At 36.9% G+C, this 72,089-nt stretch overlaps 1 protein-coding gene across 1 annotated transcript; it reads left to right on the forward strand.

Moving 5' to 3' along the window:
• The first annotated feature begins 10,057 nt into the window (after positions 1-10,057).
• On the forward strand, positions 10,058-55,432 carry LOC131063171 (trihelix transcription factor GT-2). The gene is made up of 2 exons (XM_057996956.2): positions 10,058-11,090; positions 54,121-55,432. Exons 1-2 carry the CDS (start codon positions 10,714-10,716, stop codon positions 55,172-55,174), a joined length of 1,431 nt encoding a protein of 476 aa, XP_057852939.2. The 5' UTR covers positions 10,058-10,713; the 3' UTR covers positions 55,175-55,432.
• Positions 55,433-72,089: the final 16,657 nt, after the last annotated feature.

Genomic DNA, 72,089 nt, shown 5'->3' on the forward strand with positions numbered 1-72,089 from the left:
ATCTAGTGAAAACTGGATTTGAATTTAGCCCCTTATCCTTTATAATTATCAATTTTATGCAATTGAGCTTTTGTAGCAGCAATAGAAGTTTGAATTTTGATATTGCAAGGATCATCATTTAGGATTTTTCTTGTTTGAAAAAGTTTGCATTGGAGGGATTTTTCCTTATGCTTGCATTGATAAGCCATTTTTTTGCTAAAACAATGTAGGAAGTTAGTTTATTAGCAATGGATGCACACCAATGGTCAATCCAAGACCCCCCTTCATTTGGCTTAGGAGAAGAATTCCATATCCCAATAAGAGAAGATAAACAAGCCAGATTCTTTAGATGAGAAACATTTAGTTTGAATATAGGATAATGATCAATGTGTGAAGCTTGAGAGAAACTTATGTTGCTGAATATAGGATAATAATTAGAAAGAGTAGCAAAATAGTCCTTTAGAACACACAATCCCTCAAAATCATGAACCAAGGGTAAAATAGGGGATATGCAGAATCTATCCAACCTGCTTAACTTTTTATCATCTTCCATTTTGCAGTTAGACCAGGTAAACCAGTTTTTAGATTGACTAGTAAATTTGCCATGAATAGGGTCTACCACCCCTAAAAAGTTATGTCAAAATAACCAATTATCAAATTCTTCGCAACTAATATTGAATAGTTTGGACTAGCTATGATCGTGAGAGTGTTCAACCATGTTGAAATCTCACCCTAAAACCCTATCGACATTGGGAAGATTATTGGTCATCCGATTTCATAAATCAATTCGCTCCTTAACAAGGTTGGGGGCATAAATTGAGCAAAAACATATTAGTTGACTAATTAATAAAAGTGAGGGCCCGCACAACTATGAGAAGGGTCCTCATGTTTATTAATAATGTGTCTAGCAACCCATGGAGCAAAACCAAGAATAGCCTTTCCTTTGGCATCAATATAAGATGTATGCACAAAACTAGCATCTCTCCAAATATTACAAAATGAAGTATCAAGCTTAATGCTACAACTTTTAACAACACAACAAAACTATTGTTGAGATTCAATTATGAAGGCTTGGCCACATGGTCTTTAGATGAAGGAGATTTGGAGCGATGACAAGGGTAAGAGGAAGGGGCATGGAATCATGAGAGCAAGGTTGAGGGGATGAATGAGAGCATGGTTGAGGAGATGTCCAACGAGGAGAAGGGGAAGAGTCTTACGCCTTATAAGACGAAAGAGAAGGTAAAACAGTGGAACAAACGAGTAGCTTTTTTCTCTTCCTAATAGAAGTCCAACCATCTGGCATGACCTAATCCTTGAAGGAGGGAGTAGAAACCTCATGGACATTAGAAGAAGGTGTTTTATTAGTGACAAGTGTTGGGGAAGAAGAGGGTTGAATGTGAACATGACTAGGAGAGGGCACTTGACCGTTAGATGGAATAGAATTGGAGACTGGCTATGCTAATTTATTTCTTCTAATATGGCATTTCTTTTAAATCTTGGACCAAAAAGTTTTATGTTCTCTAGCAAAGGTTTATTTAGATCCACCTCTAAACAAGCCCTTGGATGAACTCGCAGACTTGGAAACTTATTAAAGTTATGTTTGCACCATATTACTCTTCCTAACTAGGACAAAATTTCCTTAAAAAATGGTTTGAAAGCTAGATTGAGGAATAAGAGCTCAACCCACATGGGTTATGCAAGCGAGAGGGTCTTTTAGGATGAAATATGAAGGTCCAAGCTTGTAGGTAACAAATTTGACCACAAATGATCCATGTTTTGTAGTACCCTTCCTCGTGTGAACTCATTAGACTCATATTTTATTATTGTTTGTTTTCAGTGGATACATTACCATGATGTGTTATTTAGATTTATATGACATTATTTCATGCTTTATCTGGATATGAGATGCATAATTTATTTGCAGCATTTCAGTACTTCTGATTTATGGCATTTTATGGATTATTGCTATGTACTGACACTTTACTTTATCTATGCAATGTGTAATTATATGTTGTGTGTCTGCGAGTGTATTGGATGCAAGGGGACGATTTTCTTTCACTCATTTCGGTGAGATAGGGAACGTCGCGATTCTCCTTCATCGATGTGTATGTCATGTTTTCTATATTGTATATTTGCATGTGTGGTTCGGTGATGCAAGATATTGCAGGTACAAGTACCAGGTAGGTACAGGGTATCGTCTCCACCTGGCTTCATAGGTCTGAGCGTGCCTTATATTTTCTGATGGAAGTGGAGGAGATAGTAGTGGACCCTATTTTACTCAATTACACTCGTGTGAGTGTCATCAGTTGGTCATCTTGTTAGTTTGTTCGGCCTTCGTATTATGTCGTTTGATCTTTTTATGGGTAATTGCTTGAGATTTGTTCAATTTGAGTGTTTTAGCAGATTTAATTCAGTAATTAATTAAGTTTATAGAATTATCTCATAGTTGAATTGTTTATGCATTGAGATTATAAATTTAGTTAATTAAAAGAAATTATTAAATTAAGTTACAAGCTGCATGATATTAGAAATATATTTTTATTTAAATTTTTGTGGAAAAATAAATTAAATTAATTGTATTTATTATTTCCTAGAATTTTAAATAAATAAAAGAATAAATGAATACATAAATAAATGAATAAAATAATTAATTAGAATTAAAGTATTGCTTTAATTCTTTATTTAGAAAATTAATTAATTTGCATGAGAAAAGAAAAGAAAGAATAATGATTTTTAATTATTGCATGTTAGCTTATCATTTGTATAAAATTAAAAAATAAAATAAAATTACTTTTATTCTAAATTTAGGTTTTTGAGAAAAAGCTATTGAACCTAGAATTTTAGTTTAAATAGGGAATAGGTCTTTATTTTAGACACATAGGAAACAGGTCAAGAATTTAGGTGAAGAAATTTATTTGGAAGCTTGTTGAAGGATTGGTTCTCTTTTACAAATTTTCTTCCAGGAAAGCTATACCAGGGTGGGTGGCTTCTTTTGATTGTTTGTTTTAAAGAGAATATTTTATTTCTTTTATCTTTCTGAATGATGTGTGTGCTAAGATGTTTGACAAATTTAAAATCCTGTCTGATTATTTCTTGTTCTTGGCTAAAGTCCATTTCTGAAGTTAATTTCTAGTTTATGGAAAGAAGTTATTTCCTGGGTGTTTGTAGATTAAATTTTAAGAAAATTGGAAAAAGTTATTATGGCAAATTTTGCCAAGATTTTTATTGTGCATGGAAATTGCAAGATTTGGGAGGAATGAGATTTACCAGAGAAACCATTCCCTCTTGTTTTATTTTTGTTTCGATAGTTGACTATGACAGTCCTTTTTAATTTTTGTGTATCTCTGTGATATAATTAGTTATTATAGAAATAAATTTAATCATTAATTAAATTTATTGTATTATTAGAAGTTAAGGGAAATTATTTTATTATATTATTTTGGAGAAATTGTGTAATAAATAATTTCCCTGGAAATAAATTGGTTTGGAAATTAATTCTGTTTAAAAAAATAAATTAAATTTACTGTTTGTAAAGTTGTGAATTTTTTTCTAAAAAAATTAATTAAAAAATAAAAAAAATTAAAAAATAAAAAATAAAATTAATTTAAAAAAAAATTAAAAAAATATATATATATATAAAAAATTAACTAAATAATTTTTTTTTTAATATATATATATATATAGTTTTCTGTGATTTTAATTATGTTATTTTGGAAATGAAAGATATTTCAAATTAAATCATGTTTTTATTATATATTTTAATGTGATATAATTATATAATATTATATTCATTTATGTAATTATATTATATTATTATATATAATTTTTAATTTGGAATTTAATTTAGATTATTGATACAATCTAATCGAGTTTATTTGTAAAGTAATCATGAACATATAATTAGGGGGTTAATTTTTATGTGATTGATTTAACCTTATTGGACAAATGACAAAATTGATTTCTTTGTATTAATATAGTTGTATTTTCTTATTGTCTGGAAAATCTTTAATTGCAAGTTATTTGTGCTTTTGGTTGTTTTAAGAAAAGATTGCCTGTATTAGGATCTTGTGTAAATGGTGTTTGCAGTCAAGCTTAATTTCAATGCAATTCTGGTTGAATTGTCATTGTGTCCTATGTTATTATTTCTCCTTGGTCAGGTGTTGTTGTATAACCTTATTGATGTGAGTCATTGTGTGTTTTGTCCAAATGGTCAATCTTGGGTTAGTGATTGTGTATCCTTCACCTGTGCTTTGTCAGGATTGGTTATGGTTGTCTGTTTCACCATAGAGTTTTCGTAGAGAGACATTTCTTGTTAGTGTCCTATGAGAGAGAGTGGCTTTCGAGCAGGGGTTTTGCCCGAAGTGGATAACAAGATAACCCGTCGAAAGTCAGTTAAAAGGTGATAACCTAATAATTGATTAGGGGGTGGGTAGAATAAATATTAATTAAGATAATGCACCTCGTGCATAGGTGTAGTGCTTGTACAGGGCTCATAATGTTACGAGAAGGCCTGGAATGGCAAACTTACCACCTTGTCTTCACGAAAGGATTGGTAGGGTCTGCATGAGACTTAGTTGGAACTAGAGGCTCAGGAGAGGTTACCAGGATAACCCAAGATGGGGGTCGGGACCTATGGAGGCTGTACCATGGTGTCCATCTTAAGCTATGCGATGACACTCTCTCCTTAGAGTCACTAGTGTTTTGTGAGTTGAGTCACATGGATGTTTGCGGAGTCTTGTAGTTCTTTCGTACTTGTCTTATTTTGCTTGCTTGAGGGTTTTCTACTATCTCATAGCACAGTGAGGTGGTTCCATTTCGGGATCACATGGTCGGGTGGTAGTGCCACTCCCCATCGGATGTTCTGGATTGTATCTTCTGGTGAGGAAAGGCTTCGCTGGTGTTTCTTGGTTCGTGGTTTATGTACCAGCTCTTATTCGAGATCATTGTTCAGTTGAGACCTTGTGGTCATTGTATCAGACTTTTATGTAACCTTGATATTGTAATTTTGTAATCTGTGGCATTATTGGAAGCCATGCATTTATGGATATTGTAATATTATGTCAATGAAATGAATGTTATTGCTTTGTTCTTATGTTTAAATGTTTTATGGAAATTGGATACATTGGAATACTTTTATTTCTTCATTATGGATGTATGTATAGTTTTAAACTTAAGCATTTAATTTATCTAATTAAATGGACAAATTGGATTAACTATGGTGTTAATATAATCTACAAATTAACCTTCGTTGGTAACCCTCAGGAAATCATATGTTAGACTTCCATTGTGTTATTAAATGTGCAATGGTAATAGTTGGTGCACTTGATCTAAAAAAAAGATTATTTCACCCTTTAGTTGCCTAGTTGTGTTGTTTTCCTTTAGGGTTCCTGGCAGGGCATTACATGTTTCGTATTATAAAATGACCTAGGCATGATCTTCTGACTTAAACATACATGACACATAACATTTACCCAAACCTCTTAAGGTTTCAATCTCCTAGCTCCTACTCTCTCAATTCAACTAAGCCCATTTATAAATTAAATTTCAAAGGAGACTCCTCATAGGAAAAATAAAACAATAGTTTTCCTTTGATATTCTGAAATTACCTCAACAATGTCATTAAGAATTTCAATTTCAAGGGTATAACTTGAGTTATTTGGCATTAATATGTCTAGATCAACAATAATGGAAACATTATCTTTTTCCATAGCTGCTTTAGTAGAGGCACTAGGGTTGGGTAGTTCTTTTTCTGCACATTTTGTCTCACAATCTTCAACTTTTTCTTCCATTCTGATCTTGGAAAACCCTCTTCCTTTCCTAGTCGTAAACTTCTCTTCCATGGCCATTGTGTCACTACTGAGTTCCAACGCTTGACTATTTCTCACTAAACGGGCTTTAGATTTTGACTGCATTTGTTTCTAACTCTTGTTTCCTTCTTTCATTATGAATTTTGAAACTTGAACACCATGTGTCATTGTAGAGAGAAGAGAGGTTGGGGTCTCTTGTTCCTTGTAGATTACGACATCTCCTTCATTATTATGCTCCATTGCGCCTACTTCCCGTGCCCAAGAATTCCTTGAGACCTGAAATATGTTAGAGTATTTTAATAACTAGTTATGCTTCTTTTTTTCTTAAGTTCACTTAGTTGTGCTTTTATGCTTCTAGTTTAGCTTTTGTGGATCTATTTTAACTAGAGTTGAGTTTTATTTATCTCCTCATGCGTTCACTTTAGTTCTCCTAATTTTGGCTTAGGGAATCTTTGTGCTTTCTTTATAAGCATTTCATTGCATTATTATTATTATTGTTATTATTCATTCAGTTTTGCATAATCAGTATGATTCATGTTTTTGAATCAATTATGTTTTGGCCTCCATAGCTATTTGCTTCTCTCTCATTTTGTGATAGGTGTTTGATTACAGGTGATCTTCAAAATTTGCGGTGTTGATCAATCAAATCTAATATGGTATGAGAGTAGATTTGCAATTCCCTATCCGTCTTTTAAGAGATTTGAATTTGAGTTTTTTAATTCTTCTCACTAGTTGCATTCAGTAGGGTCAAAATCAACTTTCAAGGACGACTTTCGACATTTGCTTTTAGTTTGTTAGCTAGGGTTTATTTTCCTACATTTATGCAATTCTTGTGGTTTTTTGGCTCAATCTGCATGCTCAATGTCCGATTTGTAGTAAAGTAATTTGTCTATCTTTGGTGATAGTGGTTTCTTGTTGACCTTCTTTGTAGTGACTCCTTTGTTTTCACTTAGCAGCGAGGAAGTCTTTGAAGTTTGCATGTTTCAAGGAACCATCAATAGATTTTCAACACCCTTTTTGCATGTACGTGCTCTAAACATGCAATTTGATCAATGGCTTGTTTCTCACGAGTTGGTGCTTTACATGTTATTAGGAGGCATTCACATCATTCTTTGACTGCATTCAAATTTTCTTTTTTGGGGGAAGGCCAATTCTTTCTCATGCTTTAGTGACCTCCTTCCTAGGTTTGGTAGGCAACGATCTTTGTCTTTTGCAAGATTTGAAAGGACTTTGTGCATCGACTTTGTTTAATGTTCAAAGTTTGCATGCACATTAGTCTATTGCTTTTACATGTTAGAGATTTGGGTGCGGCTTGGGAATTCAATTATTCTTTTTTTTCCAACTTGGGTGGCTCCTCCTTTTTTGTTGTGGTCTGCCTTTAAAGTCTATGTTAATGTCTTTTTTTGTTGGGGTGATTTACATTGTGTTTTGCACGATGCAATTTGCAGTTTGGTGTTCTCTTTGAGTTTTTGGTTGGACATGTTTTTTTTAATCTTTGGCATGATTAATTGCAGACCTTGTTTGGAGTTCATGTGTTTTGCTTCAATGCATGAGAGTTTACACTATAGGTTGATGAAATTGATTGGCTTTTCTTTCCATGTGACTTCCTCCTACATGCAGGGTGGTCAAAGGTTTATTCTTGATTGAGAAACATTTTCTTGGTGTTGACTTCCTCTTTGGTAGGCCCTTATTTGGAAGTGATTTGAGAGAGGAGTTGAGGCGACATAGATTTGATGTGTTGCATATCTTAGTTGCATGTCAATGTTTGCATTTTTGCATGGGTAGGGTTTTGTTTGCATGGGCAACTTTATTTTTTGGTTTCCTTTTGGTGATTTCAGAGACTTTATTTCTAGTTTTTCTCAATGCAAATTTTCTTTTTTAGGCAATGATTTTAGAGTTGGCTTTTTTTCCATTAAGATGCGTTTTTGACATTTTCCTTTCTACATGCTCTTTCTTTTTTGTGGCCGTTGACGCATGATCTGTACGTGAAATTTTTTTGGCTTTGCTTTTATTTGCATAGGCTCATAGGAGGAGCTCCATCTTTGGTCGATGCATTTATTGCTAGGCAAGTTTTGCATTGACAAGTACATTGTATTGCATTAGGTTCAACCCTTGTTTGATGCCTATGGCCAGCTTCTTTGAATGGTTGCAAATTTCTTTTTGTCATTGTGGAATGCGATTTTCTTGGGTCCAAGCTTCTTTTAAAAGGTTAAGTGTACAATTGGTAGACTCATTCTTCATTGGTCGACCTGATACAATGTAAGATGAAAGATAATTTTTGTTTTTTATCAGCCCGCCCAGTGTCCTCTCACCCCTTGTGAAGGTTGTGTGTTGTTTTACATAGTTTGAGTGACATTAACAAATTTTTTGAGCATCAAGGCAAATTTCTAGGGACTGTGCTTTTTTTGGCACACATTGATTTTTTTGACTTTGTGTCCCTAATTGGCATCTTATCCCCTCTGTTGTTTAAGGGTTTTTTTTTTTTTTTTGCCACAACTTGGGTGTCAGTTGTCGCTTTCATGCATGCCATACATTATCGAAAAGTTGTTTCCAACACTTTGCCTTATTTAGCCATTTTGAGTATCTCTTGCATGTAATTTCTTTGTTTGTAGATGCATTGAGATAAAGTGGCACTCTTGTATATGGTTTTTGGGGATTTTGTACATTCTATTGTGCCTTATTTTGTGCATGCACTGTATTATAAAGTGTTATGGGGGGTTGTGTAGTGCAATTTATTTTGTCATCACACCTTTGTTCGATGAGTGTCCCTCCACAACAACATCGAATCCTAGAGATTTGTGTCCCATGCATGTGTGTCTTGGTTGCATACCTTTTTTTAGTTGTAGGTACTTTCTTGTGCACGTTTAGATGTTTATTCTCTTTCATGCACTTTATATTGACACAATTTCAGTGGACCTATCATGTCTCTCCCTTGTCAACAATGCATCTTTGGTTTTGTTTTAGAGTGAGCTACTTGTTCAATATTTGTTCCCATGTACTATCTAGATGCAATGGTTATATTTCAGTGAGATGGAGCTTTTACCATATAGCCACTCTTGCATTCCAATTTTGTGGAGGTGACCTTCCATCTTCTGTTGATCAGTGTTCTTTAGATTATGGACACCTGTATTTTTTACTAGCAATTTATTCTTGCATGGTTGAGTAGTGTCGTTGGGGTCACTCATGCATATTCATGTGTCATCTGTAGTTTTGATTGCTAGATGTTTTGCCTTTGTTTGCTCTCTGTTTGATCGAGTAGTGTTGTTGGGGCAATCATGCAAATTCTTGTCTTTTTGATCTAAATCATCATCATCTTGGTTTTAGAGGAGGTTCTTCATTTAGCACTATAACAACTATCATTTGACAATTGTTTGTAGCTTCTTTGTGCTGTGAGAATATTCTTCATGTTTCTCTTTTTCTCTCTCTTTTGGAGACGAGTTTTCTCCGACTGAGTTTTTCTCCTTTACTTTGTTTGTGAGAGATTGCATTGCATTGGTTTACATGGGTACCTCATCAGATCTTTTGTTGTCAAGACCCATCCCGCATTCATGCGTTTTTTGCTTCACCTTATGTTTCACTTATTGGGGGTATTAGAGGATTTTAACAACTAGGGGAGAGGAGCCAATACATGTGCGGGTACCAATACATGTTATAGTACATAGACAAAATGAGACCAATAGTGGTGCTCTAAAAATGTCATGTCAATGCTTTTCCCCAAAAAAGTACCTCTAAAATTCAAAAAATAACCAATGATGTGATGCCACATCTGCGCACAAGTAAACATGACTTAGTGCACACTTATGGATCTTATGACAATTTGAGACCATTTTGGACACCTTCACAAAAATGCATGTTGATGTGGCATCATATTTGATCATATGGACTTGAAATTTTGTTTTTGAGTAGGGGACTTGACAAATAAGCTGTTGTATAAAATTCAATTTTTTTTGAAATATTCACATATGATTTTGAGAAGTGTGAAGTTAGGGTGTTCCTCTCCCCTAATTATTATTTTTTACTTAAGTTAATGCTTATAGTTTAACTTTTGTACATTTAATTTAACTAGAGTTGAACTTTATTTAGCTGCTCATGGATTCATTTTAATTCTCCTAATTTCTTATTTAAAGAATCTTGGTACTTTCTTGCTGTATTATTATTATCCATTAAGTTTTGCATATTCAAATGTCATTTATGTTTTTGAATCAATTGTATTTTAACCTTCATAGCTCTTTGCTTCTCTCTCGTTTCCTGAAGGTGATCTTCAAGATTTGTTGGGTTGAACAGTCATTTCTAATAAATTACACCGTCTACGCCAAGAGTTTTTGCCGTAGCTTCCAGGTCGCCTGCTAGGATTTGATCGCTGAGTCTTTCGCTATCAATAATTTTCTGCCTGCATTTGATGACCATAAAATACAAGTTATATGAGAATAAGAACATCCCATCTACCACATCCACACCTTAAATTAAAAAAAAAAATGTATATAGACATAATTGATGCTTTATATCTAACTTAAAACTGATTTCACGCCTAAACAGCTTTATCATTTCCCTCTCGCGTTCGGTAGAAAGATGTTTCCAAATTCAGAAGAACATAAATGCAGAAAAATGTAGCGTTGGCACTGTGAGTTCGATTCGCCACTCTACGGATCAATTGTACATCCGCCATTCTCTTTGGCTTCATTTTATATGGGCATTAAAACATTTGGGCACAGAATGGCGCAGCGTTTAACATTATATCGTTATGTTTCTACTCGAGCGGAAGGAAGCCTGTCATTTGATTCAGCTCACGAACTTTTTGCTGAATTCCCTGCATTTCTGCGACGAAATTGTTAAAATTCCTGCTCTTCTTCAGAAATACGGAACGAAATGCGATTGAATTACAGCATGCCCAAACCCTAACAAAACCTAATAAATCCTTAAATATAAGATGTGCAGTTCAGAGATGGAAACTGAGCTGGAAAAAGAAGTTGCGGCATTTTCCTTGCCCGATATGACGGAGCCGGGGCACATGTCGTCCTTTTCTAGCCAGTTGGAATCCTCAGGTGTCCCATTTCCGGCATCTCTTCAGCAGCATTTTTCCTATTCTGATTTGCAGTTGGTGGTGGGCAACAAAATGCAGCAGGCGAGGGTTTTGGATAACGGGCATTCCGGTGACGGTGACGGTGACGGAGAAGACGAGAAGAAACGAGACAGAGAATTCCAGCAGCTGCACAAGAAGAGGTCGAAGAACTGGTCTAGGGTTGAGACTTTGAAGCTCATAAAGATAAGGACAGACATGGACTCCAGGTTTGCTAGGAGTGGCAGGTAAGAAATTTTGTAAGTAATTATGAATATTTTAAGGTTTTGGCAATTTTATTTTGAAATAGCAAAATTTCAATTCTAAATTAGTTTTGATTTACTTAAATTTTATGTGTTTTGTTTTCACCTAGCATCATTGCCCCACTCGCTGTCTTACTTATGGCCATGCATAGTCTATAACTTACAGTATGTAATAATTAGCTTCATATTGATATGCTGTGCAGACACGCCACCATCCTTTATTTTGGTTTCTCTTTCCCCATAGTTGACCTGTTATATAAGGAGCTCACAAGCGGAATCACCAGGGTTTTTAATGAAGGTGATAATGGTATGAATTTTCTAAAAACTTGTAGCAGTGACTCTGATGGCCTTCTTGCAAGGGCAAGTCAGTGACTGGTAAAGAGAATCTATGAGAAGGGTTGGTGGCATTTCTGTCCAAAGTGAAATTCATCATTGGGTTTGCATATGCAGAGATTTATGACATAAGTGAAATTCAGATACAAAGCAAAAAACTATTTAGCGCAAGAAATCAAAGACTTATAATACAGGATCAGAAATGACAATGCACGTGAATAGAAGTTGGATTTCTTATAAGCCATTCACAAGAAAATTCCATAGCTCCACAGAGTTTCCTGATGGGGGGACATGGGGGCGCGAGGATGGGTATTTGGGATGGCGGGATGGTGTTTTGGGGATGGGGAGATGGTGATGGAGCGGTGGTGGGTGGAGAAATACATATAGTACTTGGTAAGACAGTTATAAAAAGATGTATAAGAATTGCAAATGTAACTTTGGCAAACTAGTAAAACTCAGGAACTACTAAACTTTGAAGTGAATATTTACATTTTAACATCAAACAATGAAAATGTCAAATTCAAAATTTATATTATATTCAAGATTTTATAATGATGATTACAATGAGTACAATGATGATTACAAATGTTCAAATTAACAAAATGGAGTGAAGTGAGGCCTCTAATCATCCCCAAACTCTTCTTCATGCTCCTCCTCAACCCTCTTGCACTTGCAACTCTTACTCTCACACTCACACCATCAACTTGTTGATTTGTTTTTGTGAGTTGAAATGAGGATTTGAGGGTGTTTTATAGGGTTTTTTGAGTTAGGTGGGGTCCATAAGCCATTAAAGTTCAGCCTTGGGTGTAGGGATTGAAAAAAAAATTGAGTTTAAAAATAATGTTTTTCTGGCCATCTAGCCATGGGAGACTCTTGGTCGTCCTTGAGATGGTCAAGAGACTCATGGGAGTCCCTTGGGCGTATCAGGTTTGTCTTGGTTCCCCCAACGCCCCAATGATGTCTTTGAGGTGGTGGTAGTGTAGTGAGGGGATGTTTCTCCCAAGCCCCCAAGTCTCATAAATGTAGGTTTTTTTGGGAGGTGGGGCGGGGGGTGGTGGCGTGTCCCCATTGAACACTCAAAATACACATACATATAGTCTTTTGGATGCATGAGATGTTGTTTGTGATGTGCCCAACTCAAGCCATGAGGCTTAATAGTGCATTGGCTGTCCTCTCCTTGGATTACCCAAGAGGAAGAGGACGTAGAGCATTATTGGGTAAGCGTGGAGTCTTTGGCTTGTATTCTATTCTATTCTTAAGTTGTGGGCACGTTTTTTTATGCAACTTAAGTGACTCATAGCCAAAAGACTTAAGTTGTCCTCCTTTACATGTACTTTAAGTGATTTTAATAAGCATGTGCAAAAAGGGCCAAGGGGGTGTGGGATTTCAAGGACCCTATTGGCTCATTTTTAGGGTTTTTATGTGGAGCATTGGATTGAGTTGGTTGTGGATCAAGGGTTGAGGTTAAATCATCCTTTTGAGAGTTATTATATAACATTCTAGGGTTCTTTTAGAGGTCATTATGTTATCAGTATTTTATGTATTGTGGCTGCAATATTTGGCTTAAGGTTTGAAACCTTTGAGTATCCCTGGTTTTGGAGAGACATATGGGTTCCCCCTAGTCAGAAGGGTGTGTTTTGATGGAAGGACTTTGGTTGAAAATGCCCTAGCACATCATTTTCAAAGTTTCAATTTATTATCAGGTTTGGAGGCCATTTTCTGAAGGTAAAATTCAAGCATCAGATTCAGATTTAGGTTATCTACAGCAAGGTGTCTTCATGTTACTGAGCATCATTGAAGTTAGCAACAACAAGGACAGGTTGAAAGAAGTAGAACAGGCCTAGCGCTGACTTTCTAGGTGTTTTGGCAAGGACAGTTAGGGTTTGAAGACATTTGTGAGGTATTTGTGTCTAAATCTACATACTTTTATCATATTCATTCCAAAAAAATAAAAGAAATTCAATGTAAACCATTTCTGAAATTTTTGGGCAGATTCGTGTTTTTCAATAATTTTTCTATACTTAGAAATACTTAGAATTTTATTCAAATTAGTAGAAAAATCAGATCACTAATCTGTGTCTAAATCTGAGTTTGTTGAAGAATTACTTTTATGCAAATAAAATTTCAGACATTTCCATGCCCCATTTTTGGAGATATTTTTGGTTTTGTATTATCCGTATTTGGGGATATTTCATTGCTCAACATCCAAAAAGAGTTTTCTAATTGAAAGGAGGTGCTAAGTCAACATAGTGTTGATGACATAGCTTCAGGCCTCATCCTTCTATCGATCTAATTAATCAGCAAATAAATAAGTATAATTAATAAGCAAATAAATAAGTCGTGGCTATATATATATATTTATTGGGATATTTATTTTTGTGAAGAGGCACTTCATTAATGATCACCACCTTTTGTAAGTGATATGTCATTTTGCAAAAGGCCGACGTATCTTGGAGAGATGCATTGTTTGGTAGAGTCCATATCGTCTAGTATTTGTAGAGGGCGATACTCTCTCTATGAAGATAATCAATTCATTAAGACAAGTGCATACTACCACAGGGAGATCGACATTGAGCAGCCGATCGACATCTCTTTTATCAGGCAGATTGTGATCAAGAAAATATATCATTCGTTGTATAATCGCACCTAGGAGAGGTGCTATTCTTATTGTTTCATATTAGCCAAGTGTGTGGCTAAATTGTAAAGCAGATTTGCTGCTCCTTCATTTATTATATAAGAGATATAATTGTTGCTGGGTATTGACTGTTTTATTGTTCATTATTGCTTTATCTCTGTCTAACTGAATTCTGATCATAAAAACAACATGGTATCAGAGCGGGTTTAAGCAAGATTATGATCAGATTTGTTTAAGCTGCGAAACATTCTTCTCATCTTAGAGCGTCTATCTTAGCATCAAAATGGTGAATGGACTCAAGGTTGAAGATAGACTTGATGGTGCCTCTAACTTCACCTCTTGGAAGTTTAGAGTTCTTATTACACTAGAAGAGAATGATATTCTCGAATTCGTGGATATAGAGGTGCCCTAGCCCGATGATGAGTCTGAGAAAACTCAATGGAGGAAGAATGGCACAAAGGCCAAGAAGATCTTGATTGATTCCGTTAAGGATCACCTTGTGCTTATCATCTCCAAGATGAAGACGGCTAGAGACATGTTCAAGACCTTGGAGGGATTGTATGAGATCAATAACACTAGTAGAGCCCTTTCTTTAAGGCAATAGCTTCACCACATCAAGATGGCTAAAAGAGATTCAGTCATCTCCTTCTTCATGAAGATTACTGAATTGAAGGATCAACTATATGCCATTGGAGATATAGTTGAAGATAGAGACTTTGTCTTGTTGGCACGTAACGGTCTTCCTCAATCTTGGGAACTTTTTATCCAAGGTATCAGTGGAAGATCTAAGCTACCAAAGTTTGATTGCCGTAGAGCTGATTGTATTCAAAAGGAATCCAGATTGGCTGCAAGAGGGATTGGTCAAAGCTCTCACAATGAAGACACTCATGTACTTGCCGCTCAAACTTCCAGAAGAAAAGGAAATTTCAAGAGGAATAGAGACAAAAAAATCAGATTTTTCTCTTGAACCAAAGAAGAAGAAGGATATCTCTCACATTCAATGCTTTAGATGTGACAAGTATGGTCACTATGCTCGAGATTGTCCAACAAGACCAAAACAACATGCTTCTACAGTTGACGTAGATGAAGTGTCACCTCAAAGGGAATCTAGAGACAACTCAGAAGGATTTCTATTCATTTCAGCTCTTTCAAGCAATGTCCCAACCGATAGTAACACTTGGTTGATTGATAGTGGTGCTTCACGTCACATTACATGATATCGAGGGCATCTTTCTAACTTGGTAGAAAGAGGAACCAACTTGAAAGTGATAATCGAAGATGATGCTTGCTATTCAGTGAAAGGTGCTGGAGCCACCTCTCTTCATCTAGATTCCGACATCCCTCTTCATTTGAGTAATGTCTTGTTCGTACCAGGCATCAAAAGGAACCTTGTATCAATTTCAGCTTTGGAGGACAAAGGATATCAAGTTGCATTCTCAGAAGGGAAAGTTCTTGCTTGGTTGAAGAACTCTAGCATCAAAATAGCTAAGGTGATTGGTGTTCACCAAGAGAGTCTATATAGACTTTCTACTAGCCTAGTTCAAACATTGCTGCATGATTCTTCCAGTTTCAGTGAGCTATGGCATAGTGTTGATGTGTTTTTATGCACATGCGAACATAGAATAAAATACCAAGGTATCTTATCCTCTCTTGAACAAAGTTTCCCGACTGCTGAAGATCTCGCCGAAGGATCAATTGGAACAACTCCAAGGTTTTGATATGTAGGGTCTCTACGTGTGGATAAGCTCTTGCGGTATGATGTGATTTTGCTGGAATCACAAGGGGACTTACTTTCGATGACCCGAGCGTCTGATTTGCTTTGGATATTACTGGAACGTGAAATTTCATTGGCCCTTGATTTTGAAAAAAAGGAAAAAGGATAAGGGTTGGAACGGGATTTATTTCTAACACTAAGAATGTAGGAGCAATGGATGACCTTTGATGAAACTCTAACTAAGTCTTGCTTTGACATGCTAGGATCATCTCCACAAGGTTAGTGCAATCTTCTAAGGATGGCTTTATGATGTTCAGATCACTGCTACAAGCATAGACACCGTCAGGTAGATGCATATCAATGAAGAAGCGATAATTGAAGTTAAGCTTAAGCTGAATGATTCCAGTTGACTACGCAAGGCAAGTTTGCAATCAACAAACCGCTAGTAGTATGGATATACAAATTTCACGATTGATCATACAAATTTCTTCCATTCATCTAATAATATGAAATTAAATTTGAGAAGTATAGAGACCATGCAAATTGTCGAATCAACACATAGAATTCACCATTCCTTCAATGAAGTTTACATGTCTTTTGCAACAATCTATTGGCAACAATCTTTGCCTTCTCTTTCTACTCTACTCTAAAATGCTACTAATTATTGACTATTCTCTCTAACTATTTCCTATTCTCTGACTATTAACTATTAACCTTTACAAATGAGGAGCCAGGGGTTTATATAGAGAATCCTTTACAAACAAATGACTCTGATTGACTTAGAATCAATGGCTAGGATTACAAGATAGAAACCCTAATTAGGGTTTGTTACAACAAACTTCCTTAGCCAATTAGAAAATTACATTTTCGGAGCGAGGACCAATAGGAAGTAGGGGTAGGTACACCGAAGTTTGTGCCGCCTCCGATGAGTCAGGTACATTGAATCTGGACATGCTGAGGTGGACCAATCCAACTGGAGGAGCAGTGACTGGGATGCCACCTTGTCTGACGTCTGTGTCTTGGTTGATCTCTTTTCTGTCTCAATTTGATGAATGATGTACCTCTTTTACCCCCATGTGCTTGATGAGGCTTTCTTATCGTCAAGTTTTCCTTCTCCGGTAGCACACCTTGCCTTGAAGTGCTGGCGAAGCCTTTCTTTGTCATCTTGTGGTTCCTTAGTGTGGCGAAGTGAAGGTTTTGGAGGTAGATGGCAACTCCTAGAACACATGTAGTCCACCTTTATGCCTTTGGAATGTTCTTGATGATGATGGACTAGAACAGGTCGTCCTTGTCTTGGTCTGATCCTCCATCTGCAAAACAAACCAAAAGATGATTAAGGACACATGATATATTTATCCCGATCATAGCATTTCTTACCTTAAATCATCAACAAAAAGGCATTAGAATGCTCAAGATCCTCTCCAGGGACAGGCCCTATTAGAATTTCGCTCTGGACCCTTTGGAAGGGTCAGGAGTGAAATTTGCAATTTAGCTCAAATTTCATCATCTCTTTGCCTTGAACTTCTCTTGACCTTTGAATCGCTTTCTCCTGAAGACATCATCGTTTTGACCCCCAAAAAGACCAAAAAAAGGATTTCGCTCTGGACCTATGCCAAGGACATGACCTATAGGGAATTTTGCTCTGGACCCTTTGGAAGGGTCATGAGCGAAATTTGCATTCTAGGACAAAATCTCCACATTTTGTGATCACAACCTGCTCAAATGCATGCCTAAAGATGCCTCTAATCTCAATCAACACTAGGTTTGATGCAAAATTGGGGAAAAAATAGAGGTTTTAAGGATTTCGCTTTGGACCCTTTGGAAGGGTCAGGAGCGAAATTCTTGATTAAGCTCAAATTCCATCATTTCTCCACTCCAAAATGCCTCCCAAGACAAGCACATGCTAGCCTTCTCTCCACAAAGGCTTAGGAATTCACAACTTGACCTTCATCATGAGCAAATTAGGTGAAGTTGAGAATTTCGCTCTGGACCCTTTGGAAGGGTGTTGATGTGTATTTTGTACACGACCAAACACAGATTAAAATACCTAAAGGTACCTCATCCTCTCTTGAATAAAGTCTCCGAATGCTGAAGATGTCGCGAAAAGGATCAATCGGGATGACTTCAAGGTTCTTTGCTATAGGATCTCTACGTGTGGATAAGCTCTCTATATCTAATCTCCACCAAAGTTCAGGAAAATCAACTTGTTGCTCCTTGTGAAACTGTTGCCGCTCCATTGAGAAATCTTTTCTTTTTTGATTTTTTTTGATTTTTGATTTTTCACTTTTTTTTTGGATTTTCTGTTTTTTACTTTTTTTGGATTTTCTGGAATAAGAGAGATCTTGAATATCTCAGATTCAACTTGAACGTTCAACTGGTTCCAGCTTGATTCCTTCTTGCGTAAGTCCAACTGATGACCCAACGATCACCTCCCTTCTTTGTATCACTTCTGTTGAGTGTTTGAGAAAAGGCTTTCCACTGATCTTCCTTGGATTCAAGAGTTCGTATTCGCTCACCTCTCTTTTGCTTCAATTCTGTCGAGCGTGGAGGAGGGTAAAAAGCTCTTGAGATTACTCCTTGCAAATTAGGATCTCGATTTCATTTACTCATGGCATGATAATGCTCGGCCCTCCTTCTAGCGCCAATTCTGTTGAGCGCGGGAGGAGGGTGAAAAAAGTCTTTAAGATTACTCCTTTAAACATGAATTGATAGAATCTGAAGTCTAGCTGTTTAGGCATTCATCGCGATAAGCCCTCCTTCTAGCGCCAATTTTGTTGACGTGTTTTTTACGCACATGCGAACACAGAATAAAATACCTAAAGGTACCTTACCCTCTCTTGAATAAAGTCTCCGAATGCTGAAGATGTCGCGAAAAGGATCAATCGGGATGACTTCAAGGTTCTTTGCTGTAGGATCTCTACATGTGGATAAGCTCTTTGTGGTATGATGTGATTTGCTGGAATCACAAGGGGACTTACACTCAATGACCTGAACGTCTGATTTGCTAGAATCACAAGTCCTACTAACTAACTGGAAGACAAACAAATGGCAAAAGATGCAAGGTTCAGGAAGTCTACTCTACTACCTAGAATGCGAGAAGATGGATGAACGACTAGGTGGCTGGGTCTCACCTTCAGGGTTGAACAATTCGACACCAGCTCAATGCGATCTTCTAAGGGGTGCTTCCAATATGCTCAAATCGTACACCATCAGACACTGATCACCATTCAAGATAATGCATGAAACAATAGATGTGTAACGACTTAAGATTAAGCTCATTTTATTCCAGTTGACCACGCAAGGCGCACTTACCATCAGCAAGAGGCTAGTGGTTTGGATTAGACGGATTCCACACAGGTGCATTCAACAATTTTTTTCATTCAATCTAATCATCTACCATCTAGAATTGAAGATTCAACAAGAAACCATGCATATTGCAAGAAATGACACACTTCACCATTACTTCAATGAAAATGGAGTTTGTTTACAATCAATGGCAACAATTTCTTGCCTTGTCTTCCTATTCTACTCTAATTACTATTCTATCAACTAACTACTCACCTTCTAACTATTGACTAACTATTTTTTATTAGCCCCCACTAAAAAATGAAGAGTCGGGGCTTATATAGTGCCCTTAATACAATTCAATGGCTAAGATCAATGGCCAAGATTCTACAATGAAAACCCTAATTAGGGTTTGTTACAACAAACTCAATTCTGACCAATGAAATAATTGTATTAATTGGACACATGTCTTCTTTGGAAAATTCGACCAATGGATAGCTGGGGTAGGTACATAGAAGTTTGTGCCACCTCCCATGAGTTAGGTACATTGAATCTGGACATGCTGAGGTGGACCACACTGACTGAAGAAGTGATGACTGGGATGCCACCTCGTCTGACACTTGGTTGATGCCAATTTGATGTTGCTGAGAAGCTAGCTTTAATTAACTCTTCTAAAACTATCTGCTTCCCCAACGAACCCTTGCTCTGACTTCTTTTGTCTTTGATGTGCAGGATGATGATGTACCTTGCTTTGGAATGCTGGATTGGAAGAGGTTATTCCTGATGATGCTTGACCGAAGAAGGCCGTCCTTGTCGATGCTAGACTGGAGGAGGTCGCCCTTATCCTTGCTGGATCTTCTTGGAGGAGACCGTCCTTGATCTGGCTTGATTTTCTTTGATGAGAGTCTGCCAAGTAATAGATCTTCTGACTCCGGGGCCGCCATTTGATGCCTACACAAAAGATTAAAGTTAGTCTTTGAGCATCAAACCCTTAAAGTATAGAGAATTCAAGACCTTTCAAGGGTATAACTTAAGATATTAATTTGAAAAAGACATGATAAATCAAGAATTATACATTTTCAAATTAATTATGAATGGAAATTGGATTTTCAAGACTTAGATTTTACAAAATCGCTATGAGATCACAAGAAGTCTTGAATAAGAACTTCAAAATGATTCTTCATACCTCTCCCTTGAATGCTTAACTATAAAACCTTGAAAAATGATGAAAGAAGACTGGATTTTGATGGACAAGGCTTAGATTATAGTCCTCCCTTGGATGAATTACGCCTCCATTAGCCTCCAAAATGAATTTCACCTTCTTTAGTCTCCACAAGCTTCTTCAAAATCTGGAAATTCGCCTTCAAATACCTTCCAAAATCTGGAAATTATCCTCCAATCTAGCAAGAAATTCGCCTTTCCAATTTGCTCCTCAATTTCGCACTTAGAAGGATGAATGAATGATTTGAAACTTAAAGCAATACTCCCCCATTATATAGAGCGCTCACCTTCTTTCCTCCAAGGCCGACTTGGCAAAAGGGATTAAAAAAAATAAATAAAAACTCTTTTAAAAAGGTGGCCGACTTGCCTATAAAGGCAAAATAATGCCTTTGAGCGCTCACTAACAAATTTTAATTCAAAAAATTAATTTTAGAGCCTCCAAGGGGAATTTTTTATTTATTTCAAGGCCTAAAATTAATTTATTAAATTGCCAATGCCTTTAATTTAATGCGAATTTGATTTAATCTTTCCAAATGCTTCGAAGTTAGCAATTTTGGGGGATTTGAGGAATATCGATGTTTGATTAAGGCCTTAATGAAGATTGACAATAATTTCGCCCTGGACCCTCAGCAAGGATCAGGAGCGATTTTCCAAATTAGGCCTTGAATATCCTATTTTTGCAAATCCAAAATATCACCAAGGCACTCCAAATGGCATCTTTTATTGGAATTTGGGTTTGATTTCACTTGAATTTTGGAAGAAAAGTGCATTTAGGATTTTTTCGCCCTAGACCCTCAGCAAGGGTCAGGAGCGATTTTTCAAATTTGTTCTTACTCCTTCATCAACTTTTCTTGAATCCACCCTTCAAGGCTAGGCAAAGGTCTTCTTCTTCCACTCCATCCAAGCTTGGTTCGTTCCTGCAAGGCAAAATAGGGGATTTTCAAATTTTCGCCCTAAACCCTCAGCAAGGGTCAGGAGCGATTTTCCCTTTGGGCATCAAAATTTGCATCTTTAGCCATCCAACCCAACTTCAAGGCAATTCAAATGTCATTTCACACCCATGTCTAAGCTTGGCCTTGCTCAAATTTTGGAGGAAAAGATAGGTTTTAGGATTTTCGCCCTGGACCTTCAGCAAGGGTCAGGAGCAAATTTCCTTTTCTAGGCTTGGTTCTTCCTTTTTCAAACTCAAAATCACCTCAATTTGACCAAACAAGGCAAGAAATGTCTTCTGCTAAGATTTTCGCCCTGGACCCTTAGCAAGGGTCAGGAGCGAAATTTTGGTTTTAGGCAACATCCTTTATTCTTTTAAGTTAAAACTTCTCCGGAGGGTAAAGGGAGTTGTCCTTGTTTCATTCATGCCCAAGACTTGACCTTTTTCACTACAAAATAAGGGAAATTCAAAATTTCGCCCTGGGCCTTCAGCAAGGGTCAGGAGCGAATTTACCTTTGTTGCCCAAAATTTACCATTTTTTCATGTTTTCAAACCCTCAATTGCATCAAGTGACATCCAATCTTCCTTCTGGGAGACCCTGCACAAAACAAGTTAGCCAAAATTAGTGAAAAATAAGCTCATATAAAATTTTCGCCCTGGACCCTCAGCAAGGGTCAGGAGCGAAATTCACAATCTAGGCTAAACTGCTTAATCTCTTAGTTTCAAACCACTTCACAGGGCAAGGTAAGATCATTTTCAAGGCTAGGAACAAGGTTTCAAGCTCAAACAAGGTGGCAAATGAAGTTTATAATGAATTTCGCTCTGGACCCTTAGCAAGGGTCAGGAGCGAAATTCCTCTTCCAGGCTAAAATCCATCATTTTCTTCAAGGTTTTCAATCAATTCCAAAGTCCAAACAAAATGCTTTGCAAATCAAAATTCGGTCAAATAAGGCAAGAAATGAGTCCTAGGTTGATTTTCGCCTTGGACCCTCTAGAAGGGTCAGGGGCAAGATTTGCTTTGGACCTCCTAAGAGGGTCAGGAGCGAAATTCGCTTTGGACCTTCAGGAAGGGTCAGGAGCGAAATTTGACTTTTTGAATTCTCTGTCAAGATAATTTTATGGAATATAACATTTAAGTATAAGTGAAGTTATATTCCATATATACTTTCAGGATGTTTGAGAGTGGTTTCAGACCTCCAGGAGCTATATTGCAAAATCTAGTTTTTGGAGGATTTTCAGTTTCCAGACTTAGTCAAATTTCAGGATCAGGACGTTCCAGACTTAGCCAAATTTCAGGATATTCCAGACTTAGCCAAATTTCAGGACATTCCAGACTTCATCACTTATCAACTTGACCTCACTCAAGCAGAACCTGCTATCCAGGTGATCCCCTTGGCGACACTCAAAACGCAAAGGCTAACAGACAAAACCCTAAAAGACCTAGAAAACAAACCCTAAAAAGCAAAAAGCAGGGGTCCCCATTTGCAATGGGGCGATGTGTGAATACGTCACAACAAAGGGTCAGGAGCTAAATTCAAGTTTTAGATTTATTTCTTTACTTCCTTCACTTCAATTCACCTTACAAGGCAAGATTACCTCACTCCACCTTCAACCATGCCATAGGAATCAATGTTTTGGCTTCACACAAGGAGAAAATAGGTGGTTTGAAGAATTTCGCTCTGGACCCTTTGGAAGGGTCAGGAGCAAAATTCTCCTTTTAGGTTGATTTCTCTTACTTAGCTCCATTCTTCTCACTTTGATCTACCTTGATTCTCTATTTGGATCCTTCTCCCATGCATGCAACACTTGCTTGACCCTCAAAATGGCCAAAAAGGAGAATTTCGCTAAAAATCATGGCCAGGGACAAGACCTATTTAGGATTTCGCTTTGGACCCGATGGAAGGGTCAGGAGCGAAATCCTAGTTTAAGCTCAAAATCTTGATCATTGGTGGCCACAATCAATTCAAAGGCATGCCTAGGGGTCCTTCCAAGCTCAATCTACCTTGATCCACACTTAGCTTGACACAAAAATGGAAGGAAAAGAGGGATTTTGGGAATTTCGCTCTGGACCCTTTGGAAGGGTCAGGAGTGAAATCCATGTTCTTGAGGTCATTTCTTCAATTTTTCAACTTCAAACCACCTCAAAAGGCAAGGACACGTTACTCCACACCTATCTATGCCATAAAAACCAAGGATTTGACCATCTCCAAGGGAAAATAGGTGTCCTTCAAGAATTTCGCTTTGGACCCTTTGGAAGGGTCAGGAGCGAAATTCTAGTTTTAGCTCAATTCCTTCACGTTTGGTGATCATAAGCAACTCAAAACCGTGCCTAAGGACATCTTCAATCTTGATCCACACTTGGCTAGACATAAAATTGAGAGGAAAAGGTAGATTTTAGGAATTTCGCTCTGGACCCTTTGGAAGGGTCAAGAGCGAAATTCTAGTTTTAGGCCAAAATCCTTCACTTCTTCACATTCTATTACTTCAAAAGGCAAAGACATGTCATTTCCCTTTCAAATATGCCCAAGGAACAAGGTTGGTAGTTTGAACAAGGAAGCAAATGAGGCTTATGAAGAATTTCGCTCTGGACCCTTTGGAAGGGTCAGGAGCGAAATTCACAATCTTGGACAAGATCCTCACTTTTCAACACTTTCAATCACTTCCTAAGGCAAGAACATATCAACCTACCCCCACCATGCCCAAAGAACAAGACTTTTAGTGCAAACAAGGAAGAAAAAGGTGTCTTCTAAGAATTTCGCTTTGGACCCTTTGGAAGGGTCAGGAGCGAAATTCACATTCTTGATTGATTTCTCACCTCTTTCGTCCAATCCATCTTCAAAATTAATCAAACTCACCCTCCTCTCGCCATATTCAAGTCCACTTGCCATCCACTTGGCTCAAAAATCTTCATTTTCAATGCCTTGGGCCAAAATTGAGGGTCAAATGAGGATTTCACTCTGGACCCTTTGGAAGGGTCAGGAGCGAAATTCTCATTTTGAGCTAATTTCTTACTTCCTTTCTCCTTTTCATGCCTTGGACACACTTGGTTAGGCTTCCTTCCATCATGACCATGCAAATTTGCTCTTTAAGTTGACACATAGCTCAAGATTTTGTGAAAAATAGGGTTTTATATGAATTTCGCTCTGGACCCTTTGGAAGGTTCAGGAGCGAAATTCCTCCTTGGGTTCAAATCCTGACTTCATTTTCACATTTCTTCACTCCAAATAAGTGTTTTGCCTTCACAAATGCTTGGGAATGAGCTAGTTCATGGCTTTGGGCAATGTAGAGTGTCTTATAGAGGAATTCGCTTTGGACCCTTTGGAAGGGTCAGGAGTGAAATTCCTATTCTAGGCTCAATTCACCTTCAAACTGACTTGACTTTGCCTTAGACTTGATCCTAGATCCATTTCCTTCCATATCCTTGCAAATTTGCTCAACCATTCAATGATTTAGGTGAAGAATTTAGGTCCTTTGTGAAATTTCGCTCTGGACCCTTTGGAAGGGTTAGGAGTGAAATTTGACATTTTAGCCTCTCCATCAGGATTCATATATGGAATATAACATTTAAGTATAAGAATCTTTGTTATACATTAAGTTATATTCCATATATACTGTCAGGATGTTTGAGAGTGGTTTCGGACCTCTAGGAGTTATAATGCAAAATCTAGTTTTTGGAGGATTCTTCAATTTTCTAGACTTAGTCAAATTTCAAGATCAGGATGACATTCTTGACAGCCAAATTTCAGGATCAGGATGACATTCCAGACACAGCCAAATTTCAGGATCAGGATGACATTCCAAACAGCCAAATTTCAGGATCAGGATGACATTCCAAACTTCATTACTCACCAATTTGACTTAACTCAGACCTTCAAAGATGATATTCACTCACCAAGCTTCATTGACCTCCTCAAACTCAAACAAGACACAATTAGCAACAAGAGCAAAACTTTGTCCTAAGGAAGACTTTCAAAGATGACCCTAACCCAGAGCATCCACTGACTCACCTTTAGCTAAAACAGAGCCTGCTATCTTAGTGATCCCTCTGGCAACACTTAGCATGCAAAGGCTAATAGACAAAACCTTAAAAGACCTAGAAACAAACCCCAGAAAGCAAAAATGTAGGGGTCCCCATTTGTAATGGGGCGATGTGTGAATACGTCACAACACATAGGAACTTGCTCACCTTCACTTCAAAGCTCTTCCATCCATGGAGAAGATGGTTACTGACCTTCTGAAACTTAGTCAGAAGCATGATGGTACTTGTAGAGGATGTGCAATGGGTAAGAATACTAAGGGTCCTTTTCATAGTAGTGAAAGTAGATCAAAATGTATTCTAGATCTTGTTCATTTTGATTTGTGTGGACCAATGTCTGTGGCATCCTTGAGTGGTTTTTGGTATTATGTAATTTTCATTGATGATTAATCTAGAAAGACTTGGATTTATTTTTTGAAGTCTAAGGAATCTGAAGAGGTATTTGAAAAATTTAAAGAATTTAAGGCTCAAGTAGAAAATTTGTCCAGGAAAAGGATCAAGATTCTGAGATTTGATAACGAAGGAGAATACACCTCCGGAGGCTTCTGTAACTTCTGTATTGAGGCAGGGATTAAGAGGGAGTTTTGTGTTCCTTACAATCCTCAGCAAAACGAAGTTGCAGAAAGGAACAATAGATCCATAGTTGAGGCAGCCAAAGCCATTATCCATGATCAAGATTTACAAACCTCCTGTGGGCAGAAGTATCCAGAACTGTAGTGTATGTTCAGAATCGGAGCCCTCATCGAATATTGGAAAATATGACTCTTGAAGAAACATTTACAGGTGTGAAACCTAAGTTTAGTCATTTGAGAATCTTTGGTTGTCCTGTTTATAATCATGTGCCTAAAGATAAGAGATCTAAGTTAGAACCATCTGACAAGAAAGGGATATTTGTGGGTTACAGTGAATCTTCAAAAGCCTACATGATTTACATTCCAGGACAGAAACAAATAGAGATCAGCAAGGATGTCTCTTTTGAAGATGTTGCATTCAAAAGATCTAAAGGTTCTTACATGCAGATAGATAATGAAGAACAAGAGACTCCTCAGGACATGGACGTTGATCATACTCCTGAGGTTCAGAGGGAGTCTTCTGAACCAGAAGAGGCTATTGATCCAGTTGAGCCTTTGGAACCTACTGATGGTTCGAGAGATATTGCTATAGGTCGAAAGAGACCTCAATGGGCTAGTCAAACTATGCAAGATGCAGAGAAGTATGTAGCTCCTAGAGGCACATTCAGAGAAAGCAAAAGACCACAAAAGTTTCCAGGCTATGTGGCATTAATGAGTCACATCATTGAGTCTGAGCCTTCCAGTGTTGAGGAGACATCAACTCAACAAGTGTGGAAAGATGCTATGACAGAGGAGTATCAGTCTATTCTCAAGAATGATGTTTGGGATGTTGTTCCTAGACCAGAAGGGAAATTAGTTGTATCTTCCAAGTGGCTTTTCAAGATCAAGCATGCAGCTGATGGGAATTAGTCCATTCTCAAGAATGATGTTTGGGATGTTGTTCCTAGACTAGAAGGGAAATTAGTTGTATCTTCCAAGTGGCTTTTCAAGATCAAGCATGCAGCTAATGGGAACATTGAAAAGTACAAAGCAAGATTTGTGGCTAGAGGATTCTCTCAGAAAGAGGGAATAGATTATGAGGAGACCTTTGCTCCCGTTGCTCGCTATACATCCATCAAGACTATTATTGCTATTGCATCAGCTAAAGGATGGAAGCTACACCAAATGGACATAAAGACAACATTCCTTAATGGTGTGATTGAAGATGTGTACATTGAACAACCAGATGGGTTTGTGATTCATGGAAAGGAATCTCATGTATGCAGATTAAAAAAGGCATTGTATGCCGAATATATTGCAGCATGTGTAGCAGCTCGAGAAGCAATGTGGCTTCGGAAGCTCCTTGCAGGTTATTTGGACAATATTTGGAGCCTACTACTATTCATTGTGACAATCAAAGCTGTGTGAAGCTATCTTGTCAATCCAGTGTTCCATGACAAAACAAAACATGTTGAGATCAAATACCATTACATCAGAGATATGGTATTGAGGAAAGCTATTCAGTTGAGATATATTTGCACTGATGATCAAACGGCTGACATTCTCACCAAGACTCTCTCCAAAGTGAAGTTTGTGCATTTTCGAGACAAGCTTGGAGTTGTGGGGAATGAAGCCCTTGGTGAGAGGGAGACTCAACATCAGTGATCTTTTGTGATTTGCTATAATGCATTTTTCTCTGAGATGGAGAAATTTGAGGTGAAAGCCCTTGTCCATCTTTGAGACGGAGATGTGGTTCTTTCCACCCTCTGGGAGTAGCCATTGTGGATGTCATGTTGAGAGACTCCATGACAACATCACGTTGAGAGACTCCGTGATGAATTCTTTGTACTTGTGTTTTTCCACACATGGGAGTAGCCATGGTGGACATCATGTTGAGAGACTCCATGATGACATCACGTTGAGTGAACTCCGTGATGGGCACTTGTGCACATGTTTCTTTCCATACATGAGTGTAGTCATGGTGGACGTCATGTTGAGTGACTCCATGATGATATCAAGTAGAGTGACTCCGTGATGAGCTCTTTTCCACAAATGGGTGTAGCCATTGTGGGTGTCATGTTGAGAGACTCCATGACATTGAATATCTAGAAAGATTCCTCCCTAGCTAAGAGGGAGTGTTGATGATATAGCTTCAGGCCTCATCCTTCTATTGATCTAATTAATAAGCAAATAAATAAGTCGTGGCTATATATATATATTTATTTGGAGCCGATTTTTGTGAAGAGGCGCTTCATTAATGATCACCACCTTTTGTAAGTGATATGCCATTTTGCAAGAGGCCGACGTATCTTGGGGAGACGCATTATTTGGTAGAGTCCATATCGTCTAGTATTTGTAGAGGGCACTGCTCTCTCTATGAAGATAATCAATTCATTAAGACATGCGTACTACCACAGGGAGATCGAGCAGCAGATCGACATCTCTTTTATCAGGCAGATTGTGATTAAGAAAATATATCATTCGTTGTATAATCGCACCTAGGAGAGGTTCTATTCTTATTGTTTCATATTAGCCAAGTGTGTGGCTAAATTGTAAAGCAGATTTGCTGCTCCTTCATTTATTATATAAGAGATATAATTGTTGTTGGGTATTGACTGTGTCTTATTGTTCATTGTTGCTTTATCTCTGTCTAACTGAATTCTGATCATAAAAACAACACATAGAAGAGATGCTAACTTGACAACTAGAAGCAGTGGTGGTATTTGAAGAGGCAGTGGTGGCACCAACCAAAGAAGCACATGTGTTTATTGGTTACCTAGGAAAAACTTATTTGCCTAAGTAAACTAAATAAAAGAGGTGCAATACAACTTATTACACCAACATCATATTAATGTCATATTAGTCATTGTACCTGGGGTATCTGTAGGTGTGGTTCACATGTGATCATATTAAGGATATAAATCTAACCCATTTTCTACCACATCTGCTATGTTACATTTTCCCAACAAGTTGCTGATGGAATAAGCTCAAGCTCAAGTGTTACATTAGTGGGGCCTTCATAGTAGAACTCTAGTTCCGAATCCCTGAAAAACACTTCAATGAATAGACAAGGCTAGGTGCAAATATAAGTAGGTTTGAAACCAAAGGATTCATGTGATGAGGCAGTTTTTTAACAAAACAATATTTTTATATTATATATTAATTTGAAGAGTTCTTTCAAAACTATTATAGATTGAAACATTGTTCCATTTGAATGAATGAATATATATATATATATATTTTTTTTTTTTTTTTCAAACAATAGCCAAATCATGTTGGGAGCCAAAATTCTCCTTGTAGAAAAATATTATATTGTTGGTTTAATAATTTGGTGAAACTTTCAGAATTTATTTTTTCAATTTACTTAAGATTTCTGTATATTACCAAATGATTTGAAGAATTTTGAACTATTTGGCAAGGGTTGAGACTAATATTCATGTTGAATACATGAATATTTTCAGGATTCATGTTTTTGAAAAGAAGGCTAATGAAGAATATTCAATCTATTCTTGGTACAGATATTCTCTTATTTAATTCATGAACACAAAGCTTGTTTATTTACAAAATGCCTTGGTTGAATCTGTTGCATTTCCTTGGGAAAATAAAAGAAAAACCAGTCCCTACACCCTTAGATCCGAATTGTCAAGTGCATAGAAGCAACAATCTTTCTTGGGAATATCTTGACAAACCAAAAGATAAAGATATTTATAATTTCCTCCCAATAATATGGGAAAAATATCAGGAACCAGAAAACCACATAAAAATTCAGAAAAAAAGAGAAATAACTGATGCTTCTCATATTTAATGCCATTCTTATTTAGAGTTATTAAAACCCTAAAAAGAGCATAGAGTTATTATTTATTATTAAAATTTATTACAAGGTTGCTGGTTTTGGTACAAGGTGAAATACAAGTTCAGGGTTCTGGTATGTTGGTACGTCAACTTTTTTTCTTGGGTATGGTATTTGGTATGGTTGGGTATTGTTGTGACCTTTTTCACACATCACCCCATTAAGAATGGGGACCCTCTTCTTTCCTGCTTTCTAGGGTTTTGTTAGTGCCCCGTGGCCTTCCGCTTCAGTTTTGCTCAGTTTGGTCAAGTTTTGAACGGTTTGAGTCTTAAGGATTGAAAGTCAGTTTTTGCAAATGAAGGGATAACAGAGTCTAGACATTGTCAAAGTGCCTAGAAAGGCCAAAGGACGAAGAACGCAGTTGATTTGGGCGAATTCGGACAACTTTCTATTTTTGGAAAGTTTGCTTTTTTGCTTTTTCCTGTTTTTTAGGAAGTTTCGTTTTTGGCATTTTTAGCTCGATCCCCGGGATGGCTATTTTTAAAAAGTTTTCCCTATTTAGGGATGTCTTCTTTTTTCTTTTTGGGAGTGGGGACCTAGGGTTTGCACTGGTACCACTGGCCTACATCAATCGCAATAATTTTTTTTCAAGTTTTGACCCAAAAAGCTAAGTTCCTACATTTTAGGGGTCATGGCGCTTCAGATGGGTTACCTGAGTATGGGTTTCAAATATCATGTTAATTTGGCGAAAATTGAAGAGGTTATTAAATTTTGAAGTTTTACAAGTATTTCTCTAAGTCTGGCTAATCATGTTTGGTGGTGAATGTTATGTCAGGAGCTTCACAAAGTCCGCCATGCTGCAAATGAAAGGTTCTCAAACATCACAAAGTCCGCCATGGAGGAGAGATGGAAAAAGTCCGCCCAAGGTGCAAGTGCAATGGTACAACAAGTCTCACAAAGTCCGCCCTATGGAGATGGAGACTCACAAAGTCCGCCCTATGGATGATGGAGATGGTGTAAGGAAGTCAACAAAGTCCGCCCTCCATGGTTCCTAAGTTTGATAAAGTCCGCCCCATGATGGAGACTCACAAAGTCCACCCTCCAAAGTCCGCCCAAGCAACTCTGCCCATGAAGAAGGTCCAAGGAGGCAAGAAAGTCCGCCCAAGGTGATGAGTGAGGGTGCCTAACTCCAAAAAGTCCGCCTTGTCAAAGTTGAAGTAAGTTTCGAAGTGTTTGGAGGTCATAGCCATGGTGCAAGGAAGCAAAAAGTCCGCCCTCCTAAGATCATGGATCAAATAAGGTCCGCCTTGCGATGAAAGATTAAGGTTTCTCAAGTTTCTCAAAGTCTGCCCTAGGGGCGAGTCCAAAGCAAAAGCATAATCATGTTCCTCTTGAAGTCCGCCTTGAGGCAAAGTGTCATCAATCACTCCAAAGTCCGCCTTGAGGGAGATTTGGTTAAGTTAAAATGCAAAGTGCACATGTTTAATAAAGTCCGCCTTATGCTGTAAGGACAAAGTTCCTAAGCACTGTCAAGTTTGCCCCATGCTACAGATGAAAGGCTCCTAAGTGTGAAGAAGTTCGCCCAAGCATGTGGATGGTGCTTGATCCCTCCAAAGTCCGCCCTATCTCAATTAAAAGTTGAAACAAACTCAAGAAAGTCCGCCTAACCTGCAGGTTTGTGGTTCCTAAGTGTGAAGAAGTCCACTCAAGCATGAGAGGGTTCCCAACTCTCAAAAAGTCCGCCTATCTTTGATGAAGACTGAAATAAGTCAAACAAAGTCCGCCTAAGGAGATGGTGAGTGGTGTATGAAAATGATAAAGTCCGCCCTTGGAGAATGTAGTGTGTATAAGGAAGGGTGCACTAGTTCAATGAATTCCACCCTCTGTGGTGCCACAAACTCTCTAAACTTCGCCCTAAAAGATGAACAAGTGTGGTGTCATGAGCTGGTTGAAGTCCGCCCCATTGATGAAAGATCAAACAAACTCCAAAGTATGCCTTGAAAATGATCAGATCATGGTAAGATCAGGTTTGAAGATGAGGAGTTAAGCTGAAGAGCAGTTCAAGTTCAAGATGAAATGATCAGATTTTGGTTAAGTATGAATGAATATGAAGTATGGTGCATTGTCTTGTTCCACCAATCTTCCAAAGTCCGCCCTATGCTAGAGTGTGGTGCCTTGTTTACTTCCCCAACTTGAAATAAGTCCGCCCAAGTAAGATACTTGCTAAGATGGAAGACAAGAAGATGATGACAGCAAAATCTATCATCCAAGTTTGAACTGAGTGTAGATTTGGAAAGTTTTGAAAGAAGAATATAGAAGATTGAGTTCGATTTGCAAACTAAAGACCAAATTAGAAACATTCTCTGCAGATTCAAAAGACTAGGGAAGGATTAGAAACGAGTTTTCAAGAGATTTCTGAGTTTCTAATTATAAAATCAAACCCTCATACAAGTATTTCATCCACTCTCTCATTTTTTACACATGAGGTTCGAATTTCTTGAGCAAGTTGAGAGCAATTAAGAGATGTTTTCTGCAGGTAAAGAACATTTTGAGAGAAGTTTTAAGAGTTTTGTAGGTTGAAAGGAGATTTTAAGGGTGATTCCAAGTATAAGTTTGAGAGTTTCAACCATTTACCACAAGTTTACACGCAGATTGAAGGAGATTCTTGACTATTTTGAAGAGCAAATTCACATATTTTTGAGATTCTGAAGGTGATAGGGGTATTCAAGGAAGATTTATTGAGTTTTCAACCTGGTTTTCAAATTTTGGATGGAGTTTCCAGGGACTTAGTTTGATTTCCACATTTATTCGTTTTCAGATTAATCAGAGACAAATTTCACTCCCAAACCTTCAAATCAGAATGAGTTTTCAAGGATTTCTAAAATTCCTAAGTTTTCACAGCTTGTTGAAAGCTAAAAGTGTTGAGGAAGTGGAGAATCAGAGCACACTTTGCCATTAAACCTTCAAAGTTTACGCTCAAAATGAGGATTCTAATTTATTTTCTTTTGGTTTTGCAGGTTTTGGATGATGGCTGAACGCGATCACATCAATTCATATTTGTGAGGAGTTATCCAGAGCTTTTCACCCTCCTCCTGCGCAACATAAATTGGCAGCTGAAGGTAGGATCATCGTAGAAAGCATAAATGGAGTTTCAGGCCAAATTCAGAATTGAAGACAAGTCCACAAGCAAGGTTCGTCCAAGCATAAAGATGGCCAAAATTTGGCCAAGTATGGGAAGAGCTATTATGCAGAAGGCTTAGAGGAATTCTACTCCGAATTCAAGGCACTTGGAAGAATCTCAAGGCATCAAGAAAGAAAAGTTCTCAGACTTGGTGAAGATATGGAAAAGTTAAATAAATTTCCAACTTCTTGAAGGATTTCATCCCCCGAAGAAATTAAAAAAAAACAAACTCCCAATCAGAATCAGATGGTGACAAGAAGAAATCAAATTTCCATACTTAGACAATTTCTTCACACAAATTGGAGAATTCAAGGAAGACATCCAACACGAGGTGGCGCCTTGTCATCTTCCAACCAATCAGACTGTTCCAAGTCAGCATGTCCAGGTTCAATGAACTTGACTAAGCCAGAAGCTTCTAGAAGGGCACACTTCACAATGCAACAACCTTCTATTTTCATTGTTGGTTCATATTTAGCAAGAAGGACAAGTGTCCCCAAATGTAATTTTCTCATTGGTCGAGGGGTAGTTAGTTTTGGGAAACCCTAATTAGGGTTTCAATCTTCCAATCTGAGCCCTTGATCCCTGTTTGATCTCGACCATTCATTGTTTTCTGGAAAACTATATAAGGCTACCTCCTTTCATTTGGAGTGTGTGGGGTTTTTGATATATTGTTGCGTGAAGGTCATTTTTCAAATAATACATTGTATGCGCGTTTTCTCTTAAGGCTTTGTAATCTCTATTATTTGATTGATTAGCATAGTTTCAATTTCCTCACACATTAATTAGAAGTTAATCTAGATTTGCTTTCAAAGTTGTTAGAGTTGAATGAAGGATTTGATAAGTATTAACTAACGGTGTATCTCCGCTCATACTTTTGGTGAATGGATGATTTCCATTTCGCTTTGCAAAGTTAGTTTGAGCCTATCCCCTGTGTATGCTAAAACTTCGATCATAAGCACAACCCATTGAAGATTGCACCCATTTTGTGTAGTTGTCCTTAGTGTGGCGAAGCAAAGTGCGGTTTCCTGAGAACACCCATTTAATACTGTCTCCAGAATTCGTAGGTTTAGATCAGCTTTCTTAACCCTATCCCCTTTTCCCTTTTTTTGAAAGTCTAAATCCCGGAAAATCCAAAAAAAAGGAGAGAGCTTGAAATTGATAAATCTATCCAAGTCCAGAAGCTTGAAAGACATTCGTAAACGTAAGTCCCCCTTGAGATTTTCAGCATACACTACCCAAGTAGCTATCCCACTAAAGTCGCTTGTTCGCACATATAGACCTTGGAATTAGCAGTGATTTTTCAGGAGAGGATAGAATACTTTTGGGTATCTTATTCTAATGTTTGGTAGATGATAAAACGTACACCAATAGGTACTCAACTCTATTATATATATGTGTGTGTGTGTGTGCGCAAAAATTAAAAAATATACAATGCTTCCAAGTTGGTAAACTTAGGTGTTGCATCCCAGTTCTTCATTGTCCTTGCCTTGTAGTCAACTTCCTTATGTGATAGGAGACTCAAGTTAGAATGGACGTAGATCAAGTCTTCAACATTTTTGGAAGCCAACTAGTTATGCTTCATTGAGTGGTTAAAGGTGTGTGTACTTTAGTTATGTTCAATTGAAGAAAAACTTAAAACCTATCTAAATTGGAGGGAAAGTCAATAGAAAAAAAAAATAAAAAAATGCAAATACAATGGTAAGTACAAAAGTCTATGAATGTTAAAAAGTGAAAAATAAAAAATGCAAAAAATGCTTTCTTGTGATAGAACCTTGATTGCAAGAGGCTAGAGGAACAAATAATCTTGCTCATGGAAGTACCACCATGTACAAGCAACTTCCTTGTATTGATCTCAAAAAACACGAATACTATGATCATTGTTAGAGATGAAATTATTAAACTCTTTCCTAACATCATCTACTCTTGAATTTGAGAAGATCCATTGAAATGCCAACTTGTACCCATTAGCAACTTCACTATCTTTATATGGTGTAGTTCTCCTTGGCAAAGGAAATATCTGTGTTATAATATTTAGGGGATAATGCACATGCATGGTGCGTTCATCTTGTTCCAATAGCGATGAATGATTTTTTCCACATTTCGGAAAAATGTGTCTTTAGGGTGATTATCTTTTTTTGCTATTATGACCCTTTATTTTTCTATCATGGAGTCAATGCCATCATAGATTTCCCCAAAACATGGCTGATCTATATCAACAAACTTGGTCATACTTAAGATTAGGCTTAGGGAAATGTTGACGGGTGTTTTGTGACCACACCAGCACAAAATGAAGTTTTCCAACGGTCACTTTATCCTCTCTTGATCAAAATCAAATGTGTGCTAAGATTGCAGGAAGATCATACATTGACTCCAAGGTTCCAATTGCGTACTAGCGATTTTACTGTGGATATAGACTCGTTTGGCTTTGATGTTTGCTGGTAATCCAAGGGGATTGACGTTTGGATCATTCTTTCACTTCTATGTCGTGCCTAGAACTTCATCATCGAATATAGTAATTCTATGATGCTTTTACTTTGAATGAATTGTTAGGGTTTCAAGCAGATCCGAAGCAAATATGAACTAACAATTATATGCAGATTTAAATAAAAAAGATAAAGAAATAAAACAGGACACAGATAACACAGAGATTTAACGTGGTTCACCCAGAATGGGTTACGTCCACCATACACAGTCGTCCAATCTTTCTTATTATCCAGCAAAAATAGTACATCAACCTTACAATGCCTTAAGCATCCTAGCCGCTTATAACATGCGTTTTTAGGGCAACAAACAAAGTCGGCCTTTTTTAGGGTTTTATTACAATGTCGGTTTTCATCAACAAAAAACGGCAAAAAAAATACGGCGAGGATACGTGCTGAGTGTACAGTACTTTGCTAATCAGTCGCCACATTTCAACAATCTCCCACTTGGAGACTGATCAGACTCCACACCGAACAGTCTCCCACTTGGAGACTGATACTACACGACACCATTGTACATGCAACATCCGCTGGATAAAACACTAGGACTTGACTGGTATAAATTTCACAATTATTAATCAAGAAGACCAACAGAAACTGATGAAGAAATCAGCTTCTCCTGTGGAACTGCCTTTGTGAACATATCGGCAGGATTCTCACTTGTGTGAATCTTCTCAAGCCGTAACTGACCCTCCTCCAAAATAGTCCGGATGAAGTGGTACCTGAGCTGAATGTGCTTTGTCCTTGAATGAAAAACAGAGTTCTTTGCAAGATGAATGGCACTCTGGCTATCAGTATACAATGGGCTATCCTCTTGTGTCTGACCCAATTCCTTCAGAAAACATTGCAACCAAATCATCTCTTTGCTGGCTTCTGTAGCAGCAACATACTCAGCTTCAGTGGTTGAAAGTGCAACAACCTTTTGTAGCCTAGAAATCCAACTGACTGCAGTTCCCCCTATAGTAAAAACATACCCTGTAGTACTCCTCCGTGAATCAATATCACCCGCCAGATCAGAGTCAACAAATCCACTTAGAGCAGCATTAGATCCTTTGAAACATAATGCCTTCGTAGTAGTTCCTTTCAAATACCGAAGAATCCATTTCACAGCATTCCAATGTTCCATACCCGGATTACTCATAAACCTGCTCACAACTCCCATTGCATGTGCAATATCTGGCCTTGTGCATACCATTGCATACATCAGACTGCCAACAGCTGATGAATACGGGATGTTAGACATTTTATTAACCTCTTCCTGTGCCTTTGGACACATCTCCTTAGTCAATTTGAAATGACTAGCGAAAGGTGTACTAACTGCTTTTGCATCCTGCATGTTAAATCTTTTCAACACCTTCTTTATATAGTCACTTTGGGACAAATTCAAGGTTCTATTTTTCCTGTCCCGTGTAATCCTCATATCGAGAATTTGCTTAGCTGCACCCAAATCCTTCATAGCAAATGACCTGGCTAATTTCTGTTTAAGATCATTTATATGTTGCATGTTAGACCCAGCAACAAGCATGTCATCAACATAAAGCAACAGGATAATATAACTGCCATTATCAAATCTCTTAAAATATACACAATGATCAGAATGACATCTATGATAACCGTGTTCAGCCATGAAACTATCAAATTTTAAATACCATTGTCGGGGTGCTTGCTTTAGGCCATACAGACTTTTCTTCAACCTGCACACCAAGTTCTCCTTACCTTTGACCTCATATCCCTGTGGTTGCAACATGTAAATTTCTTCCTCCAAATCTCCATGGAGAAAAGCTGTTTTGACATCTAATTGTTCAAGATGTAAATCATCTGCAGCCACAAGACTAAGTACAGTTCTAATTGAAGTCATTTTTACAATTGGAGAAAATATTTCATCATAATCTATACCCTTTTTCTGTGCAAAACCTTTTACCACAAGTTTGGCCTTATATCTTTTCTGACCTCCTTCCTCCTCCTTCAGCCGATAAACCCATTTGTTAGGCAAGGCTCTTTTTTCTGCAGGTAAAGGGACTAAGTCCCAAGTCTTATTTTTCATCAAGGAGTCCATCTCCTCTTTCATGCCTAATTGCCACTGTTGTTTGGCATCCACCTGCATTGCTTCTTCATATTCTTCTGGTTCACCAGAATCTGTTAATAAAATAGAATACAAAGAAGGAGAAAATCTTTCAGGGGGTCTACTTGTCCTCGTAGAACGTCTAACACTTGCAGGAGTTTGTGGGACAATCTGTTGTTGCTGAGCATCAGGTACCTGTGGCATTTCATTTTCAGGAATCTCATCCAACACCACATATTCTTGTTTGTCCTGTTCATGCTTCTTTTCCTGCATTTGTTCTTTATACATAACCTTCTCATTGAATATAACATCTCTACTTCTAATTATTTTCTTATTTTCAAGATCCCATAACCGATAGCCATATTCATCTATCCCATATCCAATGAAGGTACATTTCTGAGATTTAGCATCAAGCTTGGTTCTGTTTTCTTTATCAACATGGACAAAAGCTTCGCAACCAAAAGTTTTTAGAAAAGAATAATTTACCTTTTTACCAGTCCATGCCTCCTCTGGAATACCACCATCCAAAGGGGTTGAAGGTCCTCTATTTATCAAATAGACAGCAGTATGTACAGCATCTGCCCAAAAATGTAAGGGCAATCCAGCATGCAATCTCATGCTCCTCGCACGTTCCATGATGGTCCTATTCATTCTCTCTGACACACCATTTTCCTGTGGAGTTCCTGGAATTGTCTTCTGCTTTCGAATCCCATTTAAGGAACAGTAATCTTCAAATGCTTTGCTGCAATACTCACCTCCATTATCCGATCTGAGACACTTCAACCTTTTACCTGTCTCATTCTCAACCAAAGCTTTCCATTTCTTAAAAGTTTCAAAAACATCTGATTTTTGTTTTAGGAAATATACCCATGTTTTTCTGGTTGAGTCATCAATAAAAATAACATAATAACAAGAGCCACCAAGAGATGATACCTGAGCCGGTCCCCATACATCTGAATGTACAAGCTCTAACTTCTCACTCTTCTTCTCTTTCCCAACCTTGAGAAATCTGACTCTTTTCTGTTTACCATAAACACAGTTCTCACAGAACTCTAAATCAATCTTCTTTAGTCCTGGCAATAGATTTTTGGAGTGAAGGATTTTCATCCCTTTCTCACTCATGTGCCCAAGCCTATGGTGCCACATTATCGAATCTGTTCTTGCAACATTTATTGTTGTTGTCCCTGCAGTAACTTTATCTGTAGCAGCTAAGGTAGAGTAAGTGTTACCAGTACACAGATATAATGTGCCTACCTTCACACCTTTAGCTATTACTAATGATCCTTTAGTGACCTTCCACTTACTGTCTGAGAAGGTAACTATGCAACCTTCACTACCTAGTTGCTCTGCAGAAATTAAATTTCTTCTTAAATTAGGAACATGTCTTACCTCCTGCAGAAACCAGTCATTACCATTCTGCAACTTGATCTTTATCTTTCTTTTTCCAACAATTTGACAAGGCTCATCATCACCCAAATATACCTGTCCAAAATCACCTTGAACATAATCTAGAAAATATTTTCTATGGGGTGTAGCATGAAATGAAGCCCCAGAATCTATTACCCAGGAATCATTAACATTATCCAAACATAAGATTAAAGCATCTTGTAAAGTATTACTTGCAATATTAGCTTCCTTACTGTCATTTTCATTTTTGTCTCCTTCTTTGTTTTTCCGAGACCAACAATCTTTCTTTAGATGACCAGGCTTTCCGCAGTACCAGCAATCTTTCTTTCCTCTAGATTGAGAGCGTCCTTTCTTTGACTTCCCTCGTGACTTCTCATTCCCAGTGCCTTTTCCTCTTTCCTTTGATCTTCCTCTGTTCTCCACATTCAAAACACTACCCGATGATGTTGGAGTCTCACCTGTGCTTTTCCTTCGCATTTCCTCGCTTAGGATAACACCAACAATATCATCAAATACCAAAGTATTTTTACCAAAGACAGAGTTACTTACAGCCATAACCAAGCTATTCCAGCTTTCTGGCAAAGAACATAAAATCAAGAGAGCCCTAACCTCTTCTGCAAAGGTAATTTTTACCGAAGACAATTGACTGGTAATTGTATTAAATTCATTTAAGTGCTCTGCTACAGATCCTCCCTCACTCATTTTCAAATTAAACAAACGCTTCATAAGAAATACCTTATTCGAAGCCGAGGGTTTCTCATACAGCTTAGCCAATGTTGCCATCAAATCTACAGTCGTTTTTGCTTCTGTTATATTGAATGCTATAGACGCCGCAAGGCACAATCGAATGGATCCCAGTGCCTTTCTATCTAAAATGTCCCACTCTTCATTTGATATTGTGGTCGGTTTCTTTGCCTTTCCTTCCAATGGCCGCCACAAATCCTTTTGATACAGGTAATCCTCCATCTGCATTTTCCATAACTGATAATTCTGGCCGTTAAACTTTTCGACCTTGAATTTGGAATCCTCCATTGCTCCCACTCAAATCTGAAAGTCCTGCCAATTTACAGAAAACCTCGCTCTGATACCAATTGTTAGGGTTTCAAGCAGATCCGAAGCAAATATGAACTAACAATTATATGCAGATTTAAATACAAAAGATAAAGAAATAAAACAGGACACAGATAACACAGAGATTTAACGTGGTTCACCTAGAATGGGTTACGTCCACCATACACAGTCGTCCAATCTTTCTTATTATCCAGCAAAAATAGTACATCAACCTTACAATGCCTTAAGCATCCCAGCCGCTTATAACATGCGTTTTTAGGGCAACAAACAAAGTCGGCCTTTTTTAGGGTTTTATTACAATGTTGGTTTTCACCAACTAAAAAAGGCAAAAAAATTTTTCTTGGGGGCTGCCGCCCCCGAACCCCTACCCAGGGCCCGGCCCGACCCCGGACCCCGGCAAGGATGCATGCTGAGTGTACAGTACTTTGCTGATCAGTCGCCACATTTCAACATGAATTGAACTGGAATGGACTGAAATTAAAGGGGAAAGCATTTAGGAAGACTAAGCTGAATCTAAGAACTCAATAGATAGCAATGCTTCGAATGAGATCAACCACACTTTACTTCGCCACTAGCAGACAACTACATAAAGCGGGTGCAATCTTCAAAGTTTGTGTTTGAGAGATTTTAAACCATTGATGAACACCATCAGAGAACAATGTTCATCCAACAATTTAGATTAAGTGCACACATAGAAAAGCTCAGTCTAACTTTGTACTGTCAATATAAATTATCTGTTAACAAAAGGTATGAGCAAGCGATCTTCACCTTAAAACATTGCAATCAACTTTGTTCATCTAACTGCTTGGAAAATAAAATTCTACTCTAAGTGAGGAAGGTGAAACCATGCAAGTTTTGAAAAATAACTTAAGTGAACACCATCAGAGAACAATGTATCACTGTTATTATCTCAGTAACTTATCGCAACAATTTCATACAATCTCCCCCCTTCTACAAATGAAGGGGTGAGCCCCTTATATAGGCCTCCAGGAGGAAAATGGATGACCTTGATTACAAACTGATCAACGACTAAGATTCAACATTCAAACCCTAATCAGGGTTTGACCAAAAGATTCCCAAATACATGATGCCAAGTAGTGGGGAGAGTCATAAATGAGGAATCTCGCCCACTTTACATTAATTATCCATTGCTCAAAATGGCACCCATAATGCATTAAATACCCATTACATCCAAACTCGCCCAACATGCAATAAATGAGCCATCACTTCCTAGAATATGGTAGCCGCCATGCATTAAGAATGCCACTACTTGGTGAAGATGTCCACTAGCAATAAATGCGCCATCATGCTGCCATGCACTCAATAGATTCTCGCCATGCAACTGGACCCCGCTGTCATAGGAACTTTTATAATTTTTTGGGTTGTGCTTCATTAATACAAAATATTCTCTTTGGATGTCACCAACTCTTCCTTTATGAGAATCTTTCCATTTTAGGCTCGCAAAAGACATTTTGGAAGATTTTCTTACCTTGGAAGAATTTTACCAATCTTTTCCACTTCTGAAGGATTCTTGTATGTATGGAATTCTAGGAGAGAAAATCTTTGTAGGGAGATTTTTTTGTCCTGAAGGAATTTTTCTATGTTATAGTTCACATCTTGTTCTGAAGGAGATTTTTTCATCAATTGACCATTTCTTCCATGTCTAGGAAATTTTATCCTGTCCGAAGTTCTTTGAGAGAGAAAATTCTTTCTTAGCCAATTTTCCTCGTGCCTTGAAATTCTTCACCTCGGGCACATTTCTTCCTCGAGGAAGGAATTTTTTTTGAAAATTTGAAATTCTCCTCCTTAGCCTTGAATTCCACGTTTTATTTTGTTCTTGGGCATCGTTTGAAGGTGGTGAAGGATTTCTTTGGAATTGACATTTTCCTTCTTGACCATTTTTCTGCATTTTCTACTTGTCCTAGAGCGCATTTGCTAGGGAGTGGAGGAATTTTGGAAAATTAGACTTTTGTTCCTTGATGTCACTTTGGCGTCCATTCTTTTCCTAGAGGACATTTTCTCCATGGTCAAGGAATTTTTGATGTGGAGGAAGATTCCTCCTTAACCTCATTTTGGCGCCCAACCTTGACCTTGATTCTACTTTGCCCCAGAGGGAGGAAATTCTTCATGCCTTGGCCAATTTTTACTATTTCCAAGAATTCTGTCCAGAAGGAAGGAATTTCCAACACTTAGTCAATTTTACACGATTTCCAAGAATTCTGTCCTGAAGGAAGGAATTTCCAACACAGCCAATTTTACACAATTTTCAAGAATTCTGTCCTGAAGGAAGGAATCTCCAACACTTAGTCAATTTTTCACTTTCCTAGAATTTTCTTCTTTGTGATGTCCCCTACTAGGAGGCTGCCAATTCCTATAACTTAATAACAGTTCTGATCTGATCTGATTGATTGTCATTTATTCAAATAAGATTGAGAGTGCACAGATTTATTACTTTATGAATAAAATTTCAATGAATTAGAATTAATCTCTATCTATATTCTGATTAATTGTTCCCAGTGTTTAGAGTATGCTCAGTCGCATATCTTATCATCTTATATTTATATTAATTTGCTGTGATTCTGTGAACCTGATTAAAGTTATTATTTTAATGCTGTGAACATACAGTGATACTGTAAATGTGATTAAAGTTATCACTATCAATCAGGCTGTGAACATACAGTAATACTGTGAATTTAATTAAAGCTATTATCTTAACACTGAATATTCAGTGTAATGATTCATACCTGCTGCCTCCCTTACGGGTAGGGAGTTATCTCTATTGACCGTGTGAATATCTTCCCAAGGCAATCGGACTTCCCCTTGTGTGTCTCTTTTCCTATCGTGGTATTCTTTTTTTCTTTTCTCCCTATGCTGTGTGATGACTGTTATTAGTCAGACTTTCTTTCTTACTATTCCACTGCTCTCCCCTCCTGTCTCTCCTTATTTTCCTTACTTATATTCCCCCTGTTGGCTGGGAAAGAGTCTCAACGGTTATGTCTCTTCCCTTAAGAGATGTGTGAAGCATTATGATTTTTGACCATAGTCTTTGCAGACTATAACAAGCATTGGTCCATAACATTTATTAATAATTATTTTTAATATAATTTAACAGTAGTTATTATTGCAAATTAATATTCATTGTGTTTATTTAATAATTATTGGGAATATTATTTAATAGTAATTAATATTGATTGTAAATTAAAATTTATTTTAATAATTTATTATTGTAGAGATAAATAGTTATTCATTATTTAATAATATATTGCTGATAGAAATTAATGGATGATTAATCAGTACTAAATAAGTGTATTGATATTTAATTTAATTTAATTTTTATTTTAATTCTTTTGTATTTTAATTTTATAAACATTATTTATTGTTAAATTATATTTCAAAGTAGGGACATTACATTCACCTTGGGTGTAATTTATCCATGAGAAAGGAATTTCCTTGAGTTTTGAAATTTTTTGCTCTTCCCTTGAATTCCACAATTTTCCTCTGTTCGTGGGTGAAATTTCATCTTGGAAGGAGGAATTTTGAAAACTTGAAAATTCTTCTCCAACCTTAGGTGCTTGATGCAGGGATTTTGTCCTTCGATGGAAATTCCTTCTATACCCCTTTCTAGCGCCCATTCTCAGTCTTGAGTGAAATTTCCATGTGAAGGAGGAATTCTGTCTTGGAAGGAAAATTTCTTACTTAGCCCTGTTTGTGTCTCCATCCTCGACTTGGGCGTTGATTCCTCAATGTGCAGGAATTTTGACTTTGGAGGAAAATTCCTCCTAGACCTTGTTCTGGCGCCTTGTTATATGCCCTTGGGTGGAATTTCCACTTGCAAGAGGAATTTGTGAAGAATTAAGAATTCTTTCCTACCAGACATTTTTGCTCATCATGGATTTCTTTTTCATTTTCGGAATGAAGTGGATTTCTCGTGCCTTAGAAGATTTTTCATGCCATTTCCATCTTGTTGACGTGTATTTTATACACAATCATACACAGAATAAAATACCCATAGGCATCTTATCCTCTCTTGAGAAAATAGTCTCTAACTGCTGAAGATCTGCAAAAAGGATCAGTTAGGTAGACTCCAAGGTTCTTTTAGTAGGGTCTCTACGTGTGGACAAGCTTTTTAGTGGTATGATGTGATTTGCTGTTTCCTCCAAGGGGTCTTACGCATTCTAAAGCTCGAAGATTTTACTAAACTAAAAGGAACTTTCAAAAAATAGCAAAAGATAGGGTTTAAAGAGGTCTAATCTAGCCTAACCCTATGAATGACTTAGTATGGACGAGACTTGGCGAGATTCAACCAATTTCAATTTTGCCATAAGATAACAACTTAATTGAAATTAGTGCGATCTTCTAAGGTAATAAAATGATACTCAATACATCAAAGATCAAGGACACTACTACGAAGGTACATATCCAAGACACAATGATAATTGAAGATTAAGGACTCAAAGTGTTCTCCAGTCGACCACACAAGGCGTTCCTACAATCAGCAAGAAGCTAGTGGTTTGGATTACGAATCCTACCAAATATCAAATCTCACACTTAGTCTTTCAAATTAACAAACTACTTCGATTGAGCACGATTCAAGTGTATCAAACAACCATGAAGATAACTCAAGAAATTTGCAACAAAACACCATAACTTCAATATTTTATTGATTTCCAAGTCATCATGTACAACAATTGCTTGAATTTCTCTCTTCAAGACTCAATCTTGCTATAAAATAAAATTGCTTCTAACTCTAATCTCTCTTACATCAACTATTGACTATTATCTGACTATTACTCTATTATCTCCTCTATTATACTATTAACTATTACCAAATGAAATGAAAAATGGGGGTATAAATAGCATCCCCAGTTACAATGAAAGGTCCAGATTGAAAGTAAATCAACGGACAAGATCATGACACCTAAACCCTAATTAGGGTTTGTTACAAATGACCTCCCTTTTACTGAACAATATTAAATACATAGCCAAATATTAAATTCGGCACAAAAACCTAGGAGGTATCAACCAATGAGAAATAAGATGTCATGTCATCTGTAACAACCTTTCATCTAGAATCTTATTCCCTTTCCAATTCTCTTTCTTAGCATATGCAATGAATTTTGTCACGATTCCTTCGATTTCTGTGATTGGAATCTCGGGAAGATTCTTGATACTCTCTTCTAAGTGGATGACTTGATCGAATGCATCTAGAAGAGCTGCGTCCCAAGTAGGTTCAAGTTCCTTTGTTCTATCAATCAGGAGCATGGTGGCAAACATCTGATCATACTGCTCATCTGTAACATCTGCATCCTTGCGAAAGATGATCTTGATTCTATCCTCAAATTCTTGCATATCCACATCTGTCTCGACCTCGATCTCTCTGCCAAGAATGGTACGAAGTACCTCAAATACTCTGTCCTGGATCGGATTGATCACTTCCTCAAGTTGGCCACATCTAACACTGATGTCCTCGAAGAGAACACTCTTTATGTGGAGTAAGGTTGACCACTGAAATAAACTGTGAGAATCACCCTCCAAGATCCTCTCCTGCGCTAAAATTCTTCTGGATGTATGTCTTATTACTTTCAAGACAGGGATGATAACGTCCTTGGTATGGGCAAATGCAGCTACTGTTACCATCAATCTGTGGATTATCTCAAGAACTTGGATAGCCTGATGAATGATCTTCGTCATCCTTGTAACAAACTCTATGGCCACTGTATGAGATCTATCCATCCAACTACATGTATGCTGGACCAGGTTCCTGAATCTTTCTGCTTCATTGATCGATTGAAGGGGCAATGCCTGCACTGGTGATCTAACTGGATCCTGACGTCCCAAAGGTTCATTGATGTGACTGAAATATGTCCTCCATGCACCGACCTCTCTCTCAAGCTTTCTATTCTTTTCCACTTCTTCTCTAAGCTTGTCCTTCAATGCCTCAAATGTGTCGGTAGCATCATCCATTGTCTGCTCTGCTGTGGATGGTCCTAACTCAATAGTCTGTATATCATAATCCTCTGCTAGGATCTCACCCTCATATTTGTCTGCTGCCGGTGTAGCTATCTGCAGTTTTCTGGATCCAGTCTCATCTCGAATCATCTTGGACATCTTTGTAGCCTTCTTCTTCTCTGTTATCACATGTGAACGTCCAACAAGGCTCTCTAAATCAATTGCACTGTCCTCGTCCTCTACTACAATCACCTTGGTTAATCTTTCCTTCAACCAATCTGGAATATTCGATCTTGTTTCTTGAACTTGAATTTCTTTATGTACTATTTCTTCTTCTCTGGGAGGAGATGTCATTTCATTATCTTCATCTAAATCATAGTCTTGGAGAGATCCATTTGATGAAACATGCTGTGCCTGTCCTTCCTCCTGCCTGTCATTCTGTACCATAGACTCCATGGACTCTTCCACTTGAGTTGTTCTGTTCTCTGGTCTAGAAGAAGTACCTGGTGTTTGATCTTTGTTGGCACCTTGCTTTTTCTTGAAAGACTCTTTCTTTTCTGACCTTTCCTTTCTCTTCGAACCTCTCGGATGGAGATTGCCTTCACTAGCACATCGAAGGTTACCTTCACCTGAATTTCTAGGATTAGGATTGCCTTCACTCACACTAGCTCCACCTTCGGCTGGTTTCTCTTCCAAAGTAAAAGACATAGCTATGCCTTGTTCTCACAACTTCTGATGCTGAACGTCTACCCATCTGCGAGTACAAGACAAAACTGGTGCCATCAAAGCATCTAAATCCACGACCTCGGGCTCATTCCAATCCAACCTTATTGTTTTGCTTTCTCTATCATAGGAAGACTGGATATGCCTGCCATTGTCCTGAGCTTGGTCGGCCACTCTGTAAATCCTTCATTTCCTGATGAAATCCAAAGGCAATCTAGAATGTATCTTTCGTTTCACTTCAAGATCATCTAGGAGGTTCATCATAAAATCTTCAATTTGATGCTCATGTCTAAATCTTCTACTGACCGTCTCCTCTAAATGTCCATGTGGATCAAAACTCTCTCTCCAAGCAAAAGATGAAAAAGAATACAAGGCTAACTCCTTCTCTGCGTCATCCATGGCTAAGACATTAGGACATACCTCAATTGAATTACCCAAAATAATAGGTACTTGGACTCCATTCTGATGTCTGTGTCTGAATGCCTTCACATATGCTGCCAACTGCCTTGTTACTTCAAGTAACACAATTCTGTCTGTCGGATATCTCGGCAACATGTATGGTGGTAAAGGACATCTATGCACTCTAATGTAAGTAAACTTGGGAAACTGAATGAACCAAGCACCGTACCTCTTGATGAATTCCTGGGCGTCCTGAGATAATCTATTGTGAATCCCTCCTTGCAACGTCCTCGTGATGTTCATCGTGAAGGTATCATTGACTAACTTATAGTTTTTCCCTGGCGGATGATGCAAGTAGGCATAGGATTCACAAGCTCTGACCTCACCGGGTCCTCTTCCAATCACTCCTCTGTGAGGTAGTCCTGCGTACTCAACACTCCTGATCAAAGCATAGATGACGTATGAACTCATGTGGAAGGACTTAGTAGCCCTGAGTCTTCTCAACTGTACGTCTAAGCAATGGCTAATTATCCTAGCCCAATGTATTGTACCCTTTCCTTGAACAATCACCTGGATGAAGTAAAACATCCACTTCTCAAAATAGAAGGCATGAGGGGCCCCTGTAACTCTGTTGAGCATAGTAATCAAATCTCTGTACTCCTCTTGGAAATCAATCCGGTGCGGTGTGTTCGGTACCTTGCTTAGACGGGGACGACTCTTGAGTAGCCAGTTCTTGTTGATTATGCTTAGGCAAGCATCTGGATCATCATCGTACACTGATTTGGCTCCTTCAATGCTCTTATATATCATGTCCCTGTGCTCTGGAAGATGGAAAGCTTCACTTATAGCTTCCTCTGAAAGGTACGCCAAAGTGTTTCCCTCATTGGACACAATTGTCCTGGACTGTGGATTGTAGTGACGGGCACACTCGATCATCAACTCGTGGCACTGAATAGCTGGAGAAAAACCGGCCGCCTTGATGATGCCACTCTCTATTATTCTCCGGGCGACAGGTGATGGCTTGCCAATGTAAGGGACCTCTCGAAACTTCTTCGTGCTAAAGTTCCCCAAGTTTGTATCTCCAATGTTGCTCCACTTCGACACGATCTTGGTCTCCACTTCTTCGGTCTTCTGATCTTCTTTCATAAGAGCCGAGCGGCTGGTGGATGCTCCCGCCTTCGGGGTCGCCATACCTACACACCATTTCATTATGAGAACCATATTTTGCAATAAATAACATAGATTAGAGAGAGAAGTTTTTAGGAAACGTCATGATAAGTCTCTAGAGTTATCATTTCCTAAAAAACAACGATTGAGCTAAGAGAACCAAAATTCAAAACTTCAAAATTTAAAATATGACGATGAATGAATAAAAGCAATAAAATCAAATCGCCATACCTCAAAAGAGAGCTAACTCTAGAATGCAAAAAGACAAAAGATCGCCTAGGCAAAATTGAGGTATAGATGATCTTCAACGTTATCTCCTCAAGATACTAATTTCGCCACCTTTGTCTTCAATGTGATCTTCAAATTCACCTTTAACGTGGTCTTCAACTCTTAGCAAATTCGCTCAAATGAAGGTCTTTAAGTATTGCACCACCTTTGATTGCTTACGCCACCTTGGATGGAATTCACACCTCTTCAAACACACTTCGCACTATCTTCGCTTTCCTCAATTCGCATGTAGAAGGATAAAATAATGATGTGAAAATAATAGTTTTCACCCCCCTATATATAGCGCTTGCATCTCTCCATTTACTAAGGCCGACTTGGTAAAATATAACAATTTCAAACGATTTTTAAATGATTTTTTAATTAAATAACAAGGCCGACCTCCATATATGAGCGCTCCAATTCGATTTTTTATTAATTAATTAATGATTAATTAAATGCCTTTCGTTTTAATTTATAAATTTCAATTTTTTAATAAAGGCAAAATAATTAATAAATGATCAACGCCATATTAAATGCTAATTTAAATAGGATTTTCAATTTTATCGAACTTAGCATTTAAGGGAAATTTGAAATGTTTATTTGGCGCCAAAATTATGAAAACGAAAGGGACGTACCTCATCGCCCTGGTCCCTTGGAGAGGGACAGGAGCGATTCATGATTTTTGTCTTAATTCTTGCAACTTCAACGTTCATCTCCTTCCTTTCCATGTTCAATATCGATCATTTTGATGGGTCCTTCGAATTTGATTGCCTTGCATGTGCGCATAAGTGCCTTTGGGTGTTCATCGCCCTGGTCCTTGTCCAAAGGACAGGAGCGATCTCCATGTTTTCACGTAGACCTCGCATTTTTGATCTTCGATCCTTCATTGTAGAGCGAATAACATCTTTGTTCGTTCCTTCTATGCTCGTTCCATTTGTTTGCATATGGTGTTTGGACATTTAGAGGGATCATCGCCCTTGTCCCTTGGAGAGGGACAGGAGCGATCCATGTCTTTCTCCTTAATCTTGGCAACTTTAAACTTCAATCTTCGTTGTGATGTCTTCCAAACGCCGTCCTTTACCTTGTTCATCCTCGCCTTGCCTTGACTGTGAAGGATTATGAGTGCTTTTGATGGGATCGCTTTGGTCCTTGTCCAAAGGACAGGAGCGATATGAGCTCTTTAGCTTGATTAGCAACGTTTGGACGTTCAAAACACTTGCACGTCCTCTTCAAAGAGCGCCTTGGACCATGTATAATCTTATGAAGTCTTGACTTAGCACGCATTTGAAGCAAAATAGAGAGTCCAAGGCAAATCGCCCTGGTCCCTTGGAGAGGGACAGGAGCGATATGGTCTCTATGTTTAATTTGATGATCATTTTACGTTCAAAATCCTTTTGTATCACCCTCTAATCATGCCATGGACCTTCTAAGACCTTGCAAACCCTTGATCTTACGTAAATCTTGCATGAAATGGCCAATATATCCAACATCGCCCTGGTCCCTTCCTGAGGGACAGGAGCGAACTAGGTCTTAGGGTGCAAATTTCTTCATTGTGATGACCTTTAAGTGCTTGTGCTCGATGAAGATGCCTTAAGATGTTCTTGCCACCCTTCGTCTTGACTTAGATCGATTTCAAACTTAAGTAAAAGGCAATATAACCATTGTATCGCCCTGGTCCCTTGGAGAGGGACAGGAGCGATCCATCTCTTGTGGCCTTCATTTCATTTTGTCAGGTTCCAAATTTATATTCAACGGATTCGTCATGCTCCACTCCATTCATCCATGCCTTGATATCGTTTGCAACTTGGCAAGAAAATCAATTATAACAAAAATCGCTCTGGTCCCTTCCTGAGGGACAGGAGCGAACTGGGCATTTTGGGACCCTTGTGGACGTTTAAAAATCTTCAATTTGTATTCAATGAGTTCATCTCACGCTCTTCCTTGCCTTTGGATGTAAACTTGTCTTGATTTTTGCCTGGATTTTGCCCCATGAAGGACATCGCTCTGGTCCTTGGGAGAGGGACAGGAGCTATAAGGTACTTCGCCCTGGTCCCTTGGAGAGGGACAGGAGCGAACTTTGCATTCTGGACCATTCTCCTTTGTGATAGCACTTCAAATTATATTCATTTGGTAAAGCATCTTCCTTTGGACCTCTTCAAATCATCAAGTCAACGAAATCTTGCAAGGACAAGGCAAAATTTGATTTGTAGCTCCGGTCCTTCATTGAGGGACAGGAGCGATTTTTCTCCTAGAGGCGTTTCGGTGCTCATGAAAATCTTCAATTTATATTCAATGGAAAGATCTCGCCGTTCTCCATCACTTCCAATTTGAAATTCGTCTTGGCTCTGCAGGAATAGTGAGATATTTGAAAATGAGCTCCCGTCCTTCACTGAGGGACAGGAGCGATTTTGCTCCTACAGGCCAAAATAACATGATTTTTCACATTTTAACACTTCACAAGGCAAAAACAAATCATTTCCAATGCCCAGGACCAAAAATCAAAAAAGTCAAAATTTAGTCAAAATATTCAATCGAACAAAAATTCACACTTCACTCTCAACACTTAGACAAATTTAAGCTCTGCATCAACATTCCAAATGAACATTAGACCATTCTGGCGAATTCATTGCATTCAAAATTTGCATCCTAGAAAAGGAAGCTCAAAAGCTCTCAAAAACGACTGGATTTTGGCCTGAAAAGACAAAAATAAAAACCCTAAGGCTTGACCCTAAATCTAGACAACTAACTGACTAACAAAATCCTAAAAAAAACGAAGCAAAAGGCGAGCAAAAAAGAGGGGGTCCCCATTTGCGATGGGGCGATGTGTGAAATGGTCACAACACATCTCAAGAGAGAATTTCACACTTAGCCATTTTTCTGATCAATTGCCTGCTTTTTCAACTTTCTGGATTTAGACTTGGATTTTCAAGAATGTTCATCCTTCAGTGTCTTGACCATTGCTTGAGATGGACCTGCCAAAAAAAGACTTACTAAAAATAGTAAGTACTTCAAATCACCAAATTAGGGCAAACCGAGATAGGGTGGCACTTACTAAAAATAGTAAGTTTGATTTTTGGCAAAATTAGGCCAATCCGTGACATAGTGAAACTTACTAAAATTAAGTGCTCAGAATTCGCTCAAATTTCACTAGTAGCTTCCTTGAAGGGCCCTGACTTTATTGCAACACTCAAATTTTCCAAAACCCTAAGGAAATGACCTCAAATCTAAGTTTGAAGGGCAAAACCCTAAAATAGACAAAACGGGTTCCAGACTTAGTCAAATTTGCTCAAAACACTTGCAGACTTGATCATAATCTACCAAAACACTTGCAAACCGGGGAGACCGAAGGCATTGTTGTGAAAAGACCCAAAGAACCAAAACCAAAAGACTAAGAGGACCTAAAAAGTAGGGGGTCCCCATTTGGAATGGGGTGATGTGTGAAAACGTCACAACATGAAACTCAAGACATAGTCCATACAAGCCCATCAATTATCATCTCAGATCAATTGCTTGACCTTTTGGGCCCTCTCTAAATTTGATTGCTTCTAATTACTCCAGTAATGACTAATGACCATTTCCTCAAACAAAGCATCCGCTACTCTGCAATTTTATGTATTGTTCGTGATGACTTGGACAACATTATCAAGACCTACAATCGCTATGGAATCAATGAGGATTTTAGAAACGAATTCTGCATCCTTGACTTGTCCCTCACAATCAAAAAACATTAGCCCTTTGGGGGACATTGCAATAATAATTATTAAAGGTGGGTTTTTGCAATCTTTCCATCCATAGAAAATAATAGACACTCTTGTTTGAATCCAGGAATTCTTAATTGGCTTGAGTGATGTCTGTATAATTTTTTTTTCTTTTGCCAATAAGGTGGTTTGCGCCTTTTCATACCTAGGATCTGTGTAGCCAGAAGGTGCATTGCTAATTGTTGTCATCATTTCCTGCCAATATGGTGATCTCACCAAGTTGAAAGGAAGACCATTGGCATAAATGCAACATGCAATCTTTTCATCTGCAATATCTTTTATGCCATTTTGAAATGCCTTAACTAATGGGCCTCTTTTGTGGGAAGGAGAGGGATCTTCTTCTTGTATAGAGGGTGTCTCCAAGAAAGGATGTTGGGAGGCCATTATTGAATCTATAGGTGCCTTCAATGACGTTTTCTTTGCTAAAGTATGAGATTTTATTTTTGTTTTCTCATGCATAGTATTAGCATCTTCTTGTTCTTTAATGATTGCCATATTTATTTCTATTGGCAACCTCTTCTTAGCTTGCTCTTCACATATTTTAATTCTACGCCCACTTATCTTTCACTCGATTATATGATCTCTCAAATTGAACTTCGCACTCATTACAATTCCAAATAAAATCCCCACCTCCTGGAAATTGTTCAAGTATTGTAACATGTTTCTATAGAGGAGATATTTGATTATATTTAAATTGTTTATTTGTTTCAATGCCCACTAAACTTGAACTTGTGAGATTAAAATCTGCTGCTGTAAGAAATTATAAAGCTTTAAATTAAAATAAAAAATAAAAAATGTAACTCTACGATATGTATAATTTAATAAAAGATCAAAACAAACACCTAAAAACATTAAGAAAAATCTTCAAACTTGTTTTTTTCCCCGAAAAAAATATGGATTTTTTTTCAGAACTTGAAAAATTTGTTAAAAAACTAAAGAATTAGTTTAAAAATAGTTACCTTAGATGAATAGATCTCCTTTTTGCAAGCTATATTCGTCCTCTTTGCACTTTGTTATCATTTTCCTGCAAAAAAAACTAGCTATCTTTCAAAATGCCAAAATGCTATTTACAAGAATGAGTTTGTGTGAAATAGGGTTGTGTTTGTCAAACAACAAACATAAGGGTCATTTTAGGATTGTTTTTATGTTTAGAAAAAGCTTTTAGAATTCATTTTTTGTTGTTTTAATTTTTTTTTGCTTGTGCTAGCACTCAAGAGTGTTTGAGAGCACCTAGGAGCGAACAGGGAGCATCCCTGCCACCCCAGGTACCAATGGGTACTTAGGGTGATAGGGACACTCCTTGTCCGCTCCCGTCACTGCTCTAGAGCTCGACTTAATTGGGTAAGGGGAGAACTCCGGGACTCTTAAGGGGAGAACTCGGTAACTTAGATCTATTAATAAATTTATTATTTTTATTAAAACGAAAAATTAAAAACTCTAAACTTAAACAAATAAGTCTGAAGATACAAACTGAATATCAAACAATGAGAATCAAATAGCCAAAATGATGCCTGACTTTTTTATTTTTTTCTTGATTTTAAAAAGAAGAGGCCTGACTGACTATCGGTGACATTTAGATGTCTTTGAGATGGTCGAGAGACATGGTTTCCTCCCTGGCACTCAATAAATAAATGGGGATATCCAAAAGCTTGCGCATGTCCCAATGTTTTCAGAAGTTGGGCAGATGGCAAGGGAAATTTTGTCTCTCTTCTGAAGTTAATGACCTTAAATGGAAGACTATTTTTTTTTTTGTTTAAAAAAAAATGCTTGGTTATAAAATTATAAATTAACCCCAAAAAGTTTCCTGACTGCCATGAAGAGCAAGTTGTGTGATTATCATTTAATTCTCCATTTTTTATAAATTTGGTAAAAAAATTAGAATTTTTTCTTGTATGTAAGTGGTTATACTAAATTTGAATTTTTCTTTTTTTTAAGAATATCTCATATAGATTGAGACTAATGTTCATTTGAATGACTAAATAGTTTTTGATTTTTTGTTTTGGAAAGAAGACCCCATGAGGAAATATTAGCCACTAAAATTTTCCTTAATGGCAGGAAGAGTGAGCTTTGGGATGAGATTGCAGAGACCTTGCAGAAGGGGCAGTTTTTCAGAGATGCACAGCAATGCAGAGATAAGTGGGAGAAGCTCATGGCCAGTTATAAGGATGTTAGGGATGGCCTCAAAAGCAGGGAAGATAACCCTTACTATGATGAGCTTTATCCCCTGCTCTCTGGCAAATTGATGGCGAAGGAGAAAGATGAGGATAACAAGGATTTGATGTGGCAAAAGGAGTTTGATCACAGGGAGCAGGTGAATGTCAGGATCTGGAATGAAGAAACCGAAGGGAAGCTGCCAACATTTAATGATAGGTTGGATGATGAGGAGGATGAAGCACAGGAGATGACCTGCGCACGGAAAAGGAAGCGGTATCCCAGATATGTTTCTGGGGCTGATGTTGGTGTGGTGAAGGCCCTGCTGGAGACTCTCTTTTCTCAGCAGCAGACCTTCTTCAAGGAGCTTCTAGAGTCAATTGAGAGGAGTGAGCAAGCTAGAGAGCAGGTTAGGCAGGAGAGGGAGGAGAAGTGGAGGGCAGAGGAGAGGGAACATCGAAACATTTTGGATAATGCGATGATTGTTCTGATTCAGAAACTGCTTGATGATAAAGGACTGCCTTTGTCATCATCTGCCAGTTGTGGCATTCCTTCAGCCCTGGAGAGACAGTGCCAGGGCCCAAAAAAACGTTCCAAGAATTGGAAAAGGGGAGAGGTGTTGCACCTGATTAAATTGAGAGGGGAAATGGAGAGCAGGTTTGCTGTTTCTATGAAAAGGGCAATGCTTTGGGAAGAGTTGGCAGAGGCACTTGATTCGCAAGGAATAAAGCGTGATGGAAAACAATGCAGGGAGAAATGGGATAAATTAATGGCTGCCTACAAGGATGTCATAGATGGGAAAAAGGAGAAAGGAGATCTTCCTTATTTTTCTGAGCTGAGAAGTATTGTTGGAGGTAAGGTAGATGATGGTACAGAGTCTGATGAATTTAAAGACAAGATGGCCTGCATTCATATTATTCCTGAAGCAGCATCTGAAAGGTCAAGAATTTCTGGTTGATTTGTATCTCAGCTGGTGTTTGAGTTAGGTGTTCAGATTCCAGTTTTTAGAACTAACTTCTACTAGAGAATTTTTCAACTTGCAAAGTTGGATAAATTTTTGATTAAATGGTCAAGCTCTTAAAGTTGCTATCTAGAGAAACTTTCAAGTTTCAGCATTTACCTTAACATAACAGTGACAATTATATGGCTGAGATTTATTTTAACCTTCCTCACATGTTCAGAGCAATATATTGGATCAACCTTAGCATTTGTGTCATGCTTGAACAAATAAATGTAATATTATGAATAGACAATAACTTGGGCGAAACTTTTGCAATTTTTATGCAGGATTGTTTCTAAAGTTAATATATTCATATTTTACTTGCAACTTTTTTACTGTTACAATTTTGTTTTATAATTGTTTTCTGAAGTATTTTCTATTTGAGTTTGGCAATATAGAATTATAACTGTGTGTATATAATCCTTTCTATTTTTTCCGCTAGACACCTGGAGACTTTGTGGGCTCCAGTCTAGGCCAGCTTGTCTTACCTCAAAGGGGCTAGTAGGTTGAGCTTGATGGGCTGCACTTGCTTTTGTCTAGATTTGCACCAGGCTCTAATAAATAGCATGCTAGAAAAAGCCTTCCCGATGAGCCCATATAGTCTTAAGTTACAATTTTTTTAGCGTATGTTGTATATGCCTAATATATGTAACCAGAGAATTTTTGAAAATTATATTTTGGAACTGGTTGCAGGTATGATTTGCTAGCCTTCCAATCTAGTACATGTCATGTATATATATTTTTTGACATAAATTTTTTTTTTCTTTGTATGTGATTTTATTCATTTAGCTGGTTTTCTTGTGAAAGAGATTTAATGAGTATCTGATCAGAAATCAAGTTTGGTTTATCTTGTTGCAATATGTTCCACGATGTTTCTAATTGAGATCTCCCAACACTGCATCAAAATTAGAGTCTGACTTTGAGTTACTGCCACGATGAGGGGCTGGCTCATCTAATAGAAATCCAATCAATCCGTCTTGTGTCTCCTCCTCATCAATTTGGGTGGATTCCTCTGGATCAACATCCCACCATAAAGCTGGAATTTGTCGATACTCTAAAGTTTGATGATATTGGAGTTGCAAAACACTATTCATGGCCACCAACTTCTTTGCATGTCTAGAGGTCGGCCTATTCCTCTTGATAGAGTGAATGAAGCTGTATGTGGACCAATTTCTCTCTACAGTAGAGGAACTAGCAACCTATAACAGGAGGCAAATAGTGAGTGTCTTCAACTTTGGTGCATCTTTGCCATGCCATGTCCTCATCCAATAGGATCAGTTTGCTCTAATGTAGCTTTATTTATCTTCGCCTCTAGTTTGCCTAATGTTGGACCGTGAAGATTAGTAAAGGCAATCCATTATGTGCGAAGTAAACTCGACTCCGCAATTGAATATATCTTTCGAAGGGCCTTCATTAACCCTTCTTTCACCTCTTTGTCATCACAACGAGGCAACCTATTAGCTTTTGGTGCATACCATTTGGGATTGAGAGCAAAGGCTGCCATATGAAGCAGGGTGTTCATATTGTTCCATTACCGCTTCACAATGAGCATAGTGTGTTGCTCATATAATCCCAAATCAGGATCCTTGTTACAAATTGCTTGCTTCATTTTTCCAAGCATGCTGCCAAATGTCTCATAAATCTCTCGAAGACTAGGGCAGATTCAGCATATCTAATGACATCCACAAACAAGGTGAAACAAAGGAGCCAATGCAAACATTTGCAACATATTAAAATCAGCTATTTAAAAAAAATATAATTAGAAGTCAAACTTTAAATTTTGTAATAATCAATAAAATAAAAACACTAAATCAACAAATTTTTACCTTACATTGGACCACCAATCACTGTCAGCAGGGAAATTGGCATGATACAAGACAGAGTGGGAAAACCTACCACAAACCACTGCAAGGGGGTTGTGGATCTCTTGATTGACAAGGTTACCTCAAGAAGAGTCATGGGTTGTAAGGGACACCTCCTATTAGGAACATATATGTATGAAATAAAATACAATGTAACAGAGAGAGGATAGTGTAAGTAAGATAGGAAGATAGGATGGGAAGACGTGTACTCAAATAGATGTATGACATACAATATGCATAATGGAATGATGGAAATGTAATATACATGATATCAATATAGAGAAGTTGAGTAAAGCTGTATGATATGTTATAAATATCTTTTAACTTTTATTTATAAGTTGTTTTGTCACCTTGTCTGATTTTGTATAAGACATTAACCTTCGATCCCTTTTCTACTACTAAGTCGGGGGTATAAATACAACTTATAGAGAATACTTGGAGCATAGAATTATGGTCTGCGATACCCCTCTTTTCTTGCTAAAATCTAGGGAAAAACCACTGGAGATCCCAATAAACGAAGATACTTTATACATCAGTTTGTTCACAAAGAGGCTCTTGGATCAAACATTGATAGTATATGAAGAAATTGTCGACCCCAATAAGGCCATAATGGAATCAGCTATAATTTGGTACATAGTGGATTTTGGCAAGACACTAAAGAGCCTCATAGATAGTTTTCCATCATCAATAGCCACCGCATTATGATAGAAAAGAGAACAGGCTGCACAAGAAAAGGAGTGACTAAAAGCAAAAGCCTTAGCAGAAAAATCCCCTTAGCCACCTTTGAACAAAAAGAGAAAATAACACAATTGCAAGCTAGGGAGCTCCAATCCAAACGGAGAGTGGATAAATTAATGATAAAGAATCCAGCTATCACCAAACAAGTTCAAGAGGAAATCAAGGAGGCCACTAAGGTCTACATAGAAGTGTGCAAGAAAGAAGCAAAATATCAAGAGGTTCCATTCTCCCTTTCTAGAGATACCAACCCCTCTGTAGGTCAGAAAATGCCTTCGCAATCTCCACCATCTTTTGAGAAACTTTCATCATCCACTGCCACTTGCCCTATGCAGTTCATCAAGGACTTTTTGTCCAAACAAAAAAAATCCAATTGATGGCCTCTTTGCAGTTGCTACAACTTCCATTGGTTGGTTTCTATGTTGACCTCTCCAACATTTCTCCTTTACAGAAGTTTCTATTTGGCAACATTTTTCACTAGACCACTAGGGAAGACATACTTAAACAACATGTGGACAACATAGAACAACTAGAGGAAATAATAAAAGACATCCAAAATAAGTTTCCACAGGTACAAGGGAACTCTTCCCAACCCTTGGTTGCACAAATAAAATTCTTGGTAGATGGGTTACTCCAGGATACACAACAACAGACATTGAATCTCGAGTAGATTATCATTGTGGAGCTTCAAAAGGCTAAGATGGACAAAGAAAAAAAGAAATGCACCACTGCTCATTTGGTGTTGGAAACTCATATCAGCACTTTGAAGAAGACAAAAAGTGAATCAACATAGTGTATCAATTTTGCCTCCAACAGCGTAGTATCACTAGAAACATCAAGGTAGAATCAAATTGAACAACACATTCTTTAGGTAGCACTTTCCTATGACGCCATGAAAGATGTAAAATCAAAGCACAAATGGAGACATTGCATGCACAATTTCAACAGCTACAGGATCAAAGGGAGCAAACAGGGAACCAATTCAAACAGTTCAGGGAAGTTGTTAGCATGTGTCTAGCACATGAGACAGGGATGATAAGAGATGCATAGAACTTGGCCCAACAGATTAAAATCCCTACCACTTTGCTGGAAGCCAAAACAATTCTCACACAGATTAATGTGCAAAATCAGCTCCTCCAGTAGGCCAAAGCCCAATGGGATAGCACGTTCAGCCATCTAAAGGAAATATATAAAGGCATTATTCTAGCTAATTACATGAAGATGTCTTGAGGACAAGATGTAGTTTGAAAGGGAGGATGATCTGAATACAAGCTTCTGGAAGTGATTGTGTGTGAGTTTTTTTGAAAGGGAGGATGATGTTAGTAGGGAAATCGGTAGAGTACAGGGCAAAGTGGGAAAACCTACCACAAACCACTGCAAGGGGGTTGTGGAGCTTGTAACTGACAAGGTAACCCTAAGAAGAGTCATGGTTTGTAAGGGACATGTCCCATTAGACATATATGTATAGAATAAAATACAATGTAACAGAGAGGGGATAGTATGAGAAGTAAGATAGGAAGATAGGATGAGAAGGGATGCATACTCAGATAGATGTATGATAGACAATATGTATAATGGAATGATGGAAATGTAATAAACATGATATCAATGTAGAGAAGTTGACTAATGCTGTATGATATGGTGTGAATATCTTTTATCTTCTGTTTATAAGTTATTTTGTCACCTTTTCTGATTCTGCATAAGACATTGACCTCCTATACCTCTTCTAGTATTGAGTCTGAGGTATAAATACATCTTATAGAGAATACTTGGGGCACAAAACCCTGGTCTGTGATCCCCCACTTTTCTTGCTTACAATCATCATTAAGAATTTTTTGTTTGATGCTTTTCCCTTCCACAGTGTATGCAATAGACCATCGACTGCGCTTTGAATTAACCATAATCAATTGTAGAGCCTCCTATAACTTGAGTATTCTCTCTAACAAAATAAAACAATTGGCATACTTTGTCTCCATAGGTTTGAGAAATTCCTTCTTATGTCCTAAAGAGAGCAAGTGAGGTGTGATGGTTGTAAATAAACATCTAAATGTCTCTAGCTTCTAACATTGTCTATTGCACCCAATCTGTCTTCCCTATGTCTTCCAATGATTGTTCAACACATGAATACAACAAGGGGTCCAAAAGATATGCTTGTTAGCACCCTCCACCACCATCAGGCCAATTAATTTGCATACATGTGCCAAATCAGTGACCTCTTGTACAACATTTGAGGCCCCAACCTCCTCTATGGCAACTCTTAAAATATGAAATTGGAATTCTGCATCCTTGCACTTCTTAGAACAATCGATAGCTCTATGAAAATATGGGCCAGCTGAATATGTGACTATGATGTTGATAAGTGGCCAATGTCTAATATCAATCCAACCATCCATTACAATAGAGGAGCCTGTCCAAATCCAACTCTGTCTCTTGTCCTCCACCAAACTCACCTTGGAATTTTCTTTTTCAAGGTGTGTTGTGAGTAATTTATGTTCTCTAGGGGGGGAATGAGGGACCGATAGAAGCTACATATTTGAACATTTGTTTGAAGTAAGGAGAGTGTGCTATGTGGAATGGGATGACATAGGCATAGAAAAAATTGGCAATGGAAGACTACCACATCTCATGCATGGACATTGAAAAAACTTGCAACTGTACTTGGCTGCTCATTAGTTATAGTTTTCCTTTTTTCTCGTGGAAACATTATTACTAGCACTAGCACTACCAACTACAGAGGGAATATGCATAACTGGTTGTGCAGATTGTGTTGGCATTGCAACATCTTTGACCTTGATTCCACCTCCATATGCAATCTATGACACTATCCTGTCATCCTCCTTTATCTCTCTACAAACTTTCACCCCTTGTCTCATATAACCCAATAGATGACAATACACTCTTGTCTAGCTCCCTCTAAAATCATCTTACAAATGTGACAACAACAATCTAGTACCCCCTAAATTTTTCTTTTTATCTTTGTCTAGGGCTGTCACAAATTGAAGAAGAGGTTTTTAGGAATTAAAGAGGCCTTTTGCATAAGTTTTTAGAGATTCGAAGGACATTCAAATGGATTTTGAGGCTGTCCCCTTTCACCGATACCACTTCCATACCATGATGAACCCCCAAGTTGTCTTTCATTCATTTTTTTCCCTCTCATCATTCCCACTACTCTCAATACTGCTGCTCATATTGTTTTGTTTTGTGAATTAATATGCAAGTTGACTTTGGAATAACAAAAAAGTGAAAAATCATACATTTCATCCTCTAAACTTAAAAAAAATTTGAAAAAAAAAAGAACAAATGGAAGATCAACATATCTTTACCACTTCTCTTGCTAGTTGCTACCTCACTCCTCACCTATGTTGCTAACCAATGCTGGTTTTTCCAACTGGACCATCAAACCCTGCTGTCTTGTCTTTCTAACTTGGCTGCAACGGTTTTTTAAAAATATAAAATTCCTTTTTTTAATGGTGTCTTTTTAAACAAAGAAAAAAAAACAGTGATCTACAGCTGTTTGGAAAGCCAGCCGCCCACGTGGTGTTTCTATCCCGTCCTGGCGTATCAGAGACGTTTCCTAATTTTTTTCTTCGTTTGGGGACGGCTGGAAAATGTCCCTGAGCGGTTCCCACGTCCCTGGTGTGGGTATGCTTCAGAAAATCCTAGGGACGCATCCCTGTGGAACATAGGAGTAAACTCAAGCATAACGTGAGCTACAATTCACTTAATCTCTCAATTCCAATGGCAATTACAGTGTTAGGACATTTGGCACTTGACCCAACTGAATCTGAGAGGATTTCAGACTCGATTGCCTATAATACAGCTCTCTACCCAGCCCATGTACCTTACAATGGCCACACATGTAGCTTTCTGTAATTTCATATGAATTCCAATTGCTTCCAATCATTCTGACTCGCCCATTCTGAATGCTTTACACAGTCTTTAATAGATGTATAGATCCCCAGGAAATGCCAAAAGGCAGAGGAAGATTTGGTAACTGAAGCAAGACAAAACTGTCACGTTTCATTTTGAAATACTGCATGTCGACTGTAAAATCACTGCTGACTGAAACTACCACTTTACTTGCTGGAAAATGCTGCTTGCTGAGATAGAATTGGGTTGGTGGCTAGCGGCACACGAAGTGCAAACCTTAATTTTACCTCAGTTTTCTGTATCTTACTCATTCCACATGTTTACAGAAGCTGCATTGGACTTATCAACACGCCTTCGGTCTACTGAACTGGAGTTAATGTTTGTGTCGAGTTGGAGCTGTGTTTGAGGATATCTTCCTCATTGTCTGAAACCTCAAATGTCCATTTGTTGGTTAGCTTATGATTGGCTAACTATATCACTAATGCCTAAATCTTGTAGACAATATTGCTTTCGGTGACCTGATAACTCCACTTTATATCTTTGCCTGTGAAAAGGAGGCAACCCTTTTCCTATCATAATTTGGCTATTTACTTCTTCAAAGGATTATGCCAGGGAGTTTGATGAATTGTTTTTGCTCATTTTTTTACAAAATTTATACAAAGTTGCTACGTTGATCTCATTCCTTTGTTTGCATCTGTGTTTTGATCTGTTTGAGTTTGATACTCCAATTTATCCCTTCGGTTTCTAATCCACTTCTTTGTTGACTTCCGCTCTGGCATCCTTCTGTTTACTCAGTAATTTTTAAATTTTCCGATTTTGTTTGGGCTGATTTTCTCTTCTGCTTTGGCATTCATCCTGTTTACTTTTTCATTACTTTCCGATCTTGTTTGCACTAATCTTCACTATTCAGAGGGTTTCTTGTCAGCTCTTCAAAAACATATCATGCAGTTGAATGGAATGTTTTTATAATCATATCGCTAGTTCAAGTTGTAGTTCAGAAGGTGCAAATAACCAGAGGCTGAACCACTTACTTCTAGCCTTGGACTTTGACATGTTCTTGCATTTTGTGATATTTTGTTCCCTTTAGTCAATAGGGATTTTTGTCAAGGTGTTGCCTGCCCCTTCAAATGCTGTGTAACTCCAGAATTCCACTGGTAATACTAAGATTCAGAAACATTTCTACAAAAGCTTCCAAGTTCAAGATAAATGTAATTTCTGATGACTTTATTCAAAAATTCTTTCCTTGCAACTTGTTGCTGGAGCTTTTCCTCTTCTTCCTCATGAATATCATCAGATTCTTAATAGTTATAAGTTGGTAGACCGTAGCTTTAGAAGGGTACCCTCCCAAATTTTGAACCATGATCTCCTTCAAATCAAGCTGAAAGGAAGGCCTTGCAAGTGAACATGGTTTCAGCAGAAAAAAGAGAAAAAAGATTCCCTTATGAACTTGACAAAGGACGTCAAGCTCAAAAGATGCTAAAGGATGATTACCACTGAAAATTTGAACAAGGTTTCGATGTTTTGAGTAGAAGACCTTCCAAGAGACCAACTATTGAAGTGTGAGTGGACGGTGAAAGTGAAAAATGACAACCATGTACACGATAAGAAACTATAAGTAAGCTAAGCAGAGAAATGCTTAGCTGCATGTGTTCCTATAACCATGCTACTTCATCCTTCTATATATTTTACTAATTCATTTTAAATTTATTTGTAATAATTCTGTAGTTACTCCATTAGTTAGTCCTAAGCATATCCTGATGTGTTGTTGTATTAGAATTTTATTTCAGGTTAGGTTATTCTCATTAAGATGAAATTAAAACTGTAAATTAAACTATTTATGGTGATCACATGCCATTAATGGAAATGAAAGTGCCACAGGAATTCATGGTACTGCATTGTTTTCAGAATGCTATAATTAAATCCATTTGTAGAAAACAATTCTCAATGAAAAGATGATGTCGTAGCACGTCCTAAATTCACACCCCTTTAATCCAAAGGATGCTTATATTTCAATGGAAAACCTCAAGGGGTTGCTTAGATGCATGAAATTGCCTTAAGAAAGTTCAGAATTGCCATCCGGGAATGAACTTCGTTCCTTCAATTTAATAGATCTGCCCATCGACCATGTAGGTTTAAATCTGGTTCGTTTTCATCAAATGTTTTTTAATTCAATAAACAATGATAAAAACTGACCTAAGTTTCGAACTTCTGACATTCTCGGTAAACATTTTGTTAATAATATTGAGTGATGGTAAAAAGCATTTCTCAATATGTTCGTAGAAAGTGATTTCTTGTGAGAGAGACATGTGTGCATACCTTACATTGTAGTACTCTGCGCTTTTGCTCTAGTTAAAAGCCTCAAGTAGGTAGCATGGTGGCAATATCTTTGAAGTTTTGATATGGTGTATTGTATCTTTTTCACCTTTTTGTGCCGTGGCACAGCATGTTACTGAAGAAATTAAAAAAACCGTTCATAAAAGTAATAGTATTTTTTCTGAATTCTTTCTACAAGATGTGACCATTAATATAATATATAAAAATTAATAATTAAAAATTTAACTACATAAAATAACAAAAGAGGTTACGATTTATCATTTATGTAAACAATATGAATAAAACAAGCTTGTTAAACCGAAAACCGAGTCAGGATCTGATGTGTTGGATGTTTTCAGATCCTGATTCGGTTTTCACTTTTCGCAGAATCTAACAAACATGTCTCCCTAGATCACAGATTCTAAAAATCAATATGTTTTTGACTGAAGTACTGCCTTTGTCTAAAAATGACCACAAATTGGTCCCATGTTAGACTCTAGGAACTAATTCCTTATTTCAAAGTACTTTTCCAGGTGAGTGAGCCATGCTTCAACTCCATCTCTTTATACCATTCTGCCAAACTTCAGTGGGGTAATTTTCTTCATATCCCTAGCAATCTTTTCAGTGAAATGAGTTTTCATTTCCTTTTGATTCTTTAGGTTTCTCTTGGCTTCCCTTCACTCTATGAAAACTATGCTCTTGATCACGATTCTCACCATTTTATTGACTTTTCTCCTTGACATTCTCATAGTTGTCGTCCCCACTAACTTCTATTCCAAGTCTCCCAAAATTTCCTTGGTTCCATTCAATACCGTGAGGATTTGATCCACAACTTTGCTATAAGGTTTTGTGCATGTTGACTAGATTTATCTTGACTACTCCGGGGTTTATTTTTGTTTGCACCATCATTGCACTTGGTAAATCATCACCGTTTTATTAGTTCCTTAGTTTGATGCAAAACACGTGTTTTATAACTACTCAAATATAAGCATTATTTGAAGTTTATTCCTTAACAATTTTTTTATGATTTTAAATTTCAAACTCAAACACATTTAAAAACAAAAATGATATATTCATATCATTAAATTCATACATCATTATTTACATAATTTCATTTAGAGTTGCGTATCAATATTAGAAGCGAATTTTTTCAGGTATCTAATAGTATGAATTTTTGTAGGTACTCCTCTAACACCTCTATACTTAGCACTAGCATATTGCAACCACTTCCAAAATGCATGTCACTTATTGCTGAGGTTTTTCTAGGTCTTACTAGAGTGGTGATTGATTGTTCAATCTACTTTCCTCTTTCTAGCTAAATTTTTTAAGCGTATCAACTAGAGTTTTGAAGTTGAAGAGCAAACCCGCTCTTACATAACTCAATTTTTTTGATTTTAACTTAATTGGATATATTTTCCTTTCCTTTCTTTTTCTTGGCCTTTGATCCACCCATTTTTGTGTTCAAATTTCAACACAATGTTATTCTTCTTGAAAAATTCTTTGGTAGTAGGCTCATAGGCCGTAGAGTTTAAACTTGGCCATGATACCATGTGTGATGAACACTGATTTTTCTAACTCTTAGACAATTCAAAAGATCATAAAAAGACCATAATTTTTTTAATACATGAATAATGAAAGGAAAAAACACATTTACATTTCAAAATAGAATACTAATAAGCTTTTCATTGCATCATCTAAACATAATTCTTTCAACATACACACACACAAACATTGTTTGACAATTCGAAGTATTGAATCATATTACAAGCATCATATCAATGACATGAAGTACATATTAACAATAATACAATGACATGTATTAACAAGTTCGTGTCTCGATATCATCAATTACAATCAAAATAATGCATTTCCAAATGAAATCAAGTTACCATCTTTGATAAACCAAGTCTTCGACATATTTCAACTAGTAGAGAGAATCATCCAAACACTTTTCCTCTAACCACAAACCAATAGTTTGGCACACACCTTCTATCAAGAAGTGACCCTACCCTTCATAGGGGTAGTAGATCAAGTGAATCTTCATAAAAGAAAAAACACATTTACATTTCAAAATAGAATTCTAATAAGCTTTTCATTGCATCATCTAAACATAATTCTTTCAACATACACACATAAACATTGTTTGACAATTCAAAGTATTGAATCATATTACAAGCATCATATCAATGACATGAAGTACATATTAACAATAATACAATGACATGTATAAACAAGTGTGTGTCTCGATATCATCAATTACAATCTAAATAATACATTTCCAAATGAAATCAAGTTATCATCTTTGATAAACCAAGTCTTCGACATATTTCAACTAGTAGAGAGAATCATCCGACCACTTTTCCTCCAACCATAGACCAACAGTTTGGCACACACCTTGTATTAGGAAGTGACCCTACCCTTCATAGGGGTAGTAGATCAAGTGAATCTTCATGGTAACCATGCCATTTGAGAACCAACGTTTTGTTCTAAACGCAACAATATGTCACACAATGCTAGATACCCACTAGTTGAGTATGAGCAATCTAACTAATTTGTAATAACTAGATACCGTGAATCGATAATACAAGTAGTGATTTTCCATTACTTTGGTTAAAGATTTAATAATCAATAAACATATTCCATTAGAAACATGTGCCATATGTTCACACACCTCTATTTGCTTTCACATTTAAAGTCATAAATGATATTAAAAAACACATTGTCACTTTTAATGATGTATTCCCATATCTATTTTCATAATTATATACGTATAATTAATACACTTACTTTGATAGTCTTGGTGTTTGGTCTATTCTTTGGTTAATAATTTTCATCAAATAACACCTATGGTTTAAATACAATCCTTTTCAATATAAGGCCACTATTGATATCAAATAAGAGCACAATATCTTCACAACAAAACTTTTGTTGATGCCAAAGTTAACGCCACAATATTTTACAACACAAAATTACTATCGATGCTAATGCCATCATATTTTTAAAATAAAAACTATTGTTGAGGCCAAAGATAAATCCACAATATTTTATAACACAAAACTACCATCGATACATAAGTACTAGATTGTGTTCAATCCTTTCATTCAAATCACTATCGATATCAAAATTTTGCTTTTATTCTCAATATTGAAATAAAGGCCCAACATACCCGATCAAATGATATTACCCTTAAGAATTCTTAGATCTTTTAGGTCTCCTAAAAAGTGCAAAATAATAATACACAAGCCTTTACAATTTCTCATAATAAATGGAACTAAATAATAATACTAAACTATACTAATGCTCATAATATATATATTAAACACAAACATCCATGGTGACATTATAATATGGAGAGCATTTGCAATAAACATAGATCTCCACAATCTTTCTATAATGTATATTCAATAAACATAGACCTATTGGGTCATATTATAATATACAAACCATTTCCAATAAACATAGACCTATACAATCCCCAAAACCTTATTGGGAAAGCTCAAGATGAGGTTAAGCCTTAAGGGTCAACATATTTATGATATAATTTAAACCCTAGTTTAGTTTGAAGGGTTTTAACAATGTAATACAATGTAAAGAAAAAACAAAACAAACTTCATTGTTTATAATATTCACTCTTCAAGGTTTATAGTGGAAAAGTAGCTTGGGAATCTTTTGAATGCTTTAAATCAAATAAATGTAGATGTAAAAAAGAACTATATACATTCTCATGGAGTTCACATAAGCATTTAGGAAAGACTTCTAAATTTCTTAAAAAATTCTTATGCATTTGCATGCCAGTTCAACATAAAACTAGCATATCTATTTTTAGATAAATATAGATAAAGTATGTAGAAGATATCATATTTGTTCATTATTTCAATTAAAAATTATTATATTATTATATTTCTATCAAATTATTGACCAAAGCAAAAAAATCTATTAAGACTACATCATCATCATCATCATTATTATATTATCATATCATTATATTTTTGTTTAATATTCGTTCTTATCATTATCATTGATAAAAAAGTGAATTTTATGTAGGAACACTTTGAATCCCTCATAATTAATAATATTATCTCTTATTATTATACTACTATTTTATAGATTATTTGATTTATATTCGTTCTTATCATTATCGTTGAGAAAAAAGTGAATTTTATGTAGGGACACTTTCAATCCCTCATAATTAATAAATATTATTTCTAATCTATCATGATATTACTATTTTATAGATTATCTGATATTGATCAACACTGGAGATTTGATGAGATTAATTGATTGAGATAATTACAAAGTTAATTGATTGCATGATGGAGATAGACAAAATTGATTGATCAGTTAAACTCAGAGTAAGTGAGAGTTGAGAGGTGGAAGTGAAGATAAAATAATATAAAATTAAATAATAATAATAAATTAATTTCTTTTTAATTTTTTATGCATTTAGGTGTCACAAACATGTCAAGTCAAATGCTTCTAATTTTTATTGATGGATTTTTTGCACCCATATGTGAATATTATAAGCCTTTGACGTAAAAATGTGATTTGGAATACTAGGTCTACTATTCTTTCACCTTTGCTTCTTTCTCACACTACCCACACACATCCTTTTCCTTTACTCTCTTCATTTTAACTTGAGCTCCTTCAAACTTCTCTTTCATTAACCCCCACTACTTGTTTATTCAATGATAGTGAGTGTTTGTAATTAGAGTTTATTTCCCATTTTGAGGACAATACATTTAATGCATGCAATACCCCACTTCAAAGTTCCCAGCAATTTCTTTGAGCATCTCTCTCTCTCTCTCTCCTCTCTCTCTCTCTCTCTCTCTCTCTCTCTCTCTCTCTCTCTCTCTCTCTCTCTCTCTCTCTCTCTCTCTCTCTCTCTCTCTCTCTCTCTCTCTCTCTCTCTCTCTCTCTCTCTCTCTCTCTCTCTCTCTCTCTCTCTCTCTCTCTCTCTCTCTCCTCTCTCCTCTCTCTCTCCCTCTCTCTCTCTCTCTCTCTCTCTCTCTATATATATATATATATATATAGATATAGTTGCACATTATTTATATAAATAGACATCGGACTAAATAATGTGTAATTATGAATATGTATTTGTTTATGTATATGTGTGTACACACTCTCTCTCTCTCTCTTTTTGATAGATGAATATTTTTCTCCTTAAATCAATATATTAATGTTAACACACATTTATATGTTCGAGCATTATTCAAAATTGATAAATATACAAACTTCTTGAAATGAAATCCTATCCAATTTAAAAACTACTAATCAAGGCACAGTAAACAAGCAGATGAGAATATGCAATACTAAAACCATGTTGCTACACACATTACATTTCACGTAAAATCTTAAGGTAAACAACCACAATTTTACATATGCAAGAAAACATCATCTTGTGTATGTGTGTATGTTCTTGAAGCTCATGATGCACATGCAATTCTTCTAGATTTTCTTTCCTCTCTTTGGTGATGCTCTCCCTATTTGTTTAGGAAGGGGAAACTGATCTCCTATATCCACCATATTTAACCAAACAAATAGTTAGTTTGATAACTATAATATAAATCATTTACTAATATCTTAATGATAATAAGATTAACATTTTCACTTTGTTGAAAAGTTGTAATTGATGTCAAAATAAATAGACAAATTATCATTGATGATTTGAAAAGAGAAAGGAAAAGACAATATAATTACAAATGCAAAGATGTTCAAAGACATACAAATATGTAATATAAATTACCCTTAAGGATTTATAACTAACAAAGAGAGTAGTGATTTAATCAATATAAGATGTAGTAGTTTAAGACAATTAACAACAATCATCTTATGAACAACAAATGAATACACCACATTTTGGTTGAAAGAATTACTTGGTAAATACACAACAAATTCAGATCCTTATAAAGTATTGATGAAAATAATAAAGAAGAAAGAGTAATATGAATAAGACAAAAATCTAGAAAAAGACAAAAAAAAAGAAAAAGAAAAGTCAAAAAAGACAAAAATGAATAAGATAGGTTAATATGCTACCCAATTCAAATGCATGGTAATTAATCAATATACAAGGAATTAGTCAAGAGATGCCATTTAGTTTGTCTTATTCAGAAGACACATCAACAATTTGTTATTATTTTTGACATAGAAACTAGTTAAGAGTCAAAAAATAAAAGCAATGACTAGCCAAAGGGTGCATTGGTGATTAAGAAAAGTTACCAATAAACAAAAATAATAAAGAAATTTTACTCCAAAAGGTGCAATTTGGTCTTGAAGAATATTAAATTTGATTATTTGTTAATTTTGATTATTTGTTAATGAAGAGGTATGTTTGTAGAAAGACATGTCTCATTAGAGATGTCTAATTTCAAAGGGTATCTCACTTCAAAGAATATGATGATATAATAGGGAGAAGTATGAGAGGTAAGGAGAGTGTGTAGTGTATGTGATTTGAAGACAATCAAGTATATATACACTTGATTTTAAGAGGTTGTAAATCAAAAGATCATATTGGATTTGAGGAGGAATATATGAGGAAGCGATAACAAGAGTTAAAAAGAATTGCGATCATCTTATAGAAGATTTATGATCAATCTTTGATAGATTTGTGGAAGTATATTATTGTATAATTTAGAGAAGAAATTAATATTGAGGTTGGTGCCTCATTTTGGTGAAATTGGTGCTTCATATTTAGGGGTTGGTGCCTACAAAAGAAATTGAAGTTTCTTAGGGGTTGGTGCCTACAAAGTGAAGAAATTGGAGTTTCTAAGGGGTTGGTGCCTCCAGTTGCCGTGGGTTTTCCCATTAGGGTTTCCATGTAAATTTTGTTTTCTTTGGTGTCATTTGCTAAATCTTGCATGTGTCGATTAAGCTTTATAAAGCATTGCTATTATATTTAATCAAGTTTTAAAAAATTAAAATTTATTTATATACTAATTCCTCCCTTGTTTCAGTATATTCGTGTGCTCTTCACATGTTTCAAAATAATTGTTAACTGATATTTTCCTTTTTCCTTAACATAATGAAGTAGAACAATCATAGCATAAATATCCTGAAAACATAGTTTTTCGAATCAAAATTTAAAACACATATAAAAGTATAGCATAGTCAACTTGGTCCAAAAGCAAGGTGTGGCATCTTAATTGAATGCCTGAAATTCAATATTAGAGATTTTTTTTTATATTTATAGATATTGATCACTCAAATCCTTATAACTGTCAAACAATTATTGATATTAGAAGTTTGCATCAAGTGATAACTATAAGGCACAATAAGCCTCTTATTATTCAAGTGAGAGAGAAATCATGTTTTTGTGTTGACTACATTGGCAATAATGCATGTACTCTAGTACAATTTGAGAATATTAGAGATGAGTTTGTTTCACAATGAAAAATGAAGCAATTAGTATCAATGCCTCATGAAGATACTGCCACTGTAGATATCTACGATCCTCTATTTCGTATTTTGATTACAAATATGTATCCAATTTAGTTACATGTAATTTTTAAATGAATTTGAATCATTTTAATAGAATATTTATATTCTAGTTAAGTTGAGTGATAGGCATTTTAATAATTGAATCTAACATGTATATTTGTGTTATAAAAGATATTTTTGTTGTGGCTGTAGATCCTAAGAATACAAAAGATGTAGATTACTATCTACTAAGGTGCACACAACTAAAATATAAGCTGGCACAATCGACCATAGATGATGATGTACAAGAGTATCCCATTGGAATAGTCTTTTTTTTATGATTATATAAGTGGGGAAAGGGCCCTGATCTCGAAAGTCATAGAAAAAAATAGAACTAGAAACTAAGGCCAAATCAGCCTAGACCAACCACAAAAGCTGACACAAAGACCAAGACAAACACCTAAAGCAAAAGGAAGGCACATAGGCCTTAAGTATTAAACCCAAAACATATTCTTAGAATAGGGATGCAAGCCATATAGACAAAAACATGCATGTAGGCTTTGAGAACAACATATTGACAAAATAGAGAAGGAAACAACAAAAAGTATCTTGGTCAATCATTCCATAGAACCTTTGATAAGGTTCGAATTCTCCATTAGAGCGTTAAGAGAGTCTAT

Source organism: Cryptomeria japonica, chromosome 11 (assembly GCF_030272615.1).
Source record: "Cryptomeria japonica chromosome 11, Sugi_1.0, whole genome shotgun sequence".
Taxonomy (NCBI): domain Eukaryota; kingdom Viridiplantae; phylum Streptophyta; class Pinopsida; order Cupressales; family Cupressaceae; genus Cryptomeria; species Cryptomeria japonica.

Coding starts and splice junctions, on each gene's coding strand:
- LOC131063171 (XM_057996956.2), top strand. CDS start 10,714: ATGTGCAGTTCAGAGATGGAAACTGAGCTGGAAAAAGAAGTTGCGGCA. Junction 11,091..54,120: donor AGGTTTGCTAGGAGTGGCAG/GTAAGAAATTTT, acceptor CCTTAATGGCAG/GAAGAGTGAGCTTTGGGATG.